We start from the raw sequence: 68803 nt of genomic DNA on the forward strand, positions 1-68803 counted from the left end.
ACTTACATATAAAAGTAAGTCTCACTAAGAAACCCTATGTGTCACACCCCGATCCCGACATACGTCCGAATCAACACGTGACGTCACCAAATGCCCGTATATCTAACATACCCCGCCTCCTGAAAATATACAAAGTATCATTCAAGATCCAGATTCACAATAATTTTTCGTATACTTTATGGATGCATCTAACCTCTTCGTTAGACTGCCTACGTACCCTCAACAAGGATCAAGCCATTCATAGTTCAACTTCTCTATAACTCGACATATAACACGATTCATTCAAGCCAAAAAGGCAAAACATTCCTCAATCAAACATTTGGACTTGACAAGCATGAATTATTCAATTCAAGCTACATAATAATCCACATGATAATCAAGGTTTCTATTTCATCCATCATATACATCATTATGTTTCAACATAATCGTGCAGGCGGTGATCACCCAACGCGGATATACCAGGCATGATCACCCCTGAATACATAGGGTCTCCCATCGTAGATATACCAAGTAGGACCATCCATATACCTCTGCTACATGGTGCAATAACTTCAATACACAATTTATCCACATCTCAACCCCTACGAGTTCCAACGTAGTCATCTACACCATCAACTTCTCAAGGCCATCACTAATATGTCACACAAGCAATAAGTGTTACAACATACTTCTAATAGGATTCTAGGATAACCTTATCATAAAAATAATCATACACATCAATCACAGTACACAAGCCAAGTCATGTTTAACAACATAGTCTATGTCTAATACATAAAATCACATTTCAATACAAATCTCATTTATAAGACCGAGACATATTCACATACGATATTAGTAAAAGAAAAATAAGTTAATATCCATATCACATGTAACGTATCCAAGAACCAACAAAGCACAATATTATTCTCAAGCCACTTTGAGCAACGAGACTAATCATAATAATAACAATCATATTCCACATCTTTCCGCAATCATTCTACTTAATCAATCCTAAAAATCAAAGATGCATGATATCTACAATTACTATGTTATTCAATCAATAAGGTCCCATATCAATTCACAAATTTTAATAAAGGATCCCTACATAATTCCCCACCTGGATTCCAAGTACTAACATGATAAGTCTAATTTATACACAATGTCTACTATGAACAATTCATATTCACTCGACTCTAAGGTCGGACTACCTTTATGGAAATCTATACAATTAGTGCCTACACCATCGGAATGCTGCATCGGCATCAAGAATTCAGATAAGCTGCAAAGCTCGGATGAGTGACAATAATACAAGGATATGATAATAATGATAAAGCCAACCATTAATCACAGTTTACATCTCTTGAATATAAATCATTCATAAGGAATCAATACCAAACCTTTGTAACTCCGAATGAGTCACCCAGACATCCAACGATTCATCTGAAACAAATCACAACAGCTCACAATCATAATCTCATACAACACAATGAAAAGTAGGGTTAGAGCGACACAGTTCGGCCGAAGTCTACATCTCTAAAGCTATCTCAATCCAAATTCAATAACCCCAAGGTGAACACGATCTTGGACCATCTCTCAACAGAATCATGGAGTATAAGGGATTCTGGACCATCACTCAACGGAATCCAAACCAAGATACGATTCCAGACCATCACTCAACGGAATCGTGGAGTAGAATGTGTAACACCAATCAATGAAACAAGACATGGATCAAGTTACCCAAGGTACAAAGACTCAACGAAACGAGAATGAAATAATGACACGAGGGTTGAAACATGTTTTGAAGTAACAAACCCCATAACAATGGGTTAATGGTCCACTATTAGCCCTCGCATTTCATCACATCAATCCAATCATACAATACAAACCATATTTCCAATATGCACATCAAATCACACCATAAAACTACATCAATGGCTAAATATAAAAAGTAACAATTTTATAGGAAACATAATTATAAAACCATCTCATATCCACACAGGATACTAGTTATGAAAACAAAGTGATCACCAATATCACATATTAGTCATTCACATTTCTCCACATCACACCAACAATTGAATTTTGGGAAACCAAGCTAGACATAGGTTCACAAGGTCACTAGAAGGTATTTGGTACTTAGACAACACTCATGGACGGTCCCACGCACCGCCACACGCAATTGTAGCCATGGTGAAGGGTTTGAAAACCCAAATTTTCAACCTTAACCCAAGAGGCTCAAATTCACGTGGTAACTAGAGCTCAACAAGGGAGATATTATTCACAACTAGACCAACGACAAATTCTAACCGGAAATCATCCAAATTCTTCGGGGAAACCGGGTTTTTAGGGTTCTAAACACCCAACTCTAAAACGAATACGAAAGCACGAACCAAGCATACCAACTTGAAGATTATGAAGAGTAGATGAAGATTATGAAGAGGGAAATGGTTGCCGGAATCGTCGGAAAAATGACAAAACTGCTGGAAAACCCATGGGACTTTGCTGCCTCGAACTGGAAAAATGGATAAGAAAATGGAAAATCTAACATTACAGAGTTGAAGGGCTCATCAAGAGTTTTCCATGGACACCAAGATCACCCAAAATGGAGATCGGATGAAGGAGATACAATCGGGTCAAGTTTGTGATTTTAATGGGCCGAAAACGCCCCAAAACGGGTCAAAAAATCAGACCCCTCCTTCTTCCCCTTTTTTTTTTCATAAACCTTCCCCTTTTTAAACTCACTTAACCTTTAACCCACATGTGGGAATTAAATAATTCCCACAATCTATAGTTCACAACTTCAAACGTCCGTAACTATACCGTTATAACTCGGAATCGCAAACGGCTTTCGCCTATGCGCTCGTGGCTTCGAGACATATTCGAAAATGTTACTTGTGACCTCAAAAGGTCAACAAATTTTAAATAATTATTTTTCAAACTTCACTCTTCATAACTAGTTTAATTAAAATCTAAATCCAAACAATTTAAAATAAATTCTCGAGAAATAATATAAAATCTCAATAATACAAATACGTAGATTATAACAGTGAAATCTGGGAACGAGATTTCACACTATGGCTATGGTAAAAACCCAAGTAGGGACAAAACCCTAAGTCTAAGGAAAAATGCATGAGAAATGCAAAGTCACTATGAAATGTCATCAGGGATATGATAAACCCAAGGTAGGTGACTCGTTAAAACCTAGTTAGGTAGCAAAAACCCAGTGGGAAAAATGCTCCTAATCGTAGGGAAAATAGTACATTAAGATCAAGCAAGTATACTTCAGGATACTCCTCTTGAGTTTGATATAATTCCAAAGAGAACTAGCAATGTTACAACTTAGAAAGTTTACGCATACCAATTCCATGAACAAGCTTCTGAAACATCGCCTTCAGTAGTGATTTGGTGAAGAGGTCGGCCAGATTGTCTTATGAATAGATTTGCATGACTTCAATCTTCTGATGCTCTTGTTGTTGATGTGAAAGAAGAATTTCGGCACAATGTGCTTAGTGTTGTCTCCTTTGATGCAACCCTTCTTGAACTGTTTGATATATGCTACGTTGTCTTCATCGATAGTCGTCAGGACATCAACGATAGGGTAAAGATAGTATGAGCTTCGAATATGGCCCATAACTGCTCTCAACCAAAAACATTCCCAAGTTGCTTCATGTAAGACGAGAATTTCAGCATGGTTATATGAAATGGCAACTAAGGTCTAGTTAGTTGACCTCTAAGAGATTGTGGTACCTCCAATAGTAAAGACATAACCCGTTTGAGAGCACACCTTATACGAATCAGATAAGCATCATACGTTGGTATAACCAACAAAGCGAGAATCGACTCGAGGATTCATAGGGATAGAACAAGCCCAAATCCGTAATACCCTTAAGGTAATTTGAAAATGTCTTTAACGCTAATCCAATGTTTGTGTGTTGGCATTACGGTATCTTGCTAAGTACAATAAAGCGCCTATCACACTTAGATAAGGAACTTCATGCTCCAAAATCTCTTCATCATCCTCATTCGGACGCAAGGGATCTCATTTTGCATCTAGCGATCGATCGACCATAGGAGTACTCGAAGGTTTTGCTTTATCCTCATTAAAGCGGCATAACATATTCTGGGTGTATAGTTCATTTGATGTACTAAGATTCCATCCGAACGATGCTCTATCTCGAGACCGAGACAGTATCGAGTCTTTCCTAAATCTTTTAACTTCATGTGCGCAGCAGTTCTCGCGAGCTCTTCAGGAGTTCCGATAAGGCTCATGTCATCGACAAATACTCACTCAGACGGTTATACCACATTTTTTCAAATTGCTTCTAACCGTAGAGTGAACGCCTCAGCTGAATTGAAAGCGTGTTTTGAGGTTTGGAAATATTTGATCCAGTCAATGTAAGTCATTCGGGAACTTTCATATAAATTTTCATATTAAGATCCCCATAGAGATACGTAGTTATTACGTCCATCAACTACATACTCAGTTTTTCAAAAACTACCAAATTGATAAGGTAGCGAAAAGTAATCACATACATAATGGGTGAATAAGTTTCATCATAGTCAATCCCAGAGCATTATGAGAAGCCTTGTACAATAAGACAAGCTTTGCAACACACAATTTTGTTCTTTTCATTACGCTTCCAAAAGAAAACCCACTTATAGCCAACGGGCTTCACATGTGGAGGAGTATGAGTTACAGGTTAAAACACCTTATGTTTCGCATGCGAATTGAGTTCGACTTGGATTGCTTGTTTCCAGTTTGACCAATCGATTCTACATCGACATTCATCAATGGAATAAGGTTCAATGTCATCGCTCAACATGATCTCAATAGCTATTGTAGCATAATAGACCAAAATATCACGACTCTTGGGAAGTAGATTCGTCTCTTCAAGGACGCTTCCGTAATCTAAAAGTTCCTTATGAGTTTGATAGAATGAGTAAACAACAGTCAGATTCATGGTAGGCTCTTCAGGTGCCTGTGTTGTGGGTTTCCTCTTCCGGATGTGTGAATCCCTTGAACCAAGAGGTCAACCATGCTTATGTGTAAAGGCAGATGATTGGCTAGCCGTTAATGTACGTGGATCACCAAAATTGGTGTCCTGGGCCTCTAAGAAGGAAGTCTGTTGTACATTTGGTACATCCATCTTTGCAGGCACATTCTTAGGTGGAATATGTGATCTTGTCACTCGCGCTAGATCAATGAAAGCATCTGGCATACTCTGAGCTATGCTCTAAATATCTAATATGCGATGCACTTCAGTTTCAGACTAAGCGGTGCGGGGATCTAAATGAGACAAAGTGGGAGTCGTCCACGATAATTCGCGTCATTCTTTAGGAATGTTGACGTTCTTATCTCCTCCTAACGACGGGAAGATTATCTCATAGAAGTGACAATCAATGAAACGAGAGGTAAACATATCGCCTATCAAATGTTCTAAGTAACGAATAATCGAATGAAAATTATATTTGACATAGATTCCTATCATTCGCTGAGGCCCCATTTTTGTACGTAAGGGTGGCGAAATCAGCACATAGACCACACAACCAAAAATGTACAGATGCGATATGTCGGGTTCGTATTCGGTAACTAACTGAATGATACTATATGGTTGGGTCACAACATGTCTTAAGCAGACCAACATGGTTGCGTGCAATATTGCTTGACCCCAAGCAGCGATCAGGAGCTTGGTACGTATGACCAACGATCGAGTAATCATTTGTAAGCGTTTTATGAATGCTTCTGACAAGCCGTTCTGGGTGTGAACATAGGGTACAAGATGTTCAACTTCAACCCCAGCCGACATGCAATAGTCATCAAAAGTTTTAGATGTGAATTCTCCAGCATTATCTAATCGAATAGATTTGATCGGATAATTAAGGTGGTGAGCCCTGAGCTTGATAACTTGAGCCAACAGTTTGGAGAATGCAGTGTTCCTTGTAGACAACAATCACACGTGTGACCAACGTGTGGATGCATCAACCAAAGCCATAAAATATCTCAATGGTTGGTCCGCATGGATGGTGAATTGGTCCACAAATGTCCTTCTTAATCATTTGTAGAAAAATAGGAGTATTCGAACGAATCTTATCATAAGAAGGCTTAATAATAAGCTTTCCCATGGAGTAGGTTTGACATTTGATTCCTTGAATTGAACCTAAACTTCGGGTTAGTGGATACCCATGTGAAGATTTGAGGATACGACGTATTGCTATTCATCCAGGGTGTCCTAAAAGATCATGCCAAAGTGTAATTTCATGTGCGGTCCCAGAGGTAAGGCTGGCCACATAGTGGCTCTCTATGGGGCGTATGGTCGTAGTAAACAAACCACTCGGGATACACTCCATCTTCTCTAGAATACGCTTCTAGCCATATTCGTAAGAAGTTATGCACATAAATTTAACTCCATTTTCTACATAGGTTTCAACATGGTAATTATTATCTCTAATGTCCTTATAGCTCAACAACGTTCTTCCAGAACACAAAGAATAAAGTGTTTCATCAATGGTCAAAATTGTACCATTGGACAACATTATATGTGCCTTACCGTATACTTCGATCAGGTTGGATGATCCTGAAAGGGTTATCAGATGTGCATTCTTAGGTATGAAGTTGGTGAAATAGATGCGTTAACGTAAAACGATGTGCGTGGTTGCACTATCTGCCAAACAACTAACTTCCCCACTACTCATACCTATAATGAAAATTAATTTGAATTGGTCACATGCATAAAAGTTTTTTAAAACAAATATCCATTTAAAATAATTTTAAGTATTCAAGGGCAAATATTAATTAAACTTAATATCCAAAAAACAAATCACCAACAAATAATCCAAACATAAAGGAAAATTATTCAAAATTAACCAAAAACACAAGGAGGTTCGGCCACTAGGTGGAATTTGGACCTAATGTCTAAATTTCAACTAGAAAAATAGTTTATATCTAAGATTTTAATCTTCCATAGGGGTAACGACCTCTTAAAAGTCAGAAACCTCCATCTTGGTACTCTCTGGTCAGTCCACTTGCACAAAGTTTGATTCAAACCTTTTATGACAAGAATGATATTCAGCTACAACATTTTGGGGAGCTCAGAAAACAAGGGACCAATGGTCCTTTGAACCACAACAATATCACATGTATGCATCCATGGTTTCAGGTGCTTTGCCCTTATTCTTGAAGTTTGAGGCCTTAGAAGCGAGGTTATGACGCTTCTGGGCTTTGTTTCCTCCCTCAGATAGGCCTTGGCTCTGTTGACCTTGTCGGGGTGGTTTCTGGCCGCCCCTACCACACCTCTTTTGGCGTTTTGGGCATTGGTTTGTGCTATATTGTGCTTCAGGCACAACAGTTGCCCCAGTAGGTCGAGCTTGATGATTTTTCATCAATAGCTAATTCTATTTTTCAGCGAAAAGTACAACAGAGATCAAATCCAAAACTTAGTGAACTTCTGAGCTCCATATTGTTGCTACAGGAAAAAATTAGTAGCAGAGAAGGTCAAATAGGTCTTCTCCAGGAGATCATCTTCGGTCAAAGTTACATTACAAAACTTGAGAAGTGATCGGATTGGACAAACTTTAGAATTATATTTATTCATAGACATAAAGTCTTGGAAGAACAAATGCTGCCAGTCATGTCTTGCTTCAGGCAAGAAGATGTCATTTTGGTGATCAAAGCAATCAGCCAAAGTGACCCATAATGGTCGTAGATCCTTCTCAGCAAGGTACTCGGTTTTGCAGTTTGTTATGAATATGTCTTCAGATGAAGATCATGGCAGTGGCTTTCTTAGCTTCGCCAATCAAGTTGTCCGTCTCATCTTCAATGGCAGGATGCAAATTCTTTGCAGTGAGGTGGAGCTTTACATCTTGGACCCACTTGAGGTCATTCCTTCCAGAGACCTCTAAAGAGGTGAAGTCAAGTTTGTTCAAATTCAACATGTTCCTATCACAAAATAAAGGACAAGATGTGATCAGTGTAATGGAGAAAAATATCAATCCATTCACATAGGAGTAAAACATTAAGGTTCTAATAGACATGTATTGGTTAAAATTCACATGAACAAAAGGTTTTCATGGGTAATGTTTTTCAAGAAAAACCTCAGGTTTTCAAACAAGGCATAGAAACTTCAGGTTTCAAAATAATAATGAACTTCAGGTTCATATGTTCCTACAAGCAAACGCAAATATATATACAGAAATATGCAACAAGAAAATATGCAAATATAACTTCAGGTCTATAATTATAATTGAAGTAATTATTTGGACTTTGGGGCAAATTTAAAGTGTGAGTGGAAAAACCCATAAGGCCTAAAAAAAGGCAATTAAAACTTGGGGCCCAAAAACTTGGACCAAATCCCACGAGTGGGCTGAGTAAATGTGCACCTTGAGGTCCAGGCCCAAACTTGGGCTAGAATGGGCTCGGGCCTAGTATGCAGGCTAGCCCAGCATAAAAAAAAGGTTGTAGGTGCAGGCCCAAAGACAGAGGCCCAAACGTGCTTTGATCTGGTGAGGCGAGAAGCAGGTTAGGACTGCAAGTCCTATGCGGAGGAGTGCTCTGCTGCTTCGTAGCGTCATTTTTCCCGAGGGATGCAATCCTATGCGTCACGGTACATGTGCATCGATTCATCAATTACGGGCTGGGATCAGGTGTGGTGACATGCACAGGGACACCATAAGCCTACGGGTTGGTGTCAAATTTGGGCCGAGCTAAAGGTTTGGGCCGCTTCAAGCGAACCCAAAAAGAAAAAAAATTCTTTCAGGCTGAGAAAACCAAGGCACAATTAGACTTGGGTTGGGACCAAAAACACCCCAGGTGTAGCTGGGTGCGCTCGCTGGGGAAAAAGACTGGTGCCACCACTTCAGGTGGCCGTGTTTTGGGATAAAAACTCTTAGGGTGAGTTCGTGAGGCAACGGGAATCACAAATATGAGCGAAGATAGACGAATCTCAATGTTTCAACCAAAACCTTAGAAATTCGAATCGGAATTTCAAAGAAAATCCGACGAAATTCGAAGGAATCTCGATCAATCTACATTGGTGGACGAGCTTCATACCGTTGGGATGGTGACCCAAGGTCAAGGTTGGGTTGCAGGCTCACTTGTGATGGTGAAGACGCCATAGAAGGTGTCGGGGTTTCTGGGTTTTCAAACACGAAGCCTTTGGCAATCTCAACGTTTCAACCAAAACCTTGGAATTTCGAATCGGAATTTCAAAGAAAATCCAACGAAATTCAAAGGAATCTTGGTCAATCTACGTTGGTGGATGAGCTTCAGGCCGTTGGGACGGTGACCCAAGGTCAAGGTTGGGTTGCAGGCCCACCTGTGATGGTGAAGACGCCATGGAAGGTGTCGGGGTTTCTGGGTTTTTAAACACGGAGCCTTTGGACGGCTTAGCCATACAAGTTGCAGGCCTGGGCTAGCGGCTCGGGTTTGCGACTCAAATGGTTCGAAGAACCCTAGCAGTTTGCGATTTTTTTTTTCAGATTATAAAATTCAATTGCATGCATATTCAGTTCAATAATTTAATGCATGGACATATATTTGATGCAATTCATGGCAATATCAAATTCATATAATTCAACAATTATGGATATAATGCATACACAATTTATGTAGAATCTAAAATTCGAAAAACGTAAAGTTGGGTCATGCATTATGGTGAATGTTCATGCTATCAGGGCTGCCAAAATATTGAGATAAAAACCGTTGTTTTGGAAGAACCTGAGTGCATGATGATATTGGATGAACTAGTTTGATGCAGAAAACTTCCACGTCGGATTCCTAAGCGCAGCGGTAAGAGCGTGTTGATAACGTGTTGTAGCCCATTTTATCTGACAAGGGAAGGGGAGCTGGCGGCAGAGAGATGGATTGGAGAGAGAGATTTGTTTGTAGGGTTGTGTAGAAGAATGTAGAGGATGTGTTATCCTCCTACGTAGGACCTTTATTTATAGTAATAAGGGAGAGAAGAAATCCTTCGTGACTGCAATGAGCAGAAATCTCACTCACCGGCCTAAACGACGAGCAAACACTCGAACGTGAGAGCAAGGGATCACTCAACGAATGGACGAGCTCCAAGGAGGGAGGAGAGAGGGAGGCAAGAACCATGCTTTCAGAGAAGTGGCGGTCCGAATCTTATCTGAACTGCGATAGGGCTGGGCACGGGCCGGGCCGAGCCGGGCCGGACCTAATTTTCAAGGAACCGGAGGTTAAAAGAAACGGGCCGGGCCGATCCGGGTACGTCATATTTCATTACAGGAATCGGACAGAACCCAGCCCGTTTCAAACGGGCCGGTCCGGGCCGGGTCCACCGGTCCTTGGTTTTTTTTTTTTTTTTTACGAAACCGGTACGGAAAGGACTCTAGAACCACCGCCATGCTGCCTTCGTCGTCGCACCACAGCTTCTCCACCGAGCCCCGCGCCAGCACCGCCACGTTTCTCACCATGGCCAACATCCTCACAAGCAACACCTCCATGCTTTCCGACTCTGGTGGCACCTGCTCCGTCTCGGACTGCATCCCTCTCTGCTCTCGGACTACCTAATGGAAGAGAACAAAACAAAACACACCATTTTAATATTCAATACCCAATTTTTCAAATGGCAAACAGATCTGAAGCAACTAAATTCCCCAATCAAATTATAAAAACCCCATTTTTCTCTACCTTCACCACAATCAGATTCCAATCTCATCATCTCCAAATTTGCCACCTTTCCCAGATTTCACTATCCCTTTTCCACAAATATTAACACACACAGGAAATAACTCACAAAAAAAAAGCCAAATTCCCAAAAACCAATCTCTCTAACTTCGGGTGATTAACAAAAAAAACTGAAAAATTAAATCCCATCAAGCAAACTCAATCAATCTCTCAGGAGCTCTCTCAATTGATCCTCGATGAAAGCCTTACCTCCTCGATGTTGAGAAGATGACGCTCTCACATGTCCAGTCCTCGGAGCGAAAATGCAGAGAAAATTAGCAAAACCCAGCTGGGATTAAGAACTTAAAGAAGAAAAAGAAGCAGAAGAAGAAGAAAGTTTGGGGAGAGAGAGAGATTGTGGGAGATAGAGCGGCTGAGACAAAGTGAATTCTGGAAAGTTGGACTTGGTAGAAACTAGGGCAGAAACCAACGGTTGAGATTGGATGATAGGTTATCATTCAATCTCGGCCGTTCATTATAATTAGAAACGGGCCGGTCCGGGTACCCGTTTTTCTAAGCATCTAGACTCCGCCCGCCCCGTAAATGAAAAGGGCCCGGCCCGGCCCGGCCCGTTTGTTCTCTAAAATATTAGGAACCGGCCCGTACCCGCCCCGAACCGTGATTACCCGCCCCGACCCGCGGTTCCTATACCCGTTTGCCCACCCCTAAACTGCGAGAATAACTGACTAAGCCGTGCCAGGATTACAAGTCCATATAGGAAATAATAACTATAATGAAATCTAATCTAAGATTTACACAATCACACTTAAACTATAAAGTTTATAACAAAACATTATATATTAAAAAAACAAAAATTAAAAATCAAAGGAGAGACGACATAGTTGTTTTTCTTGCCAAAGCCTATTAATTTGGTTTCTATCGGCTCCGTCATGTCCAACCAGGAGATGGAATTGGTGCCTCTACATGTTCTGTGTAGATTTTATTAAAGGGTGTGATATTCAAACACCTCTTTTTACTTCTCACATATCTTTTTAATTTTCGGCCGTTGGATCGGATGAATTGAAGAAGATCAAGGAATATAAATCAACAAAATGTGTGTAAGAAGTAAAAATAGATGTATGGATAGCACACCCTTATTAAATTGAATTCGAAATTCAATTTTCACAAACAAAGACGATTGCAATTTATGACTATGAAATATTTGGCATTGTGTCCACTCAAATGAAAAAGTAGGGCAATAATTCAATGCTTCATCGTCCTGGGAAAATCCCGAGGAATCAAAAGCAGAATTAAAATTACAATATCGAAACCCTCGGGTTGATGTTGCGATTGTTGTCGTATTGTCCTTTTTTTAAGTGTTTAATGTTTTATAATATTTTTATATAATTGTAAAGAATTATAAAGCTTCTTTTATTAGTTTCAAATCATTAATAAAGGTAAATTATTAAGTTTATAAGCAAATTTTGACTCAATGGGTTATATGAAAGAGAATTAAAACATGAGAGTGTGTTAGTTTAATGTCTCAAACGTAAAGAAATTTTGTGAAAACTCGATAAATCTCATAAAATGTTAGTGTAATTAACCTCATATATTCTGGCAACTACATGTTTCCTTGATTTGTATACCGGAGGTTTAAACTTTCCCTAATTTCCTCCATAAATTTTTCAATTTGGAATCCATCAAATATAAAAAAACTAACCAAGTGTCAAAGGTGAGCTGGTAATTAAATGTGTCGTGTGTTTAACATTTTTCTTTAAATTAGCATCCATAGCCTTGAAACGGTGCGTGCGCGCACAAAGTAAACTGACCTAGAAAAATAAAGTTAATTACTGTAGAGTTGGAAGTGAGTAAGATGCACCTTTCAAGCCATTTAATTTCAATCGGTTATTCCCTAAATTACCTTAAATACTATGATTTACTCATGAAAAGCTTGCTAAGGGTTAATTACACTAACACCCTCTCAGGTTTATCGTGTTTTCACGAAACTCCCTCATGTTTGAAACATAACTCTAACACCACTTGATGTTCTAATTTACTTTCACGTAACTCCTTTAGGACAACACATTGAGGTTCTAGAGACTCTGGCCTCCAGATTATGGCGGAATTAGGTGCCACCTCAAGCTTCCAATCGACTCTTTTGGATCGAAAAAAGGATATAACGAAAAACCACGCTAGGACGGTCAAAATCACTTATGGTGCTTCTCCATAAAAATCACTTTAAGCAATTTTATCCATAAGCAAATGAGAGATGCTTCTTCCCAAGTGATCCCAGACCTTCCAAAATCACTCCCAAACGAGCCCGGGCGCCTTTGGACCTAAAGTAGCCAAGAGAAAAACCACACAACCAGTCCGCAAGGACTTGAAAATCAACATTTATGAACAACTATAAAATGGATTGCCAATTTCTTCAGCACCGTTCAATGAAACAAAATCATGCAAAGTCAAGTCATTTTTCCTTCTCCTCCATTGCTCAAAGGAAAATCTACAAGAAATGCTTCCAAATACAAATACTACAGACACCAGATACATAATATGGGCAAGGACCTCCACCATGGAAGAAAACAATTGTAAAGAACAAAGAAACCGAAAACTATGGATAAAAGAAAAATCCAGAGTCGTCGATAGATGGGTGAATATTACAAATTTGTGTTTAGCTGGCCAAGTGTCTAGGAGAGCTTTTGAACATACTGTGCCACATGAAAGCTCTTGACAGCACCATCTCGAGTTCTTGGTGAGTCCAGTTATGGGTTGGAAGGTGTTGAAGAAACATAACCAACTCTTGGAAATCAAGCTTCTGAAGCTCCTCTGACCACTGTATATTCATAGAGGATTTCAAGTTATTGACTTCAACTCTGTTACGAAAGAAAACCTAGAACAATTTAAGCTGAAAACATAAACAAAGAACACAGAAAATAGTCTTTCAGATTATCTGCTGTCAAATTGACTCGAGCACAAGAATATAGTAACACTGTAACAAATAGGGTCATTCTAATTGAATCCCAATTTACTAAATACACCCGCTTAAGTTTTCTTTCTTTCTTATGATTGTTGATGACATGGATTTTTATCGCCAATAAAATCATTTTTACTTTTTTCAAACTCCAGAAAACAATTTCAAAAGTCAGAAAGAAAAACCACCATGGCCAGTTGACCATGCATTCAAACAGTGATTTGTTTCCATAAGCAAAGCTATCAAACATGGTAGCCTGCCCACCCCCCAACAGTGACCAAATGAGGAGAGATGTTGTTAGTGGACTAATAAATCACTACGGACATTTCCTTACCACAGGCTCACAGCTAATACATCCAAACAAGTAACCAAGAAAACTATATCGTTGCAAAGGAAACAGATTCTATCTTACCGTTAAAAGAAAACTGGCAAATATATACACAAGGAAATCCGGCAATGCATCTCCTTCGGCTAGGTATGTATCCCACAGACGGGAAATAAGATTGAAAGGTATCTAAAAAGGAGAAAGAAAGAGAAAAATCCATTAGCTTTGCAATAAATTGACAGTAGGTTCGCATTGTCCGGGACAAAAACAGAGGAAACACACATCAAGTACATAGAAGAGATCTGTAGGAGCAAACCTCGCGTATTAGAAGACAGTTGAACCACCGAAAAGCAAATTGAAGAAATTCGAGTCCTTGCTCCTCCACGTGTCTAGATACAGGTTCTAATGCAGAAGAAAGAAAACTAATAAATATACACAAGAAAGATGATAGCTGAACTTTGACATGTTTGTTGCATCCCAGAGCATGAGGTATATTGCCATTTTCTGAAGATCTTACATGGAACTTTGTAGAGTATACAAGAAAAAGTTGGTCATTACTTCAACAAAACCAACTACATAGAAAATATTATTTTAACGACTCATATTTAACAACCCTTCACTACAATATGATGTACAAATGTGCAACAACATTTTATTGCATCAGATGGAGATTGCAAGCTACGCCAGTATGCATCTCTTGGTTGCTATACGCAAGTCCAAATATGCATAAAGAAAAGCAAACAGACTTCCATATTGAAAATTATGCCAGAGAAGAAATATCAAAATGATTCTAGCAAAAATTAATTCACTTTAAGCACGATGCACATATATGATTCAGTTCATCAAGGGAAAAGACCGCAAGAATAAGAAAACAGAAGCAAAAAAGTGGGGGTTACCATCAATCCGCCTGACCAATTCCTTTAGTTTAAACACAAGCCTCTGGATTCCTGGCTGAGCAAAAGTGTAATGATCTTGCATACCTTCAAGTAAATTTGATAGGCACCAATAGCAGTCAGCCTCTACATTAGATATTTTATCAGGAGACAGATCGGAGATCAACCAATTATCCACACTCCCGTCTAAGTATTCTGACAAGAAAACAACTAGAAAGGGAGTAACAAGATCATTTATTCCCTGAACATATCCACTTGCAGGATGTCGAATTGCCCTGAAAGAGACAAGGAGAAGTACCTTAAGAAGATATAACTAATAATCATATGAATTAAATAATAAAAAAATAAAATAAAATGATGGCATCTTGAATCATACTTCATATCTAGACGGTTTTTCCCTCTTTTCAAAGCTAAACTGTTGGAATCCAACAACAGCTTAGAAAATAAAACAGAAACAATTCACTTAATTAAGGTACCATGAATTGTTATCTGCATTTGATAGTCTAAACTTCTCAGTTAGAGGAAACAACTAGAAAACAAGTTTCACAAAATGAGGCGAGTTATGGTATTGAAGAGCTTTATCACTACTCACTATTTCTCCCTGCATGGTCCAAATCTCAATAGAGAGCTACCATCAAAATACCATGAAATGAACGTGGACACTTGAATCATTCTGATCAACATGACTAAATATCAGTAGAGGTGTAGCTAAAGATGTCTAGTTAAGTGACAATTACAATTTCAGATTCATGCCCATGCCAGCCCTCTTAATGCACAATGTTAAGAACACCAAACCTACCAGGTTATTGTAGAGAACATGTACAAATGAACTTAAACAAGTCACTATCAAATCGACACCGCTATCCCAAACAGTTTAGAGCAAGAACTACTTTGGTAAAACCAACAGGGCAATGCCAAATGTTTTCAAGTCTGACTGGTAATAAAAGCCTCTAAGCTTAGAGCTGTTAAAGCATTATTGGTATAGACATGGGCTGGTTTTTGAGACTGATGCATGGCACTAAACAGTAGGATAGTTTACGGACAAAATCACATCACTGTTCCATATTGTTAGCTACAACAAAATCAGCAAGTGTCTAATAAACCAAAGCCTTTCTGATGAACCCCACAACTTAAGACAATTGGTCTGGAATTCCCAGATCAATAAACCTAGCAAATTTTTTACACTTTTGTTTTCACGAACGAACAGGTCCAATAGATGCAACTTAGAACAATCAGTATTAGTTTGCATGAGAGCATTTGATGTAAAAAACAAGCCAATAACGACCATAATATAAGATACAGTATTTAACCAGGTATAAAGGATGCGCTCCAAGGATTTCTGGACTTGCTCCTGCTGAAAGAAAGATACATCTGGCACAGTTCTTGGGCAATCAACAGCAATCTAACAAGGTCAACAAAGGTAACTGTCAAAACCAGGAACAAGGTATTAACACTAAGAAAGTTGGCAGTTATTTAACATTTAAACACCTGACGAAGCATGTTTATCTCATCATCTGAACGCTCAGTATCCGGAATATCATAGTACTGAGAAGCACAGTCAAGATACTCAAGGCGCTTCCTTCTTAGAACTCCCTCCCTTCTATCTGAATTAGATGGTGCATATCCCTGTTGTCAGTTCATATTTTAATTTCAAACAAGCCACAATTTTTACATGATAAACGCAATCCAGGTTATCAGAAAGGCAAATAAACGAGCCCCTTTTATAAGGTGATGGTATCTTCAAGTGCATGCTTTAGGACTTCCACTCCACTTACAAGAAAAAAAAGTGGAATGAAAAGCTTAATAACACAGTAACACAAGCATAAAATCTTGGGAGTTTTAACGACACACTCCCGGTACTGTTCACTTTTAACGAAAAACCACATTTTTACCTTTCCTAGTACTATTCACTTACACCTTTATTTGTCCTTTTTCATTAAAACTAAAGTTTTTTAGGACATTTCGTTAGTTTTCCTTAAAATCTTAGGTACAAAGCATGGGATGCACATTGGACAACACTGAATGAATGAACTAGGCACCTATGACCAGCTAAAGGCAGCGACAGTTTTAAACTTGCAGTGAACAAAACATATAGAAGAAAAGGCCGGGTAAATAAATGTACTTGGGCACAAGGAGAGAACGTAGCCACTTCAATGTCATTAATGCTCCCTCTCACAAGGTGAACAGAAAACCAATGGCTTCTGCCTGATTCCACTTTAGGCAGCTTTGGAAGCAATTTCAATCAAGCCTTTCACAAACCTATTATACAATATACTATATGCAAATTTAAGCCATACACAGTACTAGGCTAATCCACCCACAACTTCTCTCTCCTCTAACAGCGAGCGGGCAATAAATCTATATTTGCAGCATCTAAAATGGTTAAATATCTGTGGTTAATTATTAGAGTACATTGGATAACAAATCCAAAAAACGTCATAGTGCTTTTAATAAAAGTATTGAAGCATAGAGCTTACCAAAAGAAGCCTCCATACGTCGGGCCGCATATATGGTGGTACGCCACTCCAAGCCAACTCACGCAACTTTTCTACATAAACAATCAAGATTCAATTTGAAAGGAAATGAAGAATCAAAGTTCAATTAGTGCAAAAACGAAACTTGGGGAGGTAACAGATTTATCAAAAGAGTGACCTAGGCTACAATGCTTGATCATACCAGCAACAATGACATGTGTGAAAGTTTAGATTTCAAATCATGAGGATGCCCACTAAATGATGAAAGGACTACACAAAATTTTGAAGCTAAAAAGCAACAAACAAAACCCCAGGGTGACATTTATTTCTCTCCTTATGATAGTTGTGAAGAACAGGGAACGGATCAGGTTTTGGGAGCACTGGTGGATAGAGGGGAATCTCCTTTGTGTGCACATTTTCCATGTCTATATGGACCAATTGCCAATAAGTCTTATGTCTCCCTTCCGGACTCTCTTTGGCATGCAGCTGTTTCTAGTCCGTTTCATTTAAATGTTTTGCAATTTCAATTGAGATGCTATTAGACATTGCATGAGTTCCTAGGAGCTAGTTCAGGGTCTCCAGAGATCTTCTATTAATGTATTTCAATTTTCAAGTTGATAGCTTGTCACTATGTTTCTTTCTGTGCTTCTACCGTATCAGAAAACACTTTGGTTTTTCATAATAAAAAAATAATAATTTAATAAGAACAACAGATTCTAACAAGTATTCTAGGTGGCTCGGAAAAGAAAACACTTTAGCTTTACATAGTCGCACTTTGATCAATATAGAGGAAGGGGAGAAGAAATGCAGGGGAGGGGAAATTTCAAGAGAAATAGTCCTTAAATACCTAATATCACTGTTGTCTCTGAAAGAACCTTTGTGAACTTCATAACTCTTGCAGAATCAGTAGCTCTAGCTCCCATGGCAGATTTTTTAGCTCCTCTAGAAATATTGTCAACATTCGAGGTTGATGATGTTAACTTATTTGAATTTTCATTATTGCTGGGGTTGCCTAGAACCTCGTTGTCTTCCTATTTTAGAAGTAACAGTACCAGTAGTTACATTTTCAATTAACCAACTACAGCTGCAAATGGCTTTAATGATTTACTTTTCAAGCTCATTAGACAAAAAGGAGATAAAAATAAACCTCCAAGGCTCTGCGATCACTTGTTTGAGCATCATTGAATGATAAGCTCCTTCCATAATTTGGAGAGGGCACTTGTAATTTTGAAGGATCCGCCAGGTTTGACCTCCTAGTCAGTAACACTTTACCGGGAATACTACGCCCTTTGAGCAACCTAGGTATCAGGACAATATGATCAAAGGAAAAATAATTAGATATTTGAACATATAATTATAAACAATAGATCTTATTTAGAACAACATTTAGCAACTGAAGTACAAAAACGAATCTAAAGAATTGTGGACAAGGTTCCAGAAGAGACATAGGTTGCTTCAGTTTGCAACCTTAAACTAAACATAACCCAAGTATATCATAACCGTTGACACGAACATTAAACTTTGATCAAACTGCTAAAAATCCAAAGGTATATGATAGAACATTATATAACGCAACAACGGAAAGGAGTCGTTTTGTCAGAAGGCTCGAATAATCTAATGCAATCTGAATCTTATCAAGATTGGGACTACAATTATAAGTTTAAATCATATAACAAATCAGACTATCTTACACACTGAACCATGGCAGTATTGGTTCAATCTAAGTAGTCTAAGGTACATGCTTGCTAGTCTTTTGAAAAAAAATTAAGTAAAAACTGAATCTAGCGTCGCTAACTTTCAGCTAAATGATATTAACTTGAGGTTAATGCATAACAAAATCGCCAGCTGAATGAACTAAGCAAAAGAAAGTTAAGAACCAGATAAAAAACGTGAACCACATATTCACTCTAAATTCAAAAGGTCACTTCAGTTTTCCTGCATTTTCCAATTTGAGCACAGAGATCTCCAGTCACACTAATTTTCTCACCGATTTCGCATCGAAAACATCGAAATGAACAAAACCCACGTTCAGAATTTGAGAAATCAAAATTCAAAAGCTATTCTTTTTACATATTGGGGCCAATTCTAATCTCCAATGCAATGGATTAGAGCCATTAACGAGTGAGAAACTGCATCCTAATTGTTTCAGTTCAATTTTAATCTTCAAAAGGAAGCTTCTTGCAAATGGGTTTTCAAATCGGAGGAAAATCATAAGCAAAAATCATCAAGAAATTCATAAAAATACTCAGAAAAAAAATACCCTTGAACATTTCTGAGGGTTTGGTTGAATCTGGATTCGGGGGTTGAGATTGCGCTTTCTTTCTTGGAGTGATTTTCTTCTCTGTCGAAGCTCTGATTGCTCTTGTTGTTCATGGCTGTTGCTCTACAACGACCATGCTGTTTGTTTTTTCTTTTCTTGTTTTTATTGGGTGCTTGTTTTGTTGGTCCTTTTTTCTCTCTCTACAAAAGAAAATTAATATTAAACCAAAAGTTAGTTGATTTTAAGAGACGAAACTATAATAAATTAGAAGAAATGAAGTGTTTCAAACCCGGAATGTATAGATGAAATCAACATTCAATTAACTAGAATATCGAATCACATGTAGAAGTATGTTTTTTCCCTCATTCAATGTTTAGTCTCGCAAATAACTCGCTAGATTTAATTTGTATTAGAGAAGAAATGAAAGTGAACTTCCAAATATCATCTAAGTCGAATGCACAAGATAGATTAATCATAGAAAAAAAACTTAGCAATCATACCCTTTTTCAGGAGATTGAAGGGAGAATTTTCCTCTATGAGTAATCTACCTTCGACCTTCAACTAAACAGCATCTAAAAATTGACATTCATTTTTTCTATGTTACACAAATTGAACCAAATCCTTGACACTAAACAGGGCCTTATTTTCTTGTCATGTTTTTCCATTAACGTACGCAATAATGGATGAATGAATTTATTTGAGTCATATTCATCCAAAGATAAATGGCTGGTTTGGTATTGCTGTACTTTAAAAAAAAACTGTTTCTGCTGTGCTGTGAAAATAAGCTTATTTTTGCTGCTTCACGTTTTCAGCTTTTTTTCACCCAAAACTGTTAAAATAAGTTGTTTTTAAATGTTTACCAAACACTTTTTTGAGCTCAACTTTTTTTTATACCCACTTTTTATAAATGCACCTAGTACCAAACTACCAAACCAGTACAAAATGTTCCGTGGTTATTAGTGAAACAGTTGCATTGACTACTGAGAAAGAAACAGGGCTGGTGAAGGCAATTAAATAGCGAAGCATAGAATCCTAAGCAAAAAGATACAACGGCCAAACTAGGTGACATGCTTATCACCACCTAACCAGACCCACACAAGATTTGCACCAACTACAAACATGCTTGATAACAACAGCTAACTCAAATAACAAAACAACTTCATTGTCACGGAAGGATCTTGCGTCGGCGGCGGGGTGTTTCTCGCTTCACGTACATTTTCTCCGTTTCATTCAGCGGTCGGCTTGAACCATCTGGCTGGCTGACAAACTTCCAGCCACCGCCACCTCCACGCTTTCCTCTGGGTCCGAGTTTTTCAACGGTGAAGTTCCACCCGTCTGAAGTCCGACGACGACTATGCTTGTGGCAGAAGACCTCTCCTTTCATCTGCACACAAGTGAAACCGTCATTTAAACGAATAACAAAAGCATTGACAGACAATACTAATGGTATTAATCACAAAACTGAATAGTCAATGTGCAGCGCAATGGGCAGAGCATAGACAGAAAACAAGCCTTGAGCCACCCAATATACTGGCCATTCTTTAATGACAAAGAAACTATCTCTTCCTTTTCAATGAAAGTACTTCCCTTTTTATTATCCTTGGAGCATGGATGGATAGACAAAACCCCTTTTACCCGATGCGTTAATACAACTTGATAATAGATATCACACTAAGTTTCAACTCATAAGTTCTAAGAACCAGAAATTGGAACCACAAACAATTCCATAGCGAAGACATCAAAATTCTACATACACCACAATTGGATACGGCACTTAATTTCAGTCACCAAATTTGTCAACCCACATCCCCAGTTAAGACTTGCTATCACCTTGTCTTATAGAAACCCACTTAATACTCCCCTAATCAGTTTGCTTGTACACTGTAAAGTCCATCAGTTGTTCGTATAAAGAGGTATGTAGAGGAGAAATACAATAACTATTGATGCCACTTCAGTGGGAAAAAGAAAAGTATGATGCAAAAACATATGTAGTCTCCAATGATTCATCCTTAAAGATAAAAAAAATGAACAAAGAGAAAGAAAAGCTAATAATAATGAGCATACGTAAAAGTAACACCATATATAGCAGTAATACTTTGTAGTACGGAATTATGCTTTTTTCTTTATTATTAATGTTGGATTGCTTTCTTTTCTCATGGAAAAGTCAGGATTATGGAACTTACTTTCATTTTGTTGAAGTTCATTCTCTGGACAAACTCTTGATAGAGCATTTCATCTTCTTTCTTCGAGATTTCATAATGAACTTCATCCAAATCTCTGGTGGTACCGTCCCAACCCTCTGGCATAACCTTGAAATCAGGTTTGTAGGGAAGGGATGCCACATGGAATTCGCGGTCATGAGAATTAAAAAATCTGAAAAGAGGAAAGGAGTTATGCACTATGAGAAAAACAATCTGGCTATTAGATCAGCCAAGCACCACTAAGCTTATAAATTTGCGACTACAATTAACGCAGCAGGAAACCTATACCATCAGTATGAAGTATGCACAGAATAATTGATATCATTACAAAATTATTAGAACTACAGGACCCTTTGTATATGATAGAAGTAATGCTTGTGAATTGATATCTTACTCTGGGCAGGTGTCAAGCAGGAGCTCAACAGAATCATCTAAAGGACGACCAAGCTTTTTCTCCTCTTCCTCCTCAATCTCTTTGAGCCAAAGAATAGCATGCACTCTCTGCCTCATAATCCTGTAATCCTTAGCCAGCCTCTCAACAGTATAAACCTCAGGGTTTTCCTTGTGCTTCTTATACATCTCAGCCTTCTCTGAGTCCTTGAGATAAGACCCTCTGGCACCAGGCTCACGCACTTGCTTCAGAAGCACACTTATCTCCCGCAATCTTTCTCCCCACCCATCCACAAACTTTTTGCTTTTCTTGTTCTCTTCTTCCAGTTCCCTTATCCTATCCTCAATTTCTTGCAAACCAGATACCACTGATGATTGAGATGGGTCGGGCCCACTTGTCCGTCGGCCTACAACCTCCCCATCAAAATGCTCCTTGGTCAATCCAGTCGACCACGATGATGCAGTATCCCACCCCAAATCATCTGATGCATTATTGCTAAATGTTCCAGGCGGTGGTTTATCCCACCCCAAATCATCTGATGCATTATTGCTGAATGTCCCAGACGGGGATTTATCCCACTCGTCTTTACCAACATTTTCACCATCACCTCCAGAGCTGAAAGAAAAGAATCGGGGAGTGATAAACTGACAAGATTCAATACCATTCTTCAACGGAAGCACACCAGTGCTTCCCAACGTCAGTTTGCTTTTCTCTCTCAGAAACTTTGCTGTACTCGTGCCAAGTGAAGTTGAGGAAAGACGAGAAATAACACGGTGCAGATTCTGCATTGCTGCAGTATTTTACCCAGGACGCAATCTACTAACCACACCACAGGTACTGAATATACTAAATTCACCAAAAAGAAAAGGGAAATCTCTTAAGCCTCCACATTTATTTATCTAACGTAACTCCGTAAACGAATCAAGTTCAATGCATATAATAACACAAAACAGTGACACACACAGATCAAATATGGCCAGTTAACGAATTCATAACCCCGAAGTACTGATCTGATGCCATTTCTGCACTTTGAAAATGAAAGAAATTTAAATCTAATTCATCAGGTAAGAGCCATTAATTGCTCTGTTCACAACCAGTAAATCCATTTCCCCAGAGACGAAACAAAACATTTTAATCTAGCATAGAAATGGCATATAAATCTATACATGCAAGTACAAACGCACATATAAAGTTGGGATCTTCACTATCCATATTTACAACCCCGAAAATCTCAATGCAAAACAAAACAGCAATCGATAAGCATCTCAAAAGCCGCTCGCTCCGATTAGCTAATGCAGATTGAAAAAAAAACCCAAAGCCCCAACTTAAATTTAAAAAATCATATCGAAAATGTCTGTTCATATGAGTCGCAGCCAATACTTACATTTTTCCCAAGAACAAACAGCAGCAGACACACAAACAGACATATGAATTGAATTCCAGTTCGTCAGAAACGCTACGACATATGAATTCACAGCATTTTCTCAGCAGCCAAACAAACGAAAATCGAATTACAAAATACGTATACGAGTAAAATACATTGAAGAGAGATACGTACGCTGAAAGCTGCAGGATTCAATTCATTGGAGCAAAACCCTAAATCTGAACTAAATCATTTCGTGGTTCACTGCATTGATCGGAACCGAGACAGGCAGTGGCGAAGATGGTGTGGAAAGATGTAAACCCCAAAACCCTCGGCTGCTAATGTACTCGGAAAATCCAGCCTTCTGATTGTCCGGCGACCCGGACTGGGCCCTGAATTGTACAGCTTAATGGGCCAAGCCCAATCCAATGGACTCGGATGAAATTAGAACAAGTCAACGTGACCATAAGCAAATAATAGTGATTTCACACTTTTATTTTTTAATTTTATTATTATTAGGAAAAGGGCAAAAACTTCAAAACTACTATAATAATTTAAGAAAATGAGAAGGTTTCGAACCGGTTGGATAAAAATCTCATTTTAGTTATCCTTTCACTACTCTAATTTTAATACTATAATTAAAGAAATGAGTGTAAGAGAACAAAAAAGAACGTGATGATCACTTTTAGTAACTAAAAAGAGATTGATTTTTATATGAATGAAGTGAACTATTATTAACGGTTTAAAATAAGGGAACTTTAACGAAAAGCACCCGATACTGTTCACTTTAACGAAAAACCACATTTTTACACTAAAAAGTCAAGTCTGGTACTATTCCCTTTACCCTTTATTTTGTCCTTATCATTAAAACTCAAAGTTTTCAAGCTCTTTTCATTAGTTTTCCTTTAAAATAATCATAGTGCATTCACAGTGTGACGATCTTAGACACAACACGATAATCGAACTTGAACGCATCACAATATAAGAAAAAGGATCCTGGTTGGATCCTTTTTTTTGGGGATCCTAGGGATTCCATGATAGTGATCATTCATCGTATATCGTGCGGTCAATTTTAAAATGATTTCTGATCACACAATATACGATAAACGATCACGATCACGGAATCTCAGGATTCCAGAAAAAGGATCCGGTGAGGATCCTTCTCCACAATATAAATGGATTTGAATTGACCGTAATCGTGCTGGTGTCATCTACAATCATAAGTATTTGTCCAAGGATTTTGGTAATTGATAAGGAGGCAGATTGTCTGCCCTCCCATTACCATGCCTTTCTCATTCCTTCCTACATTGTGCGGTCACGGTTAAGCCACATCAATATTTTATATTGATTTTTTATAGAGATAATAAGACATATTGATGTGGCTTAACAGTGACTACACAAATAAAAGGGAATGAGAAGGACATGGTAAAAGGAAGGACAATCTGCCTCCAATTAATAAAGCTTTGTATACGTCACTTCTTCTACAAGAGAGGGTTCGAGATTACTTGTGGATCCCATCAATCAATGTCCAAATTGAATCAGAGTTTTGTAGAAAATTAATATTACTTACGTAATGACAGAAATACACACATAATTCTATATAATTTTGAGACTTAAAAGTCTATCTACATCTAAATTCATAAGTTAAGTACACTGCACTCTAAATCAATCAAATCTACAATTTCTTTTTTTTTTTTTGGTCAAAAAAAGTTTAGGGGAAGGGTTGTTACCTAATCTCAGAGTCAAAGCATGTCACAAGTCTCTTTAAGAACTTATATAGAGGATCTTACACTCTTTTTTGGTTTTTACAGATAGTTCAACAAAAAAGATTGGCAACAACAAAACTCAAATCTAAACTTTCATCTAATGAAAAGAACGATCTTTACCGACTCAAACTTCTATCGTTAAATAAAGTTCCATAATTTTCCTCGGTGTAAATAAGGATCATAAGATGCTAGTGTTATTTTGTAATAAAATATTTGTATAATTCTATGGGTGAGTTGGTACTCGGCAAATGGTTTGTGAAATGGGTAAAAACCGTAGAAGTCAACAAAGGGGCAAAAGGTTGAGACCGCTGTCGTCCACTATATCCACCACCCAAAAAGCACAAAAGCAGTTTTACTGAACACACACACACCCCCACGACTGACCACCCCACCTCCATTTCAGCTCAGCTCAGCTCAGCTCAGATTCCGGGCGTCCAAATCGACCAGTTTTCCGACCCATCCTTCCGAAAGCCATGCCTGCTTAAGCTTCACGATCCCGAACCCGGGAATCCTTTCAATTTCTCGCTAAAACCATGTTCGATGGCTTCAATGTCTACAGGTACTCTTCTGTTTCTTTTAGTTCCTTTTTTTTGTTGCTTAAATTCATGTGATTATCTGCTGTTTGGTGGCCGAGAAAGTCTGGAAAAATACAGTGAAAAAGATGCAACTTTTTTATGGTAGTTAAAGTTTTTTAATTTATTTTTAGATTAAAAAAAATTGGGAATTTTAAGATTTGCTACACTTTGTTAGTGGTATCTCAGATTTGTCAATTTACGAGTTATTTCAATCTTCAGTTCAGTGTGGCTTTTCAGTTTTATAGCTTCATAAATTTCCATTTGATTATTTCTCGTCGGGTTCTTGTTCGAAAGAAAGAAAATTTAGGTAAATTGTTTGTGTGCTTTGATTTCTGAAGAGTGAAAGAATTCATCTTGAATGGTCACACTAGAGACACCGATATTCGGCCTAGTTGCGAATGCAAGCTTGCATCTACTTAGGGTTGTGATTATGTGTTATATATCAGGTGGATTATGTGTTATACTTGTGTATACTGTAAGCGTATTAATAATCCAAAAGAGCGTATATTCGGAGCACATTTATGCCCTTTTATCTGCACTCGAGAGGAGTTAATGAGTTTCCCTTCTGGGTTTGTGTTGATGCTTGAAGGTGGCATAGGTATTGCTGCATTGGGTTGAGCTATTTTTGGGCCTGTCACGAACTCAAGTACCACTTACTAATGTAAATCTCAATGGTACTCAAGGGCTTTGGGAGTTATGGATTGTTTAAAGGCTGCTATTCATCATAAGGGTAAGTTTGTATTTATTCTAAATAGCTTGTTTAGGGATTCTTTGGTAGGGGCAGGATGAACAAAAAGATGGTTACAATACTACTTAATGTGCGGCAAAATATTAAGGTCTCGTTCCTTAGTGTAAAGTTTGTATGACCAGAGGATAGCTATCCATTAGGTATTGCTGGAATTGATTATGTTGGTAGCTTTTCTTTGGAAGTAAATCTAAACTTGCAATATATGCATTGTATTTTGGTCAATGAGTAATGCGTCCTTGCTACTTCTTCTGAAGACAGGCTTATATGTCACTGCAGGTTCTTTGTGCTGCCAGCTATTATTATTCTTTATCTGGTTATCCAGTTTCCAAGATGTCGTGGCAGTGCAGACAGTATTTGACCCAAGTCATGCTTCTTCCGTGGCAGAGCTAGGCCTAGCTAATCCACCTACTACTGGGTTCTTTAATCCCATTGAAATATCACCAGCTGTTATTCCAAACTACCCAAATCCTGCAGATGAACCTTCACAACCGATGTACCCGAATTTTCCGACAAGATATGAGCCTGTTTTAACCGGGAAGTGTCCTGTGAATTTTTCTACCATATCAAGTGTAATAGAAAAGACAGCTACTGATTGCTTTCAACCTTTGGCGGCAATATTAGGAAATGTAATGTGTTGCCCGCAGTTTAGTAGTTTAATCCGCATCTTCCAGGGTCTCTATAGCTTCAACTCTGATAAGTTGGTTCTGCAAAATTCAGTCGCGAATGATTGTTTTAAAGATATCATCAGTATCTTAGCCAGTAGGGGTGCAAACAGTTCAGTACCTACACTCTGCTCCATAAATTCGTCAAATCTTACTGGTGGGTCCTGTCCAGTGAAGGACATTAATGCCTTTGAGAAAACAGTAAATACAAGCAGTTTAGTGGAGGCTTGCACAACTGTTGACCCTCTCAAAGAGTGCTGCAGACCAATTTGCCATCATGCAATAGCGGATGCTGCACTAAGGATCTCAGGAAAGCAATTGATGATGAATGAGAATAAAAATTTAGTGGGTGGGCTTAATTATACTGATACTCTAAGTGATTGTAAAGGTGTGGTATTTTCATATCTTTCAAGGAAACTCTCGTCAGATGCTGCCAATACTGCATTTCGAATATTATCTGCCTGCAAGGTTAACAAAGGTACAGTTTTCAAGTATCTGTACAACTAATTATTTACACTTTAGAAATTGTGGTTTCAGCATCTAATCTATTGTTAAGTTGTTCGTCTTGCCTGAAGTATAGAAAAAAACAGTGAATGCAGTAAGCAGGTTCCTCTATTTATTGAAATATGAATTTTTTAGTGTCAATATAGAAAATGAAAAGACAATTTGTTTGAGCTGATAAGAGATAGTAAACTTTGAAGATCAGCATTTGTTACTTTTGTTTCATTTTATGAATCATATTGTTAATTTCATGTGTAACCTTTCCTGGCCAATGAAGGACTTGCGTCTCTAGTATTACCATTTTTATTTGGTTCTTTCTGGAGGAAGTGTTTAAGTTATTTTTATTTTTACTATCTTTTAGGGTAACCTAATCATTGATTCTTCTTCACTAATATTTATGTAGCCTATTTAATCAATATGTTTATCTGCAGTACTTAGTGTTCACTCATGAATAATTTCTCTGGAGGTACATGTGCTGAATGGAATGCCATATTCTTATGGAAATTGTACAAGTTAGTTGTGTTTAAAACCAACAGCGCACAACAGTTTTACAACCTTGTGTTGGGTAACATAAGGACAAGTGAAGCTGCATTAGGCGGCATATTGATTCACTAATTACCAAATTCAGTCATGAAATGAGTGAAGCATCCAAATTATGTGTACCCACTTTTTCACTGGCTTGTGAACGGAAATATGATAAACCTTTCAGTTTTTTACCCGCTTTGGCCCTGTAGTTTTAAGTTTGAGATTTGGCTTGCTTATACTTGTAAATGAACCATATATGTTTTACTTGGTTTTTAGTAGCTTGATGGTTACATCTTTACATGCTGTGTATTTTTGGACTTGTTAAATACTGTACCATCTTTTCTCATGAAAATGATTTTCACTTGTGCAGTTTGCCCTTTGGAATTTAAGCAGCCTTCAGAAGTAGTTAAATCATGTCGCAATGTTGCTGCCCCGAGTCCTTCCTGCTGTAGCTCATTAAACACTTATATTTCGGGAATACAAAAGCAAATGTTAATTACAAATAGACAAGCTATAATCTGTGCTTCAGTGTTTGGGTCCATGTTGAGAAAAGGCGGGGTGATGGAAAATGTTTATGAGCTTTGTGATATTGACTTGAAAGACTTTAGCATTCAAGGTGCTCATCCTGCCACGCCATTCTTTTAATTATTTTTCCTCTTTTCTTTCATTATAACTGATCTTTTACCTTTTTTTTCCCTGGATCCCTGGTGGGCACTGCAACAGAATACGTGCAACAAGGTATGACATTTTCAATCTTTCTCCTTTTTCTTTTATTGATTGATTATATTCTTTCTGAAGGTTTGATATCCAATGTCATGTTTAGGAGTGGGAATATTCTTTGTACTGTGTTGTGGGTGCTTTATAAAATGCCGGTTGCAATGCTATTAGTGTAACCGAAATTGATGTCACTTAGATCAAATGCAGGGTGTTTTAGCAATACGTATCCTAAATGTACATTACCTAGGTGTTCTAGAGTGTAATGTTGGATTCATGATACCTCATATGTACTTGGTGGCGGCGATCAAGTAATTCCCGAATCATTATTCTTATAAGATTGGTACTTTTCATTTTGCTCAAATGCAGGGTGTTTACTTCGAAGCTTGCCTGCGGATGCGATAATTGACAATACAACAGGTTTCAGCTTTTCATGTGATTTGAGTGACAACACTGCAGCGCCATGGCCTTCATCTTCCTCAGTTTCATCGTTGTCCTTTTGTGCACCTGGTAATTGATTGGGCAAAGAATAACTTTTGTTGCCCTTTGCCCTCAAAAAATCTATATACTATGAGACAAATAATACTGGGATTCTATAAATTGCATATTTTCCTTTATGTGCAAGTCCATTACCTCATGGCTACTATGCTTTGCAGAGATGTCATTGCCTGCACTACCAACATCGGAGACTTTTAAAAATCCTGGTATGTGTCGCTGCATTATCCAATTTCCTCTGTGCATATGTGAATTTCCTTGGTTCTTTTGTTTTAGTGTGCTTAACAAAGTCATGAAGCATGGACAAACATAATGACGTTGGAAAAAAAAAAAAAAATGAAAGCTGCCCTCTTTAGTGAAGCTGGCACAATAGCTAATCATACGATCGGGGTGTTATTCAAATGAAAAAAATGTCAACCAAACGAAGGAAAATCAATTCAATTTTCGGAAGAAGCGTTTTGTGTTGTGAAAATGAAAGAAGCCTTTTGTGTTGTGAAAGTGTTAAGCATGAGCGCTTGCTTCTACCATTTGGTAGTTCTGGGATTTGCATTTCTTCGTTGCCCTTTCTTTAGACGTTCTCACGCAGGGAAAATGTCTAACACTGTAAAACAATGCGTTGATGATGCAGGCTGTCGTGGTGGTGAGCTGGAATTTATAGTACCCGTTTTTTCATTTTTTGTTTTGGGTACTCTGTTGTACTGAGGAGATGGATATATATGGGCTGAGGGTTGGGGTGGTTTGAATTTTAGGGACGTTTGGAGATTTATGTGTGGATTTTTCTTGTATATTTTGAGTAGTAGTTTCCATGTATAGCAGTTCTCTCTCTATTCCTGGCAATTATGATACAATGATCCGGTTAAATTATGTTACAGTGACCCGATTGGGTTCAGAAAAAGCAGATTTTTAGGTTTACCACAAAGTTGGCAAGTTACAATGTTTTTATTTATTTAATTTTTTTTAAGGGGGACAACTAGTGGCAAGCTACGGTTATCTATCCTTTCCGGGAGCCAGGAAGTTTCACAGAGGCATTTCAGCCTTCCTCTGCCCACAAGTCTGGCTAACAATGGGTTTCAAATCCGAAACCTCTTGTTTTTAGTTCGAAGGAACCTAAAAAAGCATTAACCATCCTCGTTCCTCACTCACTTTGGTTAAATCAAGAACCCAAAAAGTACTAAAGACCCTCCATCTGATGAAGGAAGAACTTCGTACCCTAAAAGACAGTGCAAGGCATCAAGCAGCCTTGGCATCAACCTGCTCCGGCGGCGACGTTAGACAAACAAGCACCGGTGAGTCCGGAGACCCTTTTGTTTGCACAATTAAATATAAATTAACAAAAACGAGACGAGATTGGATATGATACTACGGTCTAGACCAAAATATCCCATCATCATGTTCGTTCATTGCCTATTAAAAAGCCAATATTTTCTGAGAAACGCAGAGCAATCGGTGAACCTCAAATGTAAAAATATTAGGCAATCAAAAACCGAAAACATAAGAGTACTAGTTATTTCCGTCCAGAAAAACTAGTACGAGTTCTTAATTACATTAAATGGACTACCTGATCTAAGTGAAACATAAACTAGCATGCATAGAAACAAATCCTAGAGGAAAGATTTTCTGACCCTATCTATGATAAAATCATTCTTCAAGCGGATTCAGGACGTGACCAATGAACATAACAGTCCCAGTCGTTTCCTCTCTGATCAACAGCAGGAATGGGTGATCAGCCACGAAGTCTATCTCTTTAATCCGTTCAACCGGTCCAGCAGAACACATAAGTGTGTAATAAACAGAAGCAGCTGCAGCTTATGTGCCATGTTCATCAACTTCAATGAAGGATTTATGAATCATTTTGGCATTATCTATACCTGATTCCAACATCTCTGTCAAATCACCTTCACCATTGAAAGGCAACACCAGTCCTAAATCCATGAGAATTTCAGAAGCTGTAAAGCCCGAGGTAATCTTAAACCTTGGGATTTTGAATTCGCCAACTGGGACTCTTCTTCTGGGGTGATGGCGATCTAAGAAACCAGGCTCGGAACAAACTCGCTCGACCAAAGCTGGGAGACCATATTTTTCATCTGGCAGCAACAAGTACATGGAAAACTGCCGCTCCTTGTCTTCACCCTGTGAATAAGGAAGCTTCAAGACTTTGAAGCCGTCAAAGGCTCTAACAAAATGTTCTCCGGAGCTTCTCATGAAAGGCGCCATAACGGAAGTACCGTTGAGAAGGTGGAAGTTGTCCGTTATTGTTCTCGATGCATCGAACTTTCTGCTCCAAAGGCCTTTGAAGTATAAAGCATTTGACAATATAAGAGTGGTGGTGTGGTCAATTGACCCAGGAGAAAGAGCCTCAGTGATAAGGCCTTTCGTCGCCTTCTCGGCCCATAAATTCACTTCACGTCTCACTTCCTCAGGGTTCACAAAACTAACATGTTTTATAGCTGCCTTGTAAGCAGTGTCCACAACCTCTTTGAAGGAAGGTATGATGGGGATAGTATCCTTAACCCAAAGGCCATTAGCAAAACTTAGGCAGGGACCGCCTTTGGTAGACCCGTCTGTGAAGATGAGAGGGACAAGATGGGAGGCAAGGGAGTTGAGTTGGTCCGTGGACTTGGACCTGAGGAAAGCGAGCAACTGCTCCCTTGTGGGACCCTTTGACCCGGCCGTTAACAGCCACAGCACAACCTGGATGGACAGCGGGGAGAACACCATGTTCTTCCCTTTGCCTTCAGTCGTGAGCAGCTGCTTAGTAATTTCGAGTGAGACATCGTTTACGTTGCTGATGGTTTCTTTGGTCGACTGAGATACAAACAAACAAGAAACCCCAGTTACATAGGAAAATAATTAAACAAACATAGATTAAACCCTTGATTTCAACATTTCAAAAGTTAGGTTTCAAAATCTCGAAGAGCTACAGAGCTACTTGTGCAAAATTAAGAACATCATTAACTAAAATTAAAATGGCTAGAGGGGAGCCAAAAATTAAGACAGAATTTAGAAAATTCAAAATCAAAACGAAAAGTGAAAGCTAGGGTTAGGGAAGTGCACTGAACAATCAATAACAAAAGGGAAAACCATACTTGAATATCGCCACCGGGGAGAGCGAAAGGGAGAGGAGCAACGGGAGCCATCTGAGAGGAGCGACGGAAGGGCGTTGGCTCTTGATGCGTAGAAAATGGACGCCGAAGTGCATAGGCGCCAGCAGGCCGAAGCGACAATGTCCTCTGCTGTTGCTGCTGAGTTTGAAACGATAATATGGAGCCGAATCGAAAAGCCCGGGTCCAGGGAGTGAAGAAGGCTGGGGTCGACAATGGCTTCCCAAAGACGGGGGTCGACGACTCCGTTCTGAAGAGGAACGAAGATGTTCTGGAGAGGGACGAGGACGTTCTGAAGAGGGACGACGAAGATTGAGATCCGAACATTGTCGCTGGCTGCAGGTGCTCTATATGTTTCGCTGTTGAATGTAGAGAGAGTGGCGTAGTTCAGCTCTTCGAGGTTTGCCGCGATGAAATTGGCGTAAAACCAATTGGCAAGGAATAGTCCAAGGTCATATAAACATACGCCCCGCACGTTTTTCAAGCCTACACAACAACTGGGTGACGTGGAGCCCCTGCATGTGTTTCAAGCCTACACAACCACTGGGTGACGTGGAGCCCCTGCATGTGTTTCAAGCCTACACAACCACTGGGTGACGTGGAGCCCCTGCATGTGTGGCGGATTTTCAAGCCTACAAATAGACAACAACTGGGTGACGTGGAGCGCGTGTGGCCGTTCAGCTTCACATGAAAACAACTCGCTCTAATACCATGATGAAATTGGGCTTCCATCATAAAAACAATTAGCAATATGGGAAGTAACCCAAAACCATATAAACACATAGCAAACCTTATCCCTTATCGATGGGAACAACTCTCAACAGGCCAGCCACACTAGGGTTTTGAAGTAGCAAATTTCTGATCAAGAGAGAGATCTTAGGCTTTCTTACTTGTAGGGCAAGTAAGTCCGTTATGTTTATTATAAATAAAGTCAAAATGTAGGTGAAAAATGAGAGATTTTTCAATGTGACCGGTACACAGGGTGGTACATCACGTGTTACTATACAAATTGTGGGATATGTATGTTAAAAAGTTAATAACTTAAAAAATAAAATTTCCTACCACTTATATAAAAATACATGATATACCATCCATGTTCCGGCCATAATGAAAATATTCTTGTGAAGAAGATAGAATTTTCGTACAACTATCTTTACTCTCTTTCCTGCCCCACCCTCTCTCTACGTTAGCAACTACATGTGAGCTAAGGAACTAAAGTTTAAAGTTTATTCTACTACAAACTCGTTTACAACCTTCATCATCCTAATCCAAGTAACTGCTAAACACCCCGATATATTAATAACAATCTATGTTAGTGTATAATAGCTTAAAAAATAAAATATTTGTGCAGGTTGGAGAAACATAAAAGGGAGGCAGGGTTCATATGTGAAAGCGAAACCACTAGTGAAATTTTATCAATGAATGCAATTGATATTGCAACCGAATATTAGTGTCATATTAACGACTTGAACTTCGTACACGGAGCTGTGCATGACTCAGACTTGAACAACTTCATCGATGATATTGCAACCGAATATCAATGTCATGTTAACAACGAATATTTCATCGGTATTTGATATGGCGTCAACATTTAGTACCAACGCGTTAATATATACATACATATAACGTAGTTAATATAACATTGATATTTAGTTGCAATGTCATCATTCATGTCGTTTTGTGAGTTAAATCCGCATCATACACAGCCCATGCGCACAGAGAAAAGCTCTTAGACTCGACACTCAAATTTGAGTTTGAACATTTGAATCATTTGCATTGGACCCGACACAAATGCAGAACCAGTATGAAAGATTATCAAGAATTGTAAGGGAAGAAAATTTCCGCACACCCCTTTTGTCCTCCTTCGCTTCTTTATATCTGTTGATTCTTCTTTGATTGACTCAATCCTGAGGCTAGAGGAACAAAAAGAAGTTGATGCAAGATGAGTTTTTTGACAACTTAAGAAAGTTGAGTTTGAACAACCATGGGATTGATACTCAGCACGCTTACGAGACCAACTTTGAAGCTGGTTTTTCTGAGATGAGACGAGGAATAAAAATATAAAGAACGAGATATAATGGCATTTGAATTCAGTCCCATCTTGGATGAATGGCTAACATCTTACATGTGCACAAGCTCTACTCAACTCATCTCTCTCAATTCAAGTTCTGCATCATAGAAACAAAAAGCTACCATAAAACAATCAGTAGATATATCACAGAAACAGAAGACTGGCTGCCGGCGGCTGGGGAAGAAAATACAAGAAGATTGCGCTTGCGCAGAATGCAGATGTGAATTGCAGTCGAGACATTTTTAACTAGCTTTCGTTCTTTACATTGAGGGTATCTAGTACCACAGCACACCTTTTACCTCTCACTGATCTGAAAACATGAATTTGAATTACGCTTTGCTTGACAAACTCAAAAATGACAGTGTCCCCAACTGAAATCTGGTTCGCGTTACAAAATCCTGCCCAACCTGTTGTCAATTCCATGCGATGGAAAGATGACTTGGGACGAAGTATAACTTTAGCACACCATGTTCTTCCGGATTCATTTCGAAGCATTACAGTGCCCATGCTCATAAGACCTTCAGATATGGCTAGTTTCTTTGGAATCACCTGAAATTTTAAAATATCAAAGGAGAGTCCGTTTGTCTTAAACATAGAAACAGATTCGTTAACCTTGTACCGAAGTCTAATACTCATAATGTAGTGCACTCACTAACAAGTGGTGGAACTTTCAAGGAAGCCTTCTTGAAAATATTTTTAGAAAAATAATCTATTAATCTTTTCCAAAACAATAAGAAAATGTTTTCACAAAACAAAAAATGGCTTAAGAATCAGTGACAGAGTACTCACCAGACAATATTCTTGATGCTTCTTCAGAGTTTCCATGAAACATGGATTCTCCGATTTGAATGTGAAGCATGTGCTTGATGTTTCTTTTACATAACCAGTTGTAGGTCTCTTTCCAGACATGGCATTCCCTACACAGCACCAAATTGAAACAAGATAATGAGAAGGGGCAAGGAAAGCCGTTACAGAAAATACACATAAAAATCTGCAACTTACCACTTCTTGTGTTAGCAATAGTTGCTTTGTTTTCACAGTCTGTATCGTAGTTTTCAGCTTCAGATTCGACAATTTCCTCTTTTACTCTAGCTTGATTTCCTTTATAATTTTCCAAGGAAACTGGATTGCTACTCTTCCCGTTGGCTTCCTCTACATCCTTCTCACAGGCACTTTTATCGTATATTTTGACTTTAAATTTGGATTCACCATAGTAATAAAAAACCAGAAAATCCCCCACTTGTAAAAGATGATCCTTCACAAAATCCTGCCAACCCGCCGCATAGAAGAACAAGCCATTCTCTCTCTCTTCCAGTTCCACAATCCACCGTTTTCCACTAGGGCCCTTAAGAGCGCATTTGCCTAGTGATAGTCCACTTAAGTTTTTGAGAAACGCATGCGGTATACGCTGCAAAATTTGACAGCTTCTTAGAAGACCATACTATAAATGCATAAAACTAAGCAAGCTTAGCATCAGTAATAAACAAAATTCAAACTGGATAACTTCAATATTTAATACCATTCATTGTTAACCTTCCAAGTAATTCTACCATCGTCTATTGACTAATCCTGAGCAGAGAGGGTGAGATAATGTAGAGCAAAATTTTCTTGTTCTATCTTCCCATGACTTCTTCACCCATAATTTGGCACACAATCCCTTAGTCATGTGTAGTACCAAACACAGAATTGTATTATCGTTATCCCCTACAATTCTGTACAATCCAATGCAGTTCAATCCTAATCCGATCAAATCGCAATCACCAATAATCTCCTTAGAGAAAGAAGTCCACACAACTCCCAGGATATCATGGATTTGCAAGTGTACAAAGGACATAAAATTTAGTGTGTATGGAAGAAAAAGGTGTGTGTAAATCAGTAGCCAAAAGCTATTGACGTCATCATTCTCGGTTGATAAAGCCCTGAGGATCAGTTTTCACTGTTCTCTCAGTTTCTGAGTAAGCAAACAAGTTTTCAAATGTGAATTTCTTTATAATATATCGTCACAAGTAGTAAAATATAAACAAAAGTAGATCCAAACATGAAACCATGAAAAGGGTATTTTACTATTTTTAACATTCACTCAAATTCCTGATTAATCTAGAAAACGAACCCAAAAACAAGAAAAGAAAAGTTGCAAGCACGACTGTGAAAAGTTTGATCTTGACAAGTTTATAAGAAAGAAGGCAAAGATTTTACCAGATGCTTAGAGAAGTCACCAAGTAGGACCTTAAAAAACGATTGTTTCTTCCGAGGACCCTTCCGTGCCATTGGAACCCTTCTGTTCTACAATGCTCTGCAGCGATTTTCAAAGTTGAAAGCTTTCTACGAATACATGGCTGCTCCGTGTAGCTACAGTTTTTCTTTTCCTTTGTCCCCTTGTTTTTCTTACGGCATATCTAACCAGTTACGGGTTTCGACTTCAACTCTAGCCTTGTTAGTGTAGATTATCACTTTTACTTCAAAAAAAAGAAACGTAAAACTATTTAGGTAGGTTTAAAACATGAGGTAGGATTCTCTTCCTTCCTAATCTCTCCCCTTCTATCTCCTTATATTTAAATGATTGCGATTACGCCACATCTACATCTTGTTTTGAATTTTTTATATAGAGAATAAGATAAAAAGATGAGTGTGTGAGGAGAGGATGGAAGAGAATGGTAATAAGAGGAGAAAGAATCATACTCCTTAAAACATATATATGCTTAATAAATTCCATTCACTCACCTTTTACCAAAAGAAAATTAATGCAATTGAATTGAATGGTCAAATCATCATCTGACACGACTATTTTTCAATTTTTGTTGAACTTATTTATCGTTAACGTTATTATCTACAAAAATGTTCTTTTGAAGGTAAATTGAGGCCGACAATAGTGGTAGAAAAAATTGAGTCATTGCATGTCAATGTGGGTTTGAATTCTGTCGGTGATTAATCTAACATATAATTTAACAAAATCTATTGTTTGATAAAAAAAAAGAAAAAAAAAAGGGTAAATTGAGGCCGAAGCCCAAACAAGAAAAACTACAAACTAGTTACTAAGTAGCCAAAAGGCAATTGCCGCCCAATAACATCGTCTAGATTCCAAAAGAATGCAAAATAGTATTCGCACGACTTTAACCCTTTTGGATTTAAAGAAGAATTAAATGACACAAATAATCAGGGAGTGTTTAAAAAAGAGTGCGAAAATTATTTCTTAAAATTCATTTACAAGGGAAGGGCTAGCATAACTAGCCGCAAGAATAAGTACCGCACTCGCAAAGGAGATCACCGGCACACCCAAGAAATAAAACACCACTAGTAATGTGAAATTCAGTCTTCGGATTTCACTGTTTTAATTTTATATTTCGTTTTGTGTGTTAATTTAGAGAGGTTGGTACATTGTTTGCAGCTTTGTATTTATAGTGCTATTTGCTTGTCGGCCATGCTGAAAGATTATTTGCCGCGGCACCAAAGCAATCAAAAATAATATTCCTCATAATATTATCTTTAACAACTTCATAGATTGCCATCCTCTCGAACTTGTTTGTGAAATCAAGGCCACATACAATCCCAACTTTATCTCTGATCATCCCGTTGTTATCACTAAACCAATAGCACATTAGGGACATGCACGGCATTAATCAAACACCACTCATATTGCTAATTTCTTCAAATTGGACTCTTAATTGCATGGAATTAGTCTCTAAATACAAGTCTCCATGGCCTCACGCTGCATGCAAATGCAATCCCATTCTTTTGACCAATAACCCCATCTTTAATATCTTTGTGCTGATCTCCTACTCCAAGCTGTTCCAATCTACGAGTCCACTGCTAGTTAACCCAAGTTAACTTGAACTCTATTATTGCTTCCAGATTTGAGATAATTTGAATCCCATTTATCTTGCATAAGAAAACGTTGAGACAATTCATTATTAAAAGATAATTATTATGATTAAAAACCATAATATTATCCCCTAACAACAACAACATTATTTTAACTTTCTCATCCGATGTTGTGGAGCTATGCTGACTCAATAACCTTAATTGCACGGGTGAATGTTGTAATTTTGGGTCCAAACAACTTTGCTCCGAACCTTGCCCGCAAAGGGTCTCTAGAGCTCCACTTAACCCCACCCATACCAAAATTTCAAGCAATTAGAATACTAAAAGTGAAATAATAATCACATTTTTCTCCCTCTACATACTCATGTTTAATTTTATTTTCGCTGTTTAACATTTTCCCAAATTTGAGTTTTTCCAAAATTTGTTGTTTATATCCACTCTTTTTCTATAATTCTTTAGTTAAATAGGCTTACAACAAAAAAAAATTCGTTATTGTTGAATTTTCAAAACTTGATTAGTTAGCATTTCAAAAGAGAGTATTATTATATATCATATGATGGTGAAACAGTGAAACAGTGAAAGTAATATAATTAAAGAAAATTTGAAAGGAAGAGATATATTTTCCCCAACCCACACTAACTGCAAGTCTGCAACTAGAATTGTACAAAGTGGAATAATTGGAATCTAAATACCAACACATTCACATTCACATTCACAATCATTGGTGTTACCTAGTTATTTTAGCTTACCATATATCAACACTAACACATTTATGTATTAGTTATTTATCATCTAAATGATGTAGAATAAATGGCCGAGTGGATTGAAAAGGAGATGGACCGACGGAAATCGAAGGGACGCATTAGAAATTTGCAATTTTGACATCCGAGCTCCGATTTGGGTCATGATACTTTTTGGAAAAGATTACATTCAGGATTCCAGAATCAAATTGGGCAACATTGCTTGTATCAAAAACGGCAATTGAAGACCTGTGAAAAAAAGCTAAGATATCAGATAAAAATCTTCGTTGGCCTTTCCTTAATTAGAGACAGAAGAGTGGCTGGGGTAATTAAATTAAATAACATCATCCTTTAACCAAAATAGATAAACTAATAGTAATACTGCAGTCACAACATTTTTACAAGAACACTACTTTGGCTACAAGAACACAACATTTTTACAAAAGGATGGCAAATTTGTGACGTGAAACTCTGGGATCGACTAGCTTTCAGCTTTAACATTAGGGTCAGCAAGCACCACACGACACTTATTGCCTCTCACTGCTCCTTTTTTGAAAATATGAACACGCATCAAACCTTGATTAACAAACTCAAAAATCATGGTGTCCCCGGGTGAAATTCGGTTCGCTTTCACGCAATCTGTCCAACCTGTTGCAATGTCCAAATGATCAGTAGAACTAGGCCTTCTGATTCTGAGTTGAATAAGCCATGAACGCCCAGCTGGATCTTGAATCGTTACAGTATTCTTATACATAAGGCCTTCAGCTACCGCTAGTTGCTTCGGGATCCTCTGCAATGTGGAACATCATGGATAACTTCGCTTGAAACTTGACCGCGAAACTAAAAAGAAAAACATATATGCCTGCTAGAAGAGTTTTCATGTAAACGATTCAATATCTTTGTACTCAATCCTAAAACTTATAATACAGTCCAACCCTAAAAAGAAGTCGAATTTTGAAGAAAAGTTTCTTGAAATGTTTCTCCAATTAACTGCCACACTGCAGCCACTGTAGTATTAAAGGGTATACCAAAGATATCTATCACTATTTTTCAATCGCAACGGTAAAACTTGTTCAGAAAACAAATTGAATTAGGAAATGAGTGACAAAGTACTCACCACGCATTGTAGTAAATGTTTCTTGTTTGAAAATGCTAGAAAACATTGATTCTCCGATTTCAACAAGACAGATCCAGTTGATGTATCTTCTACATAATAACGTCTTTTCCTAGAAATGAGATACTTGCCTACAGAATCCGAAACACGAATTAAGGAGTGAAAACAAGGTAAGATATCAGACACAAATCTTCGCCAAATGCAGAGAACTAAAACAGAGCTTAACTTACTACTTCTGCTAGTCGTTCTGATTTTGCGCTCTTTGTTATAGTTTCCAGTGGCAACATCAACATTTTCATCTTTTACTCTAGCTTGATTTACTGTATTCATCTTGGCTGCTTCGAAATCTTTCTCGCACGCACTTCTATCATAGATTTTGACATTAAACTTTGTTTCACCATCATAGTCAAAAACCAAAAGATCCCCAGCTTCTAAATGATGGTCCTTCACAAAACCCTGCCAACCATTGCGGAAGAATATGCCATTCTCCCTGTCTTCGAATTCCACAGTTCTTCGTATTCCGGTAGGGCCTTTAAGGTCACATTTGCTAAGTGATCGTCTATTGAAGTTCTTCCTAACAAACGTAGGTGGTATACGCTACAAATTTGAATAACCAATGCACTTGAGATCACATTCACAAATATTGTTTGTAATTTGAGAGATCAAACATGAAAAATTATAGCAAACAGAATTCGAATTGTATAACATGGTAATTAATCTAAAGCAAAAGTAGTCAAGCATTTGGAAATTATTTAACTAAATCTTTGTGAACTTGACAGATAAAATGGTTCTACAGTTGATGAATAATAACCATTGTTGCTAACATTCAGAGTAATATTGATAAAAACAAAATTTGGGGATCCATAATATTTGATTAAACAATTTTCACAAAGATTACAAAGAAGAAAAAACCCTAAACTCAGGCATGAACCACGAAATGGATATCAATTTTCAGCAGAAATTTAATCTAACACATGCAGAAAAGTGAAAAGGAATCCACAAAATAAAATATAAAAAAAGCACGAACAAATTTGTCCATGGTGGTTATCCAAATGAACCCACAAAGGTGAAAAATAAAAAACACAAACAAAAAATTGAGATGTTGAAAAGTGAGGAGGAAGGGAGGATGGATTTTACCAGACCCTGAGAGAAGTCACCAAGGAGGATCTTGAAAAATGATGGTTTCTTTGGCTTCCTAGCCATTTGAACCAAGTGTGAGTGTCGTTAAGAATTCGAGAGAGTACCAACCGCCTGCTTAATTTTACTGAAAGAAGAAAGAAGATTTCAAAAGTTTCGACAAACCATTTATTCTTAGGAAACTTGAAAACTTTGAGTTTTAATGATAAAGACAAAATAAAGAGTAAAGTCAATAGTACCAGGATTGACTTTTTAGTGTAAAATGTGGTTTTTCGTTAAAGTGAACAGTACCGGGTGCTTTTCGTTAAAGTTCCCTTTATTCTTTTATGATTCTTAATTAAAGTGAGAGAGAATCAGAGTCATAATTTTAAACCTGCAGCTATTACTCAGTTTTTCTACTTAGATGCATTTTTTTAGGCTTGTTATATTAACACATCACATATTGTTGAATATACCCCACATACTTAACACACCCCACATATGTTTTTTCAATTAAAATTTATCTTATTGCACCCCACGTACTTTCCCATAATACCCTCACACCCCCAGACTCCCAACATACACCTTACATCTTCTATATACACTCCACATTTTTTACATACACTCCACTCTCTTCATAATGGTTTCTATCTTATTATGCTATTTGATACAAAATCATTCATGTCATGAAGGATTTGCTTAACTTTTTTCCCCTAAATTATTTTTTGGCAACAAGGATTTGCCCAACTTTTTTCTAACCATTGAACATTGATCAGTGAAGGTGTGTGTCCAAAAAATGAGAATACATTTTAACCTTCATCCACCTGTGACGGTACATTTTGAACACGGTTTGAGCCATAAGTTAAGGCAGCCTCCAGGTGAATCCCAGAAATGACAATACATTTCAACCTTCATCCACCTGTGACTGTACAATTTGAACACGGTTTAGGCCAAAAGTTCAGGGAGGCCCTCGGAATTGGGATTAACTTCTCAATGTTTGAGGATACAGAGTTACTAAAAGTAGCTGACTTGGATTTCTGTCTTATAACTGTTAAGGCCGAGGCATCCCATCCCGCCCATGACTTGGATATCTATCCTATATTCACAAAACTAATCTACTTGAATCAACTTGAGTGTAATTTATGGTGGATTTTCGCTTAACTGATTTTTAGTTGGACTTCTTTTCTTGCTGCAATGCATGTGTGTGACAAGCTCTAGATATTCCAAACAAACCACACGCCCTATTTGCCGACAACCAGTTGAGAGACGTTTGACGATTAAGGTCAACATTGGCCCTAATGAATCAGTAATCAGTGGATGTGCTCTACAAAGGAAGGTGAAAGTGCTTTTGAGAAAAAGAGTTGAAGTCTTGAAGAGGATAAATAATTTTGAGACAAAAACGTTAAAACTTATTTGAGGTGTATTTAGAATTTTTTTTTTCTTTTCTAAACCCTATAAGGTTGAACTTGTCATTACATATTAGATGTATAAGTCGTTTAATATTACATTTTTAATATGGGATGTATTCAATACTATGTGGGGTGTTAATAAAAAAAGCTTTTTTTTATTTAAAAAACGAGAGACTTTTCAAAATAATTGGTATACAAAAATATATGTTATACTTAAAAAATTTTATTTACACTAATATAATAACATATGATTTAACAACTCGTGTTTTAAAGTAATCTCCAACTAGTCAAGTCGCTTCTGTCTTTTTGTTTGTTTGTTTGCTTCTTCAGACTTCTGCCATGTGTTCAACATGCACTTTCAACACATATTCTCTCTAATATATATATATATATTTTAAACAAATGATAGTATATATAAAAAGTAGAGGAATAGACTAAGTTATACAACAAACTTGCCATAATAATAATAGACTAAGCCTTTAATTGATGTTTCTTAAGGTATCGTTTGGTATGCAGATGAGACAAGAAGGGATAAGATGGGACGGAACGGAGATGGAGCAAAGATGCCCTCAGATGGAAACAAAGAGGAAGAAGAAGAATACGGAGATGTTATAATTTTGTGTTCCACGAATGTGAAACGAGTCGTTCCAGAGGATGAGGCGGAACGAAAATTCATCCAAAATTCGTCCGGTGGAACAATGTGTTCCACCCGTTTTAGGTGCACCAAACATGGAACGGAACGCCTTATCCCACTCCGTTCTATCTCATCTCACGTATCAAACGGTATCTAAAAAAAGTTAAGTCAAATGTAATTTTTGTATCTTCTAATGTGGGGTCCTACTTTTGCCTCTAGAGCTATATCTAAAATCAAATATAACTTTGCATATTACTCCAATTTTTCCGCTGCATTTAAAAATGATTGAGTTGTACTAGAGAAAGTCTTCCCAAACTGAAAAAATAGACTGCCAAGCCACCAGCTAGTTTGCTTGTTTTTTTTTAAATGTCAAATATAACTCGCTACTAAAATCTCCTTTGCCATATTATCTTGAAGGGATATTATACGCGTACTCTTGTAGTCATTGCTATAAAGAATAAGACATTCATTGAAGATGCAAAAGTGCTCGGACATGGATTGTCTACCCTCCCATTTTCGATGTTTTTCCGTACCCTTTTGTTTTGTGTGGTCACGGTTAAGCTACGTTAACATTTTATATTGTTTTTTTATTGAGATAATAAGACAAAAATAAATAGTAATATAAAATGTTTACGTGGCTTAATTGTGACCATACAAACAAGAGGGCACAGGAAGTGGGAGGGCAGACAATCCTTGTCCCAAGTGCTCAGCAAATCAGATCCTTTTTATTAATCTTCATTAAATAGTACGTGAATTTCTCTTATTGAAGTCACGTACCTACCTGCTATGGGAAATTGATTGCCAGAACAACCAGTTAATGGAAACATGCATGCATCTTCTCCAGCATCCGGAGACTATTTTTCTCTGCAATATATAAGTTCCTCAAAACTCCATAAACTAGTCTAAAAAGGTTGCCATTGCGGTCTATGTTGTTAACTAGTTTTGTCCGACCATTTAGACCAAAACTGCATCTGCGTTACGAGGTAAATCCAGTTGAGTCCATTTTGTGCGCAGCGTAACCACCAACAGTAGGACGGTTTGGCAAGAGAGACCGCAGATTAAACCGATCCACAACCCCTGCACCAGAAGAAATCAAGCACAAAATGTGAACTGAGTGAGATACATAAACAAAAAAAATCAACTACGAGCTAGCTGCTTGTTCCACTTCTGTGTTCAGCTAAAGAATTAATAATGTTAGTACTCAGTGTGCGGATGCCCGGACTTTTTTATCACAGGTCCGAGTCAAACAGCAGTGATTCGAAACACTTATTTTTACACTATTTTGGAAACCCAAGGTTCAATCCTATGGGGGTGTAAAATTAAGCTACAAGGTTAATGGTCTCACCTTAGCATATAGTTTCAACTTGAATGCAAGAACACCTGCAATTGTCATGCCAACCAAATAGAATGTTCCCAAGTTTACATACACAGCCAGGTGCTGCCACCCACATCCTCTGGCCACACCTGAAATACCGAGAATAAGTTCAAATGCAAAGTAGCAGATGGACAACCGCTAACAGAAGTGGATGATGATTCGAACCTGATAAGACGCCTTGGACAGAATCGGCAAGTATAGAAATTAAAAGCAACGGTGTCATGGAAGCAAATAGTTTTATTATTACGCTGCTGTCGCTGAAGGCGCCGGCCCATAAATTGTGACCAAATGCCAGAGCCAGATCAACAATGAGCGCGAGAAGTATAGAGAGCTTAAGGGTCACAGCCATTGCATTCTTGGCCTTCTCAGGATTGCCTGCTCCCAATTCATTTGACACCCTTGTGCTATAAACAAGAAAAAAGTACTATTTGATTCAATGTGTGGAACAGAATGCAGAACCGAAAAACTCGAAGTGATTAGTTAAACTTGGTATTTATTGTTCTACCAACCTTGCAGCAGCACTGAGGCCATATGTAATCATGTATGCAATTGATTCTGTATTCACACTGAAGATATGATTAGATTAGGAAAAATCTACTTGAGTCGAGCGAAAAACTATAAGTTTAGAGCTAGCTGAATGCTTACCAGATTGCAATCAGGGAAGTGTTTTGTTCAGCTTTTGGCATTACTCCTGCCATGAACACCAGAATCTCAAAGGCCCAATACTCCAAACTGGAAAGACGAAAAAAATGAAGACATGAATACTTACAGATTCTATCTCACATACTCTGAAAAGGAGTAAAGAAAAATCGAAAAACACTTACCATACCATTGCTGCAGAGGGTAGGGCAAGTTTCAAGTTGGGGAGGACATAATGAAATGATTCTAATGTAAACCCTTCCCACGTATGCTCAAACTTCTTTGCGCACAAAACGTACGTGGCCAACATTAGCATCGATATCCATATTGAAATCGAAGCTGCCACCGGAGCTCCCACGTAACCAAGACCTGTCCAATGTACAAGGCCATACGCAATGCCAACATGAAGAACCACTGGGATCACCGAGAAGTAGACCAATGGAATGACAACGGATTGCGTCTGAAGAAATCTCAAAATATTGTGCAGGAAGCCATATGCAAACAACCCCGGAATCAGAAATTTCATATAAAGCGCTGCATATTTTGAGATTTGAGGGTCTTGGTGAATTAAGATAAGTATTGGCTCTGTATAGAACCAGACTACGGATACAATGATAGAGGCCAGGAAAGAAATGATGGAAGAGGCTTGTAGATAAATCCCCAGCATTCTATATAACTTTGCGCCGAATCCTTGCCCACACAACGTTTCCAGAGCTCCACTTAATCCAACCTAAACCAAGAAAGAATAATAGACAAAGAAAACAGTTCAAAGAGAAGGCCTGCAATACGAAAAATAAAAAGCAGAACGCTTGATTTAGAAAAATTGAAAGACAAAGCAAGTGAATTGAAAAAGCCATGGAAAACATATTTTAAGAAAGCAATACTCTAAGACCGTATACACTAATATGCACCAAGAAATCCGGTTACAAACTATTAAACAAAAATAGAAGTGGGTGACTTGTAAACAAAGAATAAGCCACATATAAATCTCGATTTAGTGTTTCTTTATTGTTTGTTCGTGTCTCATATTGTATTCTTTATTAAAAGTTCGTAACCAGTTTTATTTGCGTATTCCTGTTCTATTAGTTTTCCTAATAGCACATACATGGAGAGAACATGATACACCAAGAGAGTGAGAGAATAACCTTACCATGAAAGCAAAGCCGGTGACGGTGGCCCAAGAATTGGCGAGGGTTGCACCGGCAAGCTGAAGCTCACCAAGATGGCCGGCAAACATGACCGAAATCAAAGGGATCATGTAATAGCAAACATTCGTCAGAATCATTGGCAACGAAAACAACACCTGATTTTTTGCCTCCTCCACGTCCAGCACCTTGTTCCACCACCCCCCTTTTGCTCCTCCATGACCACCTCCCTCCAACAACGGCGTCGTATTATTAGTGTTTGCTACCATGTCACCCTTGTCCATTGTTGTCTAGTCCTTCAAGTTTTCTTCGGCTCTGCAATATCGATATGTCGTCTGTTTCTGATTAAGATATGGCATGTGGTGTATGGACACTTATTTATATATGGAATTGTCCGGCCATTAGAGAAAGAGATGGGGAGGGTGAGGCAATAAATAAAACAAGAGACAGAAGCTGCCACGGTGCCACCTTGACCGGCCATTCGTTCCAGGAGAACAAATGGGTATACCGTTACACGGTGTTCTGTATCAATAAAAATAAAAATATTTAGACAAAAACTTACATGTGATTGATGGTTTCGAAGCAGGAATGGAGGCAAGCAACATGAATTGACTACAATAATTCCGTCCGACAGCATGTGGTTGGGATTTCTATTCCATTCCGCACATTTTCTAAAAATGTTTATACACTCATTTTAAAATAACCTCCTTTTCTAATACAGTAAAAGATCTTTATTGTTGAATTTATAAGGGTTTTTTTTTTTTTTTATCAGGAAACAATTCCAAGAGAGATGCAAATTTTGGGTCAAAATTTTGTGAGATTAACTCTAGATGAGTAACAGAGAGTGATGCAAATTTTGGATTTGTGATCTCCCAGTAACATAAACCAACAATCAAATGTCATGTAGTTGACCTTATAATTAGCATTTACATGTTTAGCGAGAGTCTTGAAATTTAGAGATGTGGTGAGAATGAATAATGAAGGAATGTTGAATGTATGTGAAGAATGGGGGTAATATAAGAAAATAAGTGGGGTGTTAATAAAACAACTCTTTTCAAAATGTTCAAATACCTTTTTTTCCAATTAGCATTTCAAAAGAGAGCATTATTATTTATCATAGGATGGTAAAACAGCAAAAATAAAATAATTAAAGAAAGTTTGAAAGAAAGAGGCATATTTTCCCCATCCCACACTAACCAAGTCTGCAACTAGAATTGTGGAAGAGAGTATTATGCAATTAAATTACTTAATAGTTTACATACTATGCAACAATAATGCAGGTTAAATTGTCAAAATTTTATTAACCGGCCGTCAACTGTATTTACTCGGTTACTACAATCGTGAAGTCACATCATCAGCTTCATGTAACACGGCATATGATGTCCACAACATGTCAATTCATGGTTCCAATAAATAAAAAAAAGAAAAACCAATCAGAGAAAATAGAATGGACTTGGATTGTCTGTCCTCCCATTTCGATGTCCTCCTCGTGTCCTCCTGTTTATGTGGTCACGGTTAAGCCACGTTAATATTTTATATTACTATTTCTTTTTATTTTATTATTTTTATAAAAAAATAATATAAAATATTGACGTGGCTTAACCGTGACTACACAAAACAGGAGGGCACGGAGAGAGCACCGAAATGGGAGGGAAGACAATCCAAATCCAAATAGAATTGTATCCCTTGCCTTTCAAGTTCACATACATCTTTTTGGATAAAGAAAACAAAATTCATTAAAGTTGCCCACCAAGACATGTACCTTTCTAATTCACCAAACGTTATATTCTTCCATTAAAATTTGGAAAATTGACCTGAGTTTTGTCCCATTTCTATATGGTGGAGTGGTTGAGATCAATTTTGCTCCTTCACTTATTCATTTGCTATTTTTGAGGGAGAAAGATTATCTCCCCCTCCTAGTCTATCTCCTATTCCCTCCTCTTCTATTTGAACACTCACAGTTAAGCTACATTAACATTTTATATTAATTTTTTTATAGAGATAATAAGATATAAAACAATATGTGAGAGGAGGGGAGGGAAGGAGATGGAAATAGGAGGGGAGAGAATCCTACTCCATTTTTTAGGGTTTAGGTACTAAATTATGTTTCTCTGCACACCTTTATGTTTCTTTCACTTTATTATGCTTTGATTTATTAGAATTTTAACGAAAAATTTCTGGTACTGTTCACTTTAACGAAAAATCATATTTTTATAATAAAAAGTCAATCATGGTACTCACTTTATCCTTTATTTTATCTTTATCATTAAAACTTAAAATTTTCAAACAATTTTCATAAGTTTTCCTTTGATTTATTCATACAATGGTTTTTCCACTTTTGGGGATCTATACAATAACCCAGCTGGTTCATGGCAACTCTGGCTTTAGTAATAGAAGGCAGTCGTCTTTTGATTATCTAATTAGTCAACAAAATTGATGCCGTCGTCGTTTGATAATCTGATTAGTCAACAGATAGCACCTTAAAAAAATGGCCGTCTCTCTCTTTTTAGTAGCAAAAGTATTAATACTTTGATTGTCTGATTAATAAATTGAATTTTTTCACCAAAACAATTAATAATAGGTGTGGTGGCAAAAATTCGTAGTATTCAGTCTTAATAAAGTTGTATCTATAAAATAATTAAATATCTTTGATCAATGACCTACGTGCCCACAAAATGGGGTGCAGGGTTTGACCAATAAATTTCTAATGCCTAAGTGAGTTTCTCTAAAAAGAGAGAATTGATGACTTAATTGCGCAACAAAAACTTATCGAAACTTGGTGGAGAATAGGGTATTTATTGAGAGATAGTTGGCCACATGTGTAGAAATTGTCATGCCATGTGTCGATGTCCAATCGGTCAATGTGTGTCATACAAGACTTGTCATGCCCTGTGCTAATATCCAGTTGGCCAAAGTGTGTCACTATTATATGTTGGATATTATAGGAAAGAATTATTCCAATATATTATTAATTACATAATATATTGGAATTATCCTTTGTGATTCTTGACTAGATTTGATTGTGATTTTTTGCTTGATTGAGTGGATCTTTCATGAGGAAGGCATAAAGATAATGATTTAATTATTAATCATCTTTAATACCTTTGACTTTTCTCCTGAACATGAGAGTTTGGAGAAATCGTAGTCAACAGCTCAGGTTTTCAAGAAGTTGAAGCATGGAATAAATGTGGGTTTTGCCAATTTAACAAGCGCATATTCGTCATATGCAGATAAAAGCTCAAGTGTCAACTCTAAAATTTTCGGATTAATTTTAGCTCCACAATAAGTATCAAACTCGCCACTCATGGAATCGAATCTAAAATATATCACTTACAAATTGAGAGTAAAGTACTACTAGACTCTAATGCTACATCATCGCCTCCTTAGTGTAAATAATATTATTTATTAAAAAAAATATTGAACTATTTAAATTCCCTAAAGGTATATCTAATTAGTATTATGGTCTAGTGATATTCATCTTCACTTGTAAGTAAGAAGCTTTAGATTTAATTCTCACCGAAGATGAATTTGAACCACATTATTACTAGCTCATTGTGAAGCTTAGCCCATTCCACACCCACTTAGTGCATATAATATCTTTTGTTCAAAAAGAAAAATCCTTAAGACCATCTCCAACCCTTAGGCTAAAAGACAAATTTTTTAGCCCGAAAAATTTAGCTTTTAGCCCAGAAACATTTTTTATGCTCCAACTCTTCTGGTCTAAAATTTTAGCCCGGGATTATTAAAGAATGAATTTAGGCTAATTTTTTTCTTAAATTAAATTTAAAAAAATAAATATGTAGACTATCGTAAATTAATTTTATGAACATTTTAATCTAAAAATATTTAAATTCCGATAAATATTGAAAAATCACTAAATTTTCTACAAAGCAAGCATTCAACTTTCACCAAACTTTCAATTCACCAACCGTTCAACACCAAACTTTCAATTCACTAACCGTTCAACATCAAACTTTCAACTTTCAAATTGTAGGAGAAAATTGAGTTTTGGGTGGATGTTTGAACAAATACATAGGTATTTATAGAGTTTTTGGGTGAATTTTGAGTTAAATAATTTTTTTAATTATTTTAGCCGTTGGATTTAAATTTGGGCCGTTAGATTTGATTATATTCGATCTCGGCTGTTGGATTCAATGTATTTTAAAATAACATATTTAAAAAAAAAATTTGATTATGGACCATTGGATCAACCAACAGTCCTTAAATGATGGTCGTCCAATGCGTAACTGTGACAACCCATCCCAAATTTTACATTTTTATAAATTTTATAAGTGTGATTTTACGAAAGTACCCTTAGAGGCGAGGGTTTTGATTTTCATTGATCAGCGTATAGTGAGGCGTATGAAATTTTGCTTTAGCGTATCTTTGAAGTATTCGACAACACGGGCTCATAGGCGCAAACAGAAGAGGATTTGGAGTTACGATTAAAGTTCTACAGAACTCTAAACTGAGAAGTAATTTTATTTTGGTTACTATTTATATTTTTATATGTATATAATTATAAGTATTATTATTTGATTAGTTGTTGTTAAAAAAATTATGGGAACAGAAAGAGAAGGCATCGCGGGGAAAGGAAGGAAAAACAGAGAAAAAGAAATGGGCAGAGCTGCCCAATTGGAACAGGAGAAAGGGAAGAGTTAAGTCAACCAGAAAGAAAAGAGGAGTGAGGGACCAATGGGAGAGGAGTGAGGGACCAATGGGAGATGAGAGAAAGAAGAGAAAGGAGGAGGAAAGAATGAGAGAAACCCGACGAGTTCCCCTTGACCACCTGCAAACATCATCACACATTCCTTCCTTAGTTAACCACCAAAAAATTCGAAGTAAATGAAGCTATTTCACAGGGTATGGCGACAATGGTGCCGTGGAGCTTTTGGCGACAATTCACTCATTTTTGAATGAAATACATTCGATCTTCACCACCAGAATACTCCTCTAGAGACCAGGAACAAAGCCCAAACAAGTTTGAAGGTGTCGGAGTTGCTATGGAGTCGAATTGAGGACACCCAAATTCTAGGGTTCTGACAGGTTTTGATGAAATTGGAGCCTTTCCAGGCCAAATTGGCCTTGGTCACATGCGCTGATCGTTTGTGACTCCTCGATGGTTGTGCTAGGAAGTTGTAGCACGGACTCCAGGTGAGTGGATCTTTCCTTGCTCATCTTATGTTTCATGATTGATAATTCTATAAATGCTTTTAAATAAAACTGAGAAACTTATGCCATGACATATATATATTTATATGTTATAAAATACTATGAGATGGCTGAGTTAGATTTCATCGTGATCTATCCATATGCGTATTACTATAAATGATTATTGCGAACTACGAATGGCTTGATCCCTGTTTAGGGTACGTAGGCAGTCTAACGAAACGTTAGATGCAGCCGTATAAGAAATGAGATTAAATAATCGAGACCATAGCCTTGTTTAAGGAATTGAGCAATATGTGTGGGCTTTTAGTTTTAAGTATATATGTATACACTTGATGTTTCTCCCAGAAAATGCAATTATATGAGTTATGCTTTAAAAACGCCATGCCTATTGAATAATGCATAAACGATGAGTATTGTTTGCATATATATATATATATATATATATATATATATATATATATATATATATATATATATAAATATAATTGTGGTGTTGTGAACGCTCTGAATTGCAAAGGTGAATGCATGACACACATGTAAGTTCAGGTAAGTTTGGGTAAGTTTAGGTAAGCTCAAGTAAGTATACGGTATTAGTTGATTGATGAGATATGAATATGTTGTATAGGTCACTAGAAGTGACTCCGACTTATATGCTAGCCATGATTGATGAGATATGTAATGAGATATGAATATATCGTATAGGTCACTAGAAGTGACTCTGACTTATATGCTAGCCATCATTCATATCATATAGGTGATTATAAGTGACTCCGACTTATATGATGACCATGATTGATGAGATATGTGATGAGATATGATTATGTCGTATAGGTCACTAGAGGTGACTTCGACTTATATGCTAGCCATGATTGATGAGATACGTGATGAAATATGACTATGTCGTATAGGTCACTAGAAGTGACTCCGACTTATATGCTAGCCATGATTGATGAGATAAGTGATGAGATATGAATATGCCGTATAGGTCACTAGAAGTGACTCCGACTTATATGCTAGTCATGATTGATGAAATATGTGATGAGATATGAATATGTCGTATAGGTTACTAGAGGTGACTTCGACTTATATGCTAGCCATGATTGATGAGATATGTGATGAGATATGAATATGTCGTATAGGTCACTAGAAGTGACTTCGACTTATATGCTAGCCATGATTGATGAGATAAGTGATGAGATATGAATATGTCGTATAGGTCACTAGAAGTGACTCCGACTTATATGCTAGCCATGATTGATGAGATATGTGATGAGATATTAATATGTCATATAGGTCACTAGAGGTGACTCCGTGACTCCGACTTATATGCTAGCCATGATTGATGAGATATGTGATGAGATATGATTATGTCGTATAGGTCACTAGAGGTGACTCTGACTTGCGTACTATTATGAGTTATTAATCGCATGATTATTTGATATTATTGATGAGATGATGTGTTGTGGTACATTATGATTTCTCTGGAAATTATACAGGTGTTGTAATGAGGGATTACATGTGTTATATGTTTTCTATTAGTATTTTACTTACATGGACACTCACATTTGTCTTGTCTTCACCCTCCAGGTAGTATTAGCTGAGTTTTATTATCACCAAAGACTCGCGGCGATTCTTAGTATCGGAGACTATTTCGAGGATACGATTCTTATATCATTTTTCTGTACTTACTTATGCTTTAACATCACGTGTGAAGTGGGTTCATTCCCGCTCACCAGTGCACTCTGGTATTTAGGCACTCTTAGGTTTAAATTTATTCACAATATTTCCACGTCATCAAACTTAATGGCTTCGTCACATTCTAGGTGTCGGCCAACACAGCTTGATTCAGAATCCTAATGGATATTCCTGATTAGGGTGTGTCAGCAACCGTTAGGCTCGGGGAAGTGGCCGATAAGGGCCCTGACAGTAGGCCCCACACTGTCAGGAAACAATTTCAAACCTACCGCGTGTGGTGCGTTGGCGTGCCGAGACTGGCCCAAGTTTCAACGAGTCCACGCGTTTGGGGGGGGGGGAATTGGGGGGGGGGGGGGGAGGGTATTTGACCCAGCTTTAGCATTTGGGGTAATTTGGGTTGCGTGGTGTTTTTGGGGGGAGGGAGGGGGGAATGGGGTAATTTAGCTAAAGGTAAATAACTATTTGTAGGGTTTAGAGAGAGTCTAAAGGTAAATAACTATTTGTAGTGTTGGTTCGGGTCAAGATCCTGAACTAAAACCCAATGTTTGAATACTGAATTGATCCCTTTTAAAAGGGGATTTCAGAATCCGAAACCAAACCGAAATTTCGGTTTTCTTGAAAAAATTTCGGAATTTTGGTACGGTTCGAGATTTCAATTCCTATTTGCCTTCTTGTAAATGGAGGCTCGTGATTAGTTCAATTGAAACCTGCATCAAAATCCCAAACCGAAAAAATCAAAACCCTAATTCCACCTTTGAATCCCGAAATCTAGAGGTTGAAATTCAAATTAGTTCATATCCATTATTCAAATCAAAGAAAAGTAACAACCTTGGGAGCGACGGTGGCGGCGGCCTTGAGCCTAGATCTGAGCTTGATGCTGGAAGGTCTAAGCTGAGATCTTTGCTTGAGGTTTGAAGGATTGAAAGTAGCTGCACTTGCTAACGACGACGGCGAGCCCATTGGTCCCGAACCCACCAAACGAGGATGAGCTCCTTGAACCCAGCAAACGACTCAGCCAATAGAGCAAGATCATCATCCGTCGCGGACATCCGCTTCAGGCAGAGCTTCTCGAGCCATTAGTACGCCTTGGCCTAGGAGGACACCCACGACGCCATGGACTGACAAATGTGGAGAATAAGGAAGGAGGAGAGTTCGAGAGATGAACAATTAGGGAGGAAGAGAGAGATATGAGAGTCGACAACTCGAGAGAGGGCATGGTGTGGACCGTGGTGGCTGGAGGGAGTTGAGAGGAGAGGGTATGGTGTGGTGGTCGGAATCGATACTGGGAGAAGGTGGGGGAAGGAGAGGTAGAGGCGGAGAGAATAGAGAAAACAGAGATAACTCGGGAGAGATGAAATATTTGGAGAAATAACCACAAATTTGACCATAAATATACATTTTAAACCAACAATTATAAATTTTCATAATTCTAACCAAAATTAACATAAAAATACTGCAATGTCCTTTTAGTGGAGTTCACACTTATTTGCTTTGCCCGACTGCGTTCACACCATGGCTGACAGCCACTAAAGCTATTGGTCAGATGTAGCTTTTGGACAAAGATCCGGAATTTCGACCGGTAGTCTGAATATTTTCAATTTCTGGAGCTTTGGAGTTCTGGGCTTCTTCTGCAACTGGGTCTTACAATGAAACACGGTGTATATGCAGAGAGGTTCGTAGCTGAAATTGCAGTGAAGGAAAACAGAGTCTCTGGGTGTTCTCTAATTGTATACTAATCTCTGGGTTTTGGCTCACAGTTTGGTAGGGCTATCTTGTGCTCTGATGCTGCTACAGAAGCTGCTAGGTACGGGTTTACCGAGTCTGTGGACAGACCGGAAGGATTCTTGGTTTTAGGTGTAGCTTCTCAGGGAGACCAGATCACCAAGATTAAGACCCCACCGGAGGTATTATCCGAGAATCTGGTTTTAATTCAAAATTCTCGGAACTGTTTCCATTCAGTTTTAACCCAAAATGGCGTGTGCAATTCCATGACGCAGGATACCGAGTCTTTAGAAGAGAAGAGCTTCTGGGAAATGCTTCCATTCAATTGTCCAAAGCATTTGCATAAACAGCGAGGAAAATAAGTAATTAAAATAGCGATTGAAAAAAATGGATAGACAAAACGGTTTCGGGACTTTTTTAGTTTGGTTCGGGAATTTCACTATTTTTTTCCTCCCCTACCTATTTGTATAGCTGAATTTTGCTTGAATATTCAGTTGTTCATTCTGTCTAGAATACGATTCGATCTCAAACCCAGATACCAAAAAGTGCAGAAGATTGTAAAGCAGGAACCGTCTGAATTTGTTTATTATTTTACATCATTGTGGAATCTGCATATCCTGCATTTACCGTTGCATATTTGCTTGGATGATACAAGGGAATCAATAACAACCATTCTTTACCATATTTTAATTCAAATAGATTAAATAACTGTACATTTTTAGCAAATTTAACTCTCTTTCAACAATCTTGAGAAGATCTGATGATGCATTTTCCAGTTTCATTAAGATATTGATGATAGCGACGAGCGAAATATTGCTACGTAATGCGCTAATCATTCGAGTACTTATTGCTTTAAGCCTTAAATCTGCAATAATTTGAAGAAAAAAAAATTACAAGCATATATTATATATATGCAGGATTCTCATTGGAAACCCCAGCTCTGTAATATTACAAGTTGCAGGATTCTCACATTAGAATCGGAACACGAACATGCATGGCAGTTAATCAGCATACCGAACTCGTCATTCATGGTCGTACACTCTTAATACAAATCTAACTTGAAGAACTAAAGAGGGGTTTAACAATCAACAACCAAAATACATGTTTCATAAGAACATATAATCTGATGTTGTAGGTAGCTGCATGTTGCAGTCATTCTTTCTTCTCTTCCTTGGATTCAACCTTCTTCTCTTCTTTTGCAGCAACCTTCTTCTCTTCCTTGGTCACATTCGTCGCCGCCGCTTTCACCCTTGCTTTGCCCTTCTTGGGCTTCATGAAGCAGAAACAAGAGCAGCAGGGACACTGGAATAAGAACTTCATAGCTTACTTAACCCAATCTTACTTAACCCAATAATTCTCTGCTCTCAAAATTTCCACAGAACTATATGTAAAGCAAAAGTACTTGAGCTTTGCGTTGCATTTCTATCTTCTTTCTTATCTAATTATTAAGCTCGTGGGCTCATTTAGTATTATAATTTAATAGTATTTTTTTTACTTGTAAGTGAGAAATTTTATATTCAATTCTTATTAAATGTGTTTTTGAATCATATTATTGGTAATCCATTATAAGGTTTTAGCCTATTCCTACACTCTCAATTAAAATAATATCGTTTGTTACAAAAAAAAATTATTAATCTTATAGGGTTTATAGAAAAAAATAAAATAAAAAGAGAAAATACAGCCATTGGATTCCACTTCAATCACCATCAAGAAGCAATAAAAGAGATGCCTCCCTAATAATGCCAACTTTGGAGTGGGACTAGCTAGGGATCTGTGGGCTGGCCGGTGGCCAAGATCAACGGAAGGGGATCCCCTGGATCATTTCCTTCTAATCCATCGTGTTTAGATATTCGGGCTGTTAAAATTTGATCTAATAGTTATAAATAAAGGATTACTTTAAAAGTTATAATAATTTTAACCGTTGGATCAAATTAAATGGTCTGAATTTTCGAACTTTGTAAATTAAGAGGAAGTGATCCGAAAATCCATTTCCAAAATCAACAAATGAAGGTAATAATTCTTAAGAAGAATGCAAGCAACTTTTTAATTTTACTTTCTCGGTTCCCTTTTTCATTTTATAATATTACACAGATAATTTGTTCCGTCTATTTTTAGGACATCATATGCAAAAGTTTAACTAAATTGAAAATCATTTAGTTATCTAATAGTTATCTAATAAATAAACTAATCATGATTCTCTCTTCAACAATGAAATCTTGACAACTGTATTTGAACAGTTAAATTATTTCATTGGGGGTGGACCAGGATCCTCTCCTGAGCAGTTCCCTAGGGATCCTAGGGGTTCCGCAATCTTGTCCGTTCATTTTATATCGTGCGGTCAGTTTTCGTTAGGTACTATTCATATTTGAATTTTAAAATATAAATTTTAAATAATTTCTGACCGCACGATATACGATGAACGGATATAATTGCATGATCCCCAGGATCCTAGGAAACTGCTCAGGAGAGGATCCCGTTCCATTGGGGGTGATTTTCTGGCATAATTGATCCATTAAAAGGTACGATTCGGATCTAACATTGCAGAACAAATAAGAGAAAAAAATAGTTAAACCAACAAATTCAAGTGAAAAAGTTAGTAACATCCCCCTTCTCTTGATAGGCTATCCCTTGTGGGGTCATGATGTAGCATGCATACGAACAAGAGCAACTATTCTTGTTTTCTTTTTCACAGAGTCTGAATGAACTGGCAAGCAATAAAAGCAAATATGTTTTATTTACATCACCAACCATTTAAGAAAACTAATAAAAAGAATTTGAAAATTTTAAATTTTAATTAAAAAGATAAAAAGATGTTGTAAATAAATAGCACCAGAAATAATTTTTTAAAATAAAAATATTATTTTTTATTAAAGTAAATAGTACTTAAAATGTTTCGTTAAAATTCCTTTATTATTTCCTAATTTTAATGATTAACTCCAGGGTAGGATGATGTTCCACAAACAAATAATGCATACTAGCTATTGATTGTTTTACAACAGCACCCACTTTGCTCCCACTGCGGGCGGATAAAAGTGAGGGAGGCATGTGACCGAGTGTCAAACTACTAATGGAAAGAAAATATTCTCAATTGATTTCATTGTCTTTTTATTTTTACGCAAATAATATTGGAGAGAAAGTGAACTCAAAACTACAGGTGCAGAGTGAAACTGTGAAAGTGTTGAACCACTTCAACTACAAGTTCCGTGCATTTTTAACAATAGTGTACAGTCAGATTTTTCGTATTTTACTGTCAATTATAGGAGGAAAGATTTGACCTTGAATGCAAATGATGAAGCACATTGCTTTAAACAATTTAGTTAACTCTAACTCTGTAACTAACAACAGTTTTATGATGCTGATTGAATTGTGATTTGAAATGGGGGTGGATTGATCATTGAACAATACAATCAAATTTCATTCGTCGAAAGATTTTACCAAATTTTGGTAGAGTTTTCTCTGTTTCTTTTAACTCTATAATCAAAATTCATTAGTGGACAACCCCTTTGATTTTTACCAAGTTAAATTTCTTGTATGATATTTTACATTTCTTTAGTTTTTCATTTTTTATTTTTTATTTTTTTATTTTTAAAGAACGGCATATATTTCATAAAAGCCAGGAAGACTAATTAGTACAAGGTAAAGAAACATCATTAATAATAAGATCATTGATTATAACAGGAGGTTTATCTACCCAAATACAAAAAATTTAGACCATTTCTCAATTTATGCGTGTTATCCTTGCGTAGGAGCTATGCTAATCTTTTCTGTATCGTTCCAATTTTATCAAATGTCCCTGAAAGGACATTTTTTTTTCTTTAGTTATATGCTATATGTTGCAGTCAAAACTTGGATTACAAGTTGATTAGATAAAATTTGAATTCCATACCTATGTCGACCCCATGATTATCTTTTACTTTAAATAATTTAATTACAGGCCATTTGATAACCATTTTGTTTTCATTTTTTTTGAAAATTAAAATTTCTCAACAAAAATTTAAATGTTATTTTTGTGAAATTTAGCCTGACTTTTTTAATGGATCGTGAATTTTTCCTTTTTCTATGTATGTTTTGTCGCATACAATGGCAAGTTGAAGAAAGTTGGCAATATGGAGAGTAACCCAACTTACTTATAAGCTCATGCAAGGTTCCTCCTCTCATCAATGTGAGACTCATTCTCAATACGCCCCCTCATGTGTGGCAAATTTTTAAGCTTAACATGTGGACAACACAACGAGGTGACATGGTGCTCAATATGTGACTCATTCTTAACACGCCCTCTCACGTGTGACCAATTTTTAAGCCTAACACGTGGACAACACAACGGGGTGACGTGGAGCACGTGTGGCTGTTTGCCTTTACACCTGGGACAACCTGCTTTGATACCACGATCATGGTTCATCTACCAAACTGAGGATCCTGTCTTCTTTGAAATCAAGGATGCAAAGGTACAACCTATAGAACAGAGAGACGGGCCGAATGCCCACTTCTAACAACACCGATACTATCCCCAACTACCACCTGCACAATTCGTCATGTGTGGAGTTTTATCACAAAAGGCCTCGATGTTAGTTAGAGTAGGGTAATCCTATTTAAATTGGTTTTCTCCTTTCCATATGACGGATGCGGGATTCTGAACGCCCCCGCACTTGGGACCCTATTTTGTGGGTCACACATGGAGATCCACGCATCAGCAACCATGTGAAGCCAAGGGTACTCACATACATGCAGGGCCAAGGAGACCCACCCATCATCGCGCGGGGCCAAGGAGACCCACCCATCACGTAGCAATATAGTACGCACCCACTCCCTGACTTTGATACCATGAAGAAAGTTGAGATTCCACCATAAAACCAATTAGCAATATGGGGAATAGCCCAACTTACTTATAAACTCATGTAAGATCCTTCCTCCCAATGTGGGACACATTCTCAACAAAAGCGAATGCCCAAGCTTTCTTTGAGGAAGCTAGATTGTTATACGAAGAATGCACCCCTACTGCATGGACACATATGCATGTTGCAACAGCTTCTCTGTTGGTAACATGTTAGTTTCAAACATATCTTTGGGTGGCATGGGAGATATTGTAATGAGTCAGGTATATGAGTGGTTTCAATAGCCCTATAATTCTTAGAGCTTCCCGTATCATTTTCAGGCTCATGAATCATTTTCAGGCTCATGAATGACATTGGTGGCTACAAACGTTCTGACTTTGAAGATTAAACTACATTAATTTTGTAATAACCATGCACATATACATCATATATAATTGAGAGTAATTAATTAGTAACCAAAAATATATTTGGTTTTGTTCATCCAGTTTGATGAAGATAGGGAGCATGCTGCATGCTGCACCTAGTATGGATTGCTACATGAAGGAATATGGGTAGTCAAGAGGAACCTGCAATTAATATGTTTAAACAAAAAAAATTGTGGAGATGTGGAAGGATATAACTGAGGAGTGCCTTAGACCAGTTGATGTGCCAATGCTTGCGGATCTTCAAACCTCATTTTGCATGGAGGTGTATTAAAAGAAACATTTACATGTAAAATATTATATGGAATTGTTATTGACACTTTAAAATTTTAATTACACATTTTATAATTGAAAAAAGGTGCACAATTATATTCTTTCTTTTTTCTTCGAAGTGCACAATTATATTCTTAAATAGTTCTCACGTATCTCAACAGTGACAAAGATCAAATCTTTTTTTTTTTTTTCAAAAGAGAATTATATTGATCAATCAAATATGAATGGAAACATTTGCATCTTTTGCTAAGATAATAACCATAAATTATGGTCCTAACTCATCTCAACCAAAACTCCCCGAACATATGCTGCCACCAGATGGGCTGCATGATTATATTGATGAGGAATGAAGATAAACTTAATCGAGTGGAAAGAAGGTACCATGGCCCAAATATCAACTAAATGAACCTCCATTGACACGTCCGCTTGCATCTCCTTATTGAGCATTTGAATTAGTCCTTTTGAATCGGTTTCCACCTCTAGCACCACCCTTGACTCCGGGAGATTACTTTGAACAGACATCTCTAGCCCCTGACCATGGAAGAAAATATCGATAATATCGGCGAAATATCGCCGATATTATTGGTTTTTCAGGTAATGGATATTTAAATAGGTATCCAAATGGTTTTCGGTAAAATATCGCGATATTTTTTTAACCGTGCTACTTGGAGAAGAACGCCGGAGCTTCTACAGCTCCGGCCGACCACAAACAAGGGTTCTAGACCCCGATCTAGGTATCAAACAAAAGCACGAGACGAGAGGAGTGCGTTTATACCTTCCATTTGCCGTGAAACGACCCGTGGTGGTCGAAAAACCTCTCGACCCCACGGTCTCGCCGGAGATGGGTGCGCCTATTCCCGGGCTGATTCCGTGCTAAATTCTTGGTAAAAAGGACAAAATAACCTCAATAATCACATCCAAGCAACAAACCAACACGGAAAGAGAGGTTCGAGGCTTACCTAACCATAACCCATGAAGAACTCGCCGGAGGTTCTTGGGGTTTCGTCGAGTTGCGCAGCGACGGGAGAGAGAGAAAGAGAGAGAGAGAGACGACGGCGTGTAGAAGGTGATGACGATGCCGTCGACGGAGTACCACGAAGGGTGTGCGTGGGTGCTCTCGGGTGTGGGTCAAAGGGTGAAAGAGTGAGGGTCTTCGAGAGAGGGAGAGTGAGTGCAGAGAAGAAAGAAGGAGAAAGAGGTCACGGGGTGGGGAGAGAGAGAGATACGTGAGGGTGCTAGGGTGCTGCCATGTGGTAGCTTGAGAGAATTTGGAAATCAAGATGAATGGTCCAGATTTGGTTGGAAATCAAGATGAATGGTCCAGATTTGGTTAAGATAGGGGACTAAAACGATAATTTCATAATTATTTGGGGAACCACGAAAATATATAAAAATTTGGGGTTGGGTTGTTACAGTGTGTCTGTGCGTGTGTGTGTAGAAGTGGGGTGCACTTTGAAGTGTGTGTGTGTGTAGAAGTGGGGTGTGTGTGTGTTATCCGAGAGAAGAAAAAAAAAATCCAAACCTGCTTTCAAAATATCCAGGCTATGTGTCAGTCTGTGTGTGTTATCTGAGAGAAAAAAAAATGCAATATATAAAGTGTAAAATATTGTACTAATTCATTGTATATAATGATTGTGGTGTCTTTAAACTTTTTTCATTAATTACTACATATTTTTTACACTCACAATGTTTGCCAGCTCGCTATATAATCAATTTAAATCAGTTAAATTCATCATGCAATGCATTTCCTTCCAATTTTTTGTGATAAACTAATAGATAATTGACTAAATAAACATCTTGCAAAGTTTCAATTAAAATTTCCAAGTTTTTCTTACAATTTCCGTGGTTTCCATGTAATTTTTATCGATATTTCCATCGATATTTCCGTGTTTTCAGACTACCAATATTTCCGATATTACCGATATTTAATACCTTGCCCTTGACGAATTGACGCCGCCTAAATTTGGGCCTTTATTATTTTGCATCAGCCGAAATTCAAATATTGTGGGACAGAGAAGGGAGAGAAAGAGTGTGGGACAGAGAAGGGAGAGAAAGAGTGATTGAGTGGGATGGAGAGGGTGGAAAATGATGGAGAAAAAGATTAGATTAATAATAAAACATTAATAATTGTGGATTAAATAATATAATATTAGAATTTATTAATTGTCTAGTTTATTAGTCCGACACTGATCAAATATTGTCCAACTTATCTATTTTAAACAATGTATTAAAAGTGTGAGGCGTGGGCGAGGCTTCCGAGGTGAAGCCCGACCTGGGATTAAATATATATATATATATATATATATTATATAAATGTATGAAAAAATAATACTTTGTAAAATAAACATCCATTCTAAATTTATCATTCAAATCTATAATCATTCAAAAGATAATATCATCTAAATTCATCATTCAAAGGTAATATCATCTAAATTCATTGTTTTGTACCATACTTGACCAATCCTGAAGCTACTGAGCACTGGTCAACGTTATACCGTCAAGGACCCAGAAGAGTTTCCCTCTAACCAGGAGGCCAATCACAGCGCGACACGTGTCGACATCAGAAGCCAATCATAGTGCGACACGTGTCAATATCAGAAGCCAATCACAACACGACACGTGTTAATGTCAAAACAAAGCTAGAAACTCTCTTCTATAAAAAGAGATCATTCTCCCACAATATTTCCTAATGTCATTTTTACTAAATCATTCACTAGTACTCACTAAAGGAGAGCTTGAACCTATGTACTTGTGTAAACCCTTCACAATTAATGAGAACTCCTCTACTCCGTGGGCGTAGCCAATCTGGGTGAACCACGTACATCTTGTGTTTGCTTCCCTGTCCCTATCCATTTACATACTTATCCACACTAGTGACTGGAGCAATCTAGCGAAGGTCACAAACTTAACACTTTCTGTTGTACCAAAGTCCTCACTGATTTTGTACATCAACATTCATCATTCAAAATGTAATACAAACAAAGAAATCAATCATTCATCCAAAAGATAATTTACCACCAACAATTTATTAATTTATACACCAACCATTCTAAAGGCTGGTTTGGTATTGCTGTGCTTTAATAAGCGGCTGTGCTGTGAGAATAAGCGGATGTGCTGTGAGAATAAGCGGCTGTGAAATAAATCAACAGAGTGTTTGGTAAACTTTTTTGTAAAAGTGCTTTTGGAAAAAAAAGCAGTCTAATAGTGGGTCTTTTCATTAAAGAAGCACTGTAGCTCCGTGTGCTTTGAAAAAAAACCAGTTTTCCAAAGCTGCAAATAGCAGCTTCAGTTTTTTCCTTTGATTTCAGCTTATTCTCACAACAGCTTCCAAAATAAGCCCTTTTTTTTTTCAGTTTACCAAACACCTAAAACTCTCACAGCTTTTTTTCATGGGTGCTTTTTTTTTAAACACCTCACTCCCAAACTAGGTCTAAGTCAAATGTCGCCCCATATTTATGGCGCTAGACAGCTGGCGTTAGAAGCACTTTTCAAGAGCTTTCCAGTACAGATGGTGAAAGTAGGTTTATTTCAGTAATATTATTTAGAGTTTAAAAAGAAATAAAAGAATTAAAAGACCTGCCTCTATCCTTGACTGCTTCATATCTCAGACCCAAAACTACTACATCACAGTATCGCACCCAGCCCTATCCTAGAATGCTCCGTCTTTCCTACCCCTACCACAAATTGCTCCTCAACTCCTATATCAAGTGAAAAGTATTACATCACAGACTCATAGTTCACACCAATGTTCGACGGCGGTGTGGCGACTGTTGCTGCTCTAAACGGGCAGCGGCTGTTGTTTTGGCTCGTGAGAGAAGAGGGTCAAGAAGGCAGAGGATGATCGAAGGTATGTATGGTCCTCATATGGTGGATTTCTGGAATTAAAACTCAAAACCCTTACCCCAAACGGCGTTGTTTTGGGTTTGGGTGGTTTAAAAAAATTAAAAGAAAAAAAAGGGCAGAGAAGGCGCCTGGACGCCTTTAGGTGCGCCTCCGCCACCTCGGCATCTCCAGAGATGCCTTTCGCTCACTCCATCAAAACAAAGGCGTTAGCCTTCACGCCCAGCCTCAAAGGTGCCCTAAGCGCGTCCCGAGGCTAGTTTTTTAAAACATTGATTTTAAACCAATTTAGCTTAATTTTAAAAATTAACTAATCCGATAAAATCCGGTACAACAATTGCACTCTTAAAATTTTAATAATGGTTCTCACATATCTCAACTAACAGAGGTCGTCGTACCCAGTGCACAAGGCTCCTGCTTTACGCAGGGTCTGAGAGAGGTGAATGTCGGCTAGCCTTACCCCCATTTTATGGAGAGGCTGCTCCCAAGTCTCGAACCCGAGACCTACCGCTCATGGGCGAAGGCACTTACCATCGCACCAAGTGCAACCTCTTACATATCTCAACTAACAGAGACCAAATCTAAATTTGGGCCTTTATTATTTTGCATCATCCAAAATCTGAAATATTTGACTTACTAATTTGCAAGATAACATGCGACACTGAACTGCCATATCAAAAGAAGAGGGATCCTTGTGCTTGCTCCACGTGTCCAAACCGCTCCACGCGTCTCTCACCTTGAGCTGCAACTGCAAACCTTCGCATATCATCAATTTTGACACTGAATCGAGCGCTACCACAGTTGATGAGGAAGAATAATATATAAAAGCGGGTAAGAAAACAAAGCCACCAAAACATGGCAAAGCCAGCAACAATGTTGATCATAGCAAGAAGGGCTATTGCCTCTAAAGCTTTGCAATTGACTCAACCCTCCGGCAGATTCTCCAAGATTTGCTTCTCCACTGCCTTTCAAGGTGCTGATGTACAATTTTTTGTGTTTTTTATTCTACAATTCTTATTTACGAAATTCGAATTCAGTATTACCTAGCACAAAAATAATATGTATGTTCTCCTAATAAAATACCGAGCCTTATTTTGTCAAGCTATGAGACTGACTCTATATATCAAAACATTAAAACAAAAAGAGCAATTTATATGACATGATACAATATATACATCAATATTGTGGTTAGAACATCAGTGTCATGAGACGCTATGGTAGCAATCTACCCGTTCCCTATAAACTCGTGTCATAGAACTTCATCTGGCGAGGTTCTTTTAGAGAAGAGTATATGTGATCAGCGCTTCATACGATAGTCGGACATAAATAGGTGACAAAAATAACATGGCTTTTCAATCTTAATTTTATTTTCGTTCATATCAATCTTGTCATGGGTTCATAAGGTTAAATGTTCAGGGTGCCAATGCAGTGGCAGATGCAAGAGAAAGTGGGGGTGAAGTTAGCGGGACATCAAGATTGCCGACAAAGGAGACGTTGAAGGAAGGGTTATACGAAGCCAGACATCAAGATCTAGCTGGTACGAGTGACCATGCAGAAGATGGACCTATGAAAGCCACTGAGATGGCGGAGGAGTCTGGGAGAGACAAGCCAAGCCCACCATGGATGGTGCGTGGAAGGCAAGCATAACAGATCAAAGGCCCAGCGGGGCGGGGCAAAGATCGTCATCATGATCATGAATACGATCCGGTCCAAGGGCCTATTGATGATCTGAGAAACCGTGCAGGAGGATATGATCTCAGTGAAAAATTGAAGGGGGTGTTGTATGGGGTTTTTATGCATGTTTGTGCTTGTAGGAGGAAGTGAGGTCGTGTAAGGATGTGATTCCTATTTCAAATTAAAAAAAAATAATAATAATACTGAAAATGGTTTACCTTAGTGGGAAAATGATCCCCGGAACCTTTTTTCTAGGGATTATGTGATCTTACTCGTTCATCGTATATTGTATGGCTATTTTTCGTTAGGTATTATTCATATTTAATTTTAAATTTTAAATTTTGAAATGATTTATGACCGCATTATATATGATGAACGGATGAGATCACGAGATCCCTATCCTTTTCTACCTTAGTGTAGTCCATGCATGGTGATGAATGGGTGTATAGAAGGAGGGAGAAAAACGAAAACCTTGCTGAATTTTTTTTCTAAAGTCAAATTTCAAAAACCACTTTCATTTTGAGCACTAAATATTTCCTTTTAAATGATAATAAGTAAATATGTTGTCGAAGTAACATTTTTTTATTCCTTGATATTGGGAGTGGGAATTGAACTAAATCGAAGTCAGCTATAATTAGTATCAATTTTGACTATGCTATTTTTGAGAGCAGAACATAACACTTTCACTTGTAGGGTAGTGTTAGTAGCGTTTTCGGATTAACTTCAAAAAAATTGAAGTGGTTAACAAACGAGATTTATTAGAAGATAAAACTCCACAAATCACCCGTTTCATGTGGGTTTCTATGGTAATCTTGTTCATGTGATAAAGAACTCTAATAACGTTATATGTTTACAAGCATCTACTGTTGATCACATAGTGATCAAGAGATCTAGGGTTATTAACATTTGGATTTTAGATTATGGGACGAGAATGAATGGATATGCTTTTAACATTTTAAGCTTAATTATAGATATCAAATGCAAGAGTGTCTCACTATTAATTTTTTTATCATCAGGTGACCAAGAGCAATCTTCATTCAAACTGAACTTTCTATCCAAATTTTCTCCAAGTACGAGCACATCAATCGAAAGGTAGAAGCACCCTTTCAAGCCTAATTTATGTATTAATAAGCTTCAACTCATGTTTACTTACTTGGTATGAGAATAAAACGAAAATTGTACAGTTAAGAAAAGGATGAGGTGCAAATAAGTCTGTATGAGATAGAAAACCTCTTTTTGGTTACTCATACGTACTTTCCTTTTTACGGTTATGCTATATCTAAACACTATCGAATCCACTCATTTTTTCATTCTTTTGCTGTTAGTATACACATGTATTGAAACAATACACATTCTTTACAAATTTAATTCGTACTAATAAACAAGAAGATATATTAACCCGCATATGAAAGTGAAATTCGACATAAGTTTTTATATACTAACGTTCAGTTTGAGTTAGACATCGATAAGAAACACAATCAGAAGGTTTTATATCAAAAGTTTTCACAAGATAATATTCACGTATAACTTCACTCTATGTCCATGTACATGTAGGGATGGCATATTATTTGTGCATGCAATTTGGCCTTTCTAGGAAAGCTTCAAGCCTTCAACCGCTTAAACTCGAAAAATAGAAGTGTAATGGTACGTCTTCCAAACTTCTGCTGCAACTGGAAGCGGCGGATAAATTTTAGTGAACTTGTACCAATCGTCATAAACCAAACAGATTGAGATTAACAAATTTCAAAGTGATTTGAACAAGTGTCGGATACATACAACTGGCGCAATGAGTCGTGATGTAAACATGCCCATGACACACAACACATGTGTCCAAGTATTGTGCACGTGTTCATCAAGGAACGTGCCACTCTGTCACGTGTCCGATGTTTGGCGCTATATACGATCATAACAGATATTGGGCACTGAGGACAATAGTTCAAGGATTTTGCAAACGGATAAGAAAAAGGTTGAGAGCATCAAATCTCATGGCGGCGACATTGACAAAGAGAGCCCTCTCCCACATCTCAAAATCTTTGCCTAAAGAGCATCCCCCTTGTATTCAATCCTGCTTATCCAGGGCTTGCTTCTCCACTTCTTATGAAAGTGTCCAAGTAAACATTTCTTTTCCCATTTTATTTGGTTTTTTTTTTTTTTTTGTATTTTTTTTTTGTATATATCTTTTTTGGCATCTTGATTAATCTTATCAATGATTCGATGTCAGTCGAACCCTAGACTACCCAGTGAACATCGGATCTAAGTAAAAGAGAACAAGTTACAAGGGGAACAACCTTTTGTATTTTAATTTACCTGTACTTACGGATAGGTAACGTTAAGGAAACTAAATTTGTAACAAAATTTTGAATACTAAATGATATGGAAGTTGATGATTGGATCATTACTTGAACATTGATAAACAAGCTTATTTTTATTGGTGACACATGTTTTAGTTTGCAAATTTTGTCTCTTTAGCATTTACGTACTCTGCAAATATAAGTGTACTATATATATATATATATGCTAATCTGCATCAATATTTTAGG

At 37.6% G+C, this 68803-nt stretch overlaps 9 protein-coding genes, 2 long non-coding RNA genes and 1 other non-coding gene across 16 annotated transcripts in view; 4 read left to right on the top strand and 8 right to left on the bottom strand.

The window, feature by feature from the left end:
• Window positions 1-12999: 12999 nt before the first annotated feature.
• LOC126616633 (uncharacterized) lies at window positions 13000-19734 on the bottom strand. Of its 2 annotated transcripts, none has more exons than XM_050284702.1 (10): window positions 19530-19734; window positions 18417-18567; window positions 18117-18300; window positions 17273-17343; window positions 16284-16421; window positions 16106-16197; window positions 14799-15070; window positions 14219-14304; window positions 13990-14091; window positions 13000-13439 (listed from the first exon to the last, which is right to left on the bottom strand). In XM_050284702.1, the coding sequence occupies exons 1-10, from the start codon at window positions 19640-19642 to the stop codon at window positions 13278-13280; spliced, it is 1371 nt and encodes a 456-aa protein (XP_050140659.1). In that variant the 5' UTR covers window positions 19643-19734; the 3' UTR covers window positions 13000-13277. The 2 variants fall into 2 exon arrangements, with proteins under 2 accessions (XP_050140659.1, XP_050140660.1); XM_050284703.1 differs by having other exon boundaries at window positions 13363-13511.
• Window positions 19735-20482: 748 nt separating this feature from the next.
• LOC126616572 (protein GAMETE CELL DEFECTIVE 1, mitochondrial-like) lies at window positions 20483-23844 on the bottom strand. Its single transcript, XM_050284643.1, has 4 exons — window positions 23680-23844; window positions 22125-22967; window positions 21713-21902; window positions 20483-20913 (listed from the first exon to the last, which is right to left on the bottom strand). The coding sequence occupies exons 2-4, from the start codon at window positions 22907-22909 to the stop codon at window positions 20695-20697; spliced, it is 1194 nt and encodes a 397-aa protein (XP_050140600.1). The 5' UTR covers window positions 22910-22967; window positions 23680-23844; the 3' UTR covers window positions 20483-20694.
• A 1694-nt stretch (window positions 23845-25538) lies between these two features.
• Window positions 25539-30389, top strand: LOC126615943 (uncharacterized GPI-anchored protein At1g61900-like). 2 transcript variants are annotated; one of them, XM_050283873.1, is made up of 8 exons: window positions 25540-25809; window positions 26415-26555; window positions 26850-27713; window positions 28632-28877; window positions 28985-28999; window positions 29345-29485; window positions 29632-29679; window positions 30099-30389. In XM_050283873.1, the coding sequence occupies exons 2-8, from the start codon at window positions 26522-26524 to the stop codon at window positions 30170-30172; spliced, it is 1422 nt and encodes a 473-aa protein (XP_050139830.1). In that variant the 5' UTR covers window positions 25540-25809; window positions 26415-26521; the 3' UTR covers window positions 30173-30389. The 2 variants fall into 2 exon arrangements, with proteins under 2 accessions (XP_050139831.1, XP_050139830.1); XM_050283874.1 differs by lacking the exon at window positions 26415-26555 and having other exon boundaries at window positions 25539-25809.
• An 853-nt stretch (window positions 30390-31242) lies between these two features.
• Window positions 31243-32986, bottom strand: LOC126615944 (serpin-ZX-like). The gene is made up of 2 exons (XM_050283875.1): window positions 32557-32986; window positions 31243-32275 (listed from the first exon to the last, which is right to left on the bottom strand). Exons 1-2 carry the CDS (start codon window positions 32896-32898, stop codon window positions 31277-31279), a joined length of 1341 nt encoding a protein of 446 aa, XP_050139832.1. The 5' UTR covers window positions 32899-32986; the 3' UTR covers window positions 31243-31276.
• Window positions 32987-34624: 1638 nt separating this feature from the next.
• Window positions 34625-37061, bottom strand: LOC126614740 (putative B3 domain-containing protein Os03g0621600). Of its 2 annotated transcripts, XM_050282393.1 has the most exons (5): window positions 36839-37061; window positions 35645-36050; window positions 35432-35559; window positions 35050-35191; window positions 34625-34952 (listed from the first exon to the last, which is right to left on the bottom strand). In XM_050282393.1, exons 1-5 carry the CDS (start codon window positions 36908-36910, stop codon window positions 34945-34947), a joined length of 756 nt encoding a protein of 251 aa, XP_050138350.1. In that variant the 5' UTR covers window positions 36911-37061; the 3' UTR covers window positions 34625-34944. The 2 variants fall into 2 exon arrangements, with proteins under 2 accessions (XP_050138350.1, XP_050138349.1); XM_050282392.1 differs by having other exon boundaries at window positions 34625-35191; window positions 36839-37060.
• Window positions 37062-39471: 2410 nt separating this feature from the next.
• On the bottom strand, window positions 39472-41640 carry LOC126614568 (putative B3 domain-containing protein Os04g0347400). The gene is made up of 4 exons (XM_050282221.1): window positions 41453-41640; window positions 40546-40912; window positions 40319-40446; window positions 39472-39991 (listed from the first exon to the last, which is right to left on the bottom strand). Exons 1-4 carry the CDS (start codon window positions 41516-41518, stop codon window positions 39683-39685), a joined length of 870 nt encoding a protein of 289 aa, XP_050138178.1. The 5' UTR covers window positions 41519-41640; the 3' UTR covers window positions 39472-39682.
• A 2537-nt stretch (window positions 41641-44177) lies between these two features.
• LOC126614338 (protein DETOXIFICATION 19-like) lies at window positions 44178-47332 on the bottom strand. Of its 2 annotated transcripts, none has more exons than XM_050281935.1 (8): window positions 47196-47332; window positions 46639-46948; window positions 45674-46218; window positions 45495-45581; window positions 45359-45415; window positions 45015-45253; window positions 44820-44938; window positions 44178-44551 (listed from the first exon to the last, which is right to left on the bottom strand). In XM_050281935.1, exons 2-8 carry the CDS (start codon window positions 46915-46917, stop codon window positions 44429-44431), a joined length of 1449 nt encoding a protein of 482 aa, XP_050137892.1. In that variant the 5' UTR covers window positions 46918-46948; window positions 47196-47332; the 3' UTR covers window positions 44178-44428. The 2 variants fall into 2 exon arrangements, with proteins under 2 accessions (XP_050137892.1, XP_050137891.1); XM_050281934.1 differs by having other exon boundaries at window positions 46639-46968; window positions 47196-47321.
• A 6695-nt stretch (window positions 47333-54027) lies between these two features.
• Window positions 54028-54433, bottom strand: LOC126617377 (uncharacterized). The gene is made up of 2 exons (XR_007621344.1): window positions 54329-54433; window positions 54028-54207 (listed from the first exon to the last, which is right to left on the bottom strand). It is a non-coding gene; the product is annotated as an uncharacterized LOC126617377 (long non-coding RNA).
• An 834-nt stretch (window positions 54434-55267) lies between these two features.
• On the top strand, window positions 55268-56697 carry LOC126617376 (uncharacterized). Its single transcript, XR_007621343.1, has 2 exons — window positions 55268-55404; window positions 55498-56697. It is a non-coding gene; the product is annotated as an uncharacterized LOC126617376 (long non-coding RNA).
• A 2225-nt stretch (window positions 56698-58922) lies between these two features.
• LOC126617512 (U6 spliceosomal RNA) lies at window positions 58923-59025 on the bottom strand. Its single transcript, XR_007621389.1, has one exon. It is a non-coding gene; the product is annotated as a U6 spliceosomal RNA (small nuclear RNA).
• A 5229-nt stretch (window positions 59026-64254) lies between these two features.
• Window positions 64255-66516, top strand: LOC126616226 (uncharacterized). The gene is made up of 3 exons (XM_050284241.1): window positions 64255-64596; window positions 65238-65562; window positions 66019-66516. Exons 2-3 carry the CDS (start codon window positions 65445-65447, stop codon window positions 66234-66236), a joined length of 336 nt encoding a protein of 111 aa, XP_050140198.1. The 5' UTR covers window positions 64255-64596; window positions 65238-65444; the 3' UTR covers window positions 66237-66516.
• A 1693-nt stretch (window positions 66517-68209) lies between these two features.
• LOC126616723 (uncharacterized) overlaps window positions 68210-68803 on the top strand; it is a 1377-nt gene continuing 783 nt past the window's right edge. The window contains exon 1 of the mRNA XM_050284814.1: window positions 68210-68374. Within this exon, the coding sequence (XP_050140771.1) occupies window positions 68249-68374 (126 nt within the window). The 5' untranslated portion in view covers window positions 68210-68248. The remainder of the gene's footprint in view (window positions 68375-68803) is intronic.

This window comes from Malus sylvestris, chromosome 3, assembly GCF_916048215.2.
Source record: "Malus sylvestris chromosome 3, drMalSylv7.2, whole genome shotgun sequence".
NCBI lineage: Eukaryota > Viridiplantae > Streptophyta > Magnoliopsida > Rosales > Rosaceae > Malus > Malus sylvestris.

Bases quoted from the DNA above. Each gene is read 5' to 3' on its own strand.
- LOC126616633 (XM_050284702.1), bottom strand. From the start codon at position 19,642: ATGAACAACAAGAGCAATCAGAGCTTCGACAGAGAAGAAAATCACTCC. The intron at 18,301-18,416 runs GTTTATTTTTAT...CTTCTAAAATAG, and splicing joins GTGATCGCAGAGCCTTGGAG to GAAGACAACGAGGTTCTAGG. The intron at 14,092-14,218 runs GTTTGCTCCTAC...TCTCCTTTTTAG, and splicing joins ACTGTCTTCTAATACGCGAG to ATACCTTTCAATCTTATTTC.
- LOC126614338 (XM_050281935.1), bottom strand. From the start codon at position 46,917: ATGGACAAGGGTGACATGGTAGCAAACACTAATAATACGACGCCGTTG. The intron at 45,254-45,358 runs GTTGGTAGAACA...TCTTGTTTATAG, and splicing joins GGCCTCAGTGCTGCTGCAAG to CACAAGGGTGTCAAATGAAT. The intron at 44,939-45,014 runs GTTCGAATCATC...TCGGTATTTCAG, and splicing joins TGTCCAAGGCGTCTTATCAG to GTGTGGCCAGAGGATGTGGG.
- LOC126615943 (XM_050283873.1), top strand. From the start codon at position 26,522: ATGGATTGTTTAAAGGCTGCTATTCATCATAAGG. The intron at 27,714-28,631 runs GTACAGTTTTCA...TCACTTGTGCAG, and splicing joins TGCCTGCAAGGTTAACAAAG to TTTGCCCTTTGGAATTTAAG. The intron at 29,680-30,098 runs GTATGTGTCGCT...TTGATGATGCAG, and splicing joins GGAGACTTTTAAAAATCCTG to GCTGTCGTGGTGGTGAGCTG.
- LOC126615944 (XM_050283875.1), bottom strand. From the start codon at position 32,898: ATGTTCGGATCTCAATCTTCGTCGTCCCTCTTCAGAACGTCCTCGTCC. The intron at 32,276-32,556 runs GTATGGTTTTCC...TTTGTATCTCAG, and splicing joins TCCCCGGTGGCGATATTCAA to TCGACCAAAGAAACCATCAG.
- LOC126614740 (XM_050282392.1), bottom strand. From the start codon at position 36,910: ATGGCACGGAAGGGTCCTCGGAAGAAACAATCGTTTTTTAAGGTCCTA. The intron at 36,051-36,838 runs GTAAAATCTTTG...CAAATTTTGCAG, and splicing joins GTGACTTCTCTAAGCATCTG to CGTATACCGCATGCGTTTCT. The intron at 35,560-35,644 runs GTAAGTTGCAGA...GGTGCTGTGTAG, and splicing joins TATTGCTAACACAAGAAGTG to GGAATGCCATGTCTGGAAAG.
- LOC126616226 (XM_050284241.1), top strand. From the start codon at position 65,445: ATGGCAAAGCCAGCAACAATGTTGATCATAGCAAGAAGGGCTATTGCC. The intron at 65,563-66,018 runs GTGCTGATGTAC...GTGCCAATGCAG, and splicing joins CTTCTCCACTGCCTTTCAAG to TGGCAGATGCAAGAGAAAGT.
- LOC126614568 (XM_050282221.1), bottom strand. From the start codon at position 41,518: ATGGCTAGGAAGCCAAAGAAACCATCATTTTTCAAGATCCTCCTTGGT. The intron at 40,913-41,452 runs GTAAAATCCATC...TCAAATTTGTAG, and splicing joins GTGACTTCTCTCAGGGTCTG to CGTATACCACCTACGTTTGT. The intron at 39,992-40,318 runs GTGAGTACTTTG...TCCACATTGCAG, and splicing joins AACATTTACTACAATGCGTG to AGGATCCCGAAGCAACTAGC.
- LOC126616572 (XM_050284643.1), bottom strand. From the start codon at position 22,909: ATGCAGAATCTGCACCGTGTTATTTCTCGTCTTTCCTCAACTTCACTT. The intron at 21,903-22,124 runs GTAAGATATCAA...TCCTCTTTTCAG, and splicing joins CTGCTTGACACCTGCCCAGA to ATTTTTTAATTCTCATGACC. The intron at 20,914-21,712 runs GTAAGTTCCATA...ACTTGTGTGCAG, and splicing joins TGAACTTCAACAAAATGAAA to ATGAAAGGAGAGGTCTTCTG.